Source organism: Elaeis guineensis, chromosome 2 (genome assembly GCF_000442705.2).
Source record: "Elaeis guineensis isolate ETL-2024a chromosome 2, EG11, whole genome shotgun sequence".
In the NCBI taxonomy this organism is placed as follows: domain Eukaryota; kingdom Viridiplantae; phylum Streptophyta; class Magnoliopsida; order Arecales; family Arecaceae; genus Elaeis; species Elaeis guineensis.
In genome coordinates, this window is record NC_025994.2 from 81750297 (window position 1) to 81822385 (window position 72089).

The 72089-nt window shown below is 36.3% G+C and overlaps 1 protein-coding gene across 1 annotated transcript; it reads right to left on the reverse strand.

Moving 5' to 3' along the window:
• Nucleotides 1–3112: 3112 nt before the first annotated feature.
• Nucleotides 3113–30646, reverse strand: LOC105057615 (uncharacterized). Its single transcript, XM_010940271.4, has 31 exons — nt 30309–30646; nt 30082–30204; nt 29749–29906; nt 27108–27152; nt 26688–26766; nt 26523–26596; nt 26103–26209; nt 22175–22357; nt 20678–20881; nt 20321–20528; nt 20116–20190; nt 19680–20029; nt 19408–19600; nt 19066–19318; nt 18637–18973; nt 17816–17996; nt 17559–17699; nt 17173–17434; nt 16631–17086; nt 14977–15443; nt 12544–12677; nt 12184–12365; nt 11626–12054; nt 11423–11548; nt 11066–11131; nt 8884–10703; nt 8526–8805; nt 6593–6823; nt 4720–5265; nt 4413–4545; nt 3113–3692 (listed from the first exon to the last, which is right to left on the reverse strand). Exons 1-31 carry the CDS (start codon nt 30372–30374, stop codon nt 3436–3438), a joined length of 8166 nt encoding a protein of 2721 aa, XP_010938573.1. The 5' UTR covers nt 30375–30646; the 3' UTR covers nt 3113–3435.
• Nucleotides 30647–72089: the final 41443 nt, after the last annotated feature.

Sequence of the window (72089 nt, forward strand, 5' to 3'; positions counted from 1 at the left end):
AGGTTATGAAAATAGGAGAATAGAAGAATGATAGAGAAAACTGTGGACAAGTGGAGAGAGAGCTCTTATTCCATTCAGTGGGGGAGCTGAAAATAATTCAGCAGAATCTCAACTCTTTCAGTCCTGACTTATCTTGCAGAGGATATCCTGTCCTTCTTTATATAGAGAGGGTGAAGAGGTCTACTCAGATTATTAGGCCGTTACAGAGTTTGTTAGACTATTACTTTGTTATAACAAAATGGTCAGCTGTATAGAAATCGTGGGGTATTTGCCCATGTAGTGATTGACTATAGTAAGTTGGAAGATAGCTAATGCTTAGCTGGATGATAGCTGTCAGATAACCGTCTGTATTTTGACGGTACATTGGTATTTTACTGACGTGACACAATTTAGATTAGCAACTGGCTAAACTTCTTCTTGCCATTGCTTCCATCCATAAGTTAATTATTCATCAAATGGATATAAAGACTGCATTTCTAAATAACGATTTAGATGAAGAGATCTATATAAAACAATCTGGGAGATTTATTGTTAAGGAACAAAAAAAATAAAATTTGTCAACTTATTAAGTCCCTATATGGTCTTAAATAGGTATCTAAACAATGGCATGAAAAATTTGATAGAATTTTTTTTTCTTTTTAATGTCTCAATCAATGATCATGACAGGTGTGTCTATTCCAAAATCATCGACGATAATTATGTGATCCTTTGTTTATACATCGATGATATTCTGATCTTTGAAACTTCTCTTAAAATTATATTTGAAATCAAACGGTTCCTTTCAAATCACTTTGATATGAAAAATTTAAGTGAAGCAAATGTTATCCTAAAGATGAAGCTGATCGAATCCTCTGAAGGGATAGCCCTCTTTCTTTCTCATTCCATCAAGAAAATGATTGAAAATTTTGGATATTCCAATCAGATTCCTGTATCCACTCCTTATGATCGAAGTATCCATCTTAAAAAAAATTTAAGTGAACCAATTGATCAACTTAGATGCACATAGATTATAGGTTTTCTTCTTTATATACCAAATAGGACAAGACCTGATATTGCCAATATTGTAGGAAGATTAAATAGGTATACCCAAATCCAAATCAATCTCATTGGTCTGCTATTAAAAAGGTATTCTGATATCTTAAGGAACCTTTAATCTATCTCTCTTATACACCGGATACCTAAAGGTGATTAAGTTACAATGATGCAAATTAAATTACTGATTCTCTTGATCGTAAATCAACCATCGGATGTCTTTTGTTTCTTGGCGGTATTGTCGTAGTTTAGGAATCTTCCAGGCAAACTATTATATCTTAGAGCACCATGGAGGCCAAGTTAATTACTCTAAACACTGATAGTATAAAGAATCAGTTAATCCATACTGTGTGTGTAATAAGTTGAAGTCTAAGTTAAAGAATCTAGTTCAAGGTCTAATCTATTATAGTTCCTTCGGATGGATACTTTAAATACCAAATGAGGTTTAAATCTAGAAGACTCCCTACTTATTGCATAGTATAAGATGTTCAGATATTTATCTTTATAATTTTTAAAATTTAAATTTTTTATGGGGGATTGTTATGGTTTTATTTAAAAGAGAAAAGATTTAAATTTTTCTAATCTGCTAAATTTTAATTATTTAAAAATTTAAAATTCTTTTTAAAATCGATGGTTCTTTTTGAAGAGAGATAACACTTCAAAAGATAATTTTTTTTCATAAAAAATATGATGTTTCTAAAACATCATATCTTTTCGAAATCATGATGCCTCCTCGATAATTCAATCAAAATCTATAAATAAGATCTGGATCCGATTGTTTTGAAATTAATAAATAAAAAATTGATCTCTTTTCTTTTCTCTCTTATGCTCTGTTAGAGACTTTTGTTTCTGAGACAGAGACCATATATTTCATCTTCTTCTTTTTCTACTAATTTTTTTCTTAAATGGGCATCTAAAAGAAGTCTGTTGAATCGACCTCTCCAACGATTGTACTCATTAGAAGAGGATTGGATCGAGCCGGATCATTGTACCTTAGAGACATGATCGCTGAAGACCCACACATAAGAGGTGAATCGCGTTCTTAGGATACTGTTTCATACATCTCGATTTAGATAAGATCTTTTCAATCTTTTATTTTTTTTACTACTTTATTTTTCTTTATAATACTATCTTAAAATCATATAAACAACCACAGCAATTTCAAGGCATTTTTTGACCAATGTTTTCTAACAAGGAGTATGCTAGAAAGAAAGAGGAGACGGAAAAACAGTGCAAAGAAAGTGGCAAAGCAACGATGCAAAGAAAAATATTGAGGAGAAGAGAGGAGAAAAAGAGGTAGAGAAAAGGAGAGTGAGTCAAACAAAGGTCCTGAGGAGAAGTTCCAGCAATGCCGGCAGCAACGCACCAACAATGTGACCGGCGCCAGCAACAGTGCAAGGGGGATAAATCAGGAAGGGAAGGAGAGAGAAATGAAGGGCATGTGAGCAAATAGAGAGGAAGGAACGACGATCTCGAAAGAGCTGTACTGGCTTATAGGCTCTGTGTGACTGTTACTCAAATACTTGTGTAGTTGGACATGAATGGAATACGAAACTACAATAAACCAAGAGCAAGGTTGAGTTTAGAGTTCTCCTTTGCGTATCTATTAAATTCTTGATTACCCATATGCCCAAGCTGCTTCATTATCCGCCTTTAGGACTTGCGTTAGGAGTAGATTCGGACGGGGTAGCGGATACTGTTGGCACAGGATCTACCAGATAGTGGTTCAAATCTCAGAAACTCAGCCACTCGATTCGGAAACGGCAATCTCCCCCTGGATTTAACATGGAAAGAACAAAAAGATTCAATACATTCATCATGTAGATTTAAATCAGAAGATCGTGCAACAAAAAAAAAAAATCAAACAACCAGCTGTTGGCAGGAAATAACTCCATTAGCGATCTGAGAAGAGCTTCCATTGATTCAACTAGAAAATTTTGGACATGTTAATTAATGAAACTAGAAAATTTTACTCATTTGTTCATCTAGACGCGCCGGAAATTGGATTCCAAAGAACATGCACGCGGCTAAAACGGAAGCACACTAAGAAAAAGAGTGCAAAATTTGTGGCTCTTCGAGATAACCAGAATCCGTTGTTATGCATCATATTTTGTCACTCGAGGGAGTATAGCACACAATGGGCTGAATCGCTGTGAAAACAGGTCAGGACATCCACAAGTAAATAAATATCCCCAGACTCATTACAACACTGCCGGTAGGGAATGTGGCTCGATCAAAAGTTCAGAACTAAATGTCAGTTATTGACACCTTAAAAACTATTCCCAGCCTATTTCTTCAAGACCCAGCTCGAAATTATAAATTAAAAAATATATATATACAAAAGCGTCGCCACTGTACACTCTTCGTATCTTCCTACCTGTCGTTTGCTTGCTGGAGCATTTGTTACCTTCGCCATGTCCCCATTTTCATTGCCAATATCTTCCTCTTCTTATGGGCTCGATGTTTGGCTGCAATCCGCAGCTTCCTCTTGGCGTGGCGCATAGGATTGATAACAGCAACGAGTTTCTGCTCTTGTTTTCTCTTCTCCCTCTTTCCCTTGAGGTTCTTCCGTATCAGGTTGTAAACTCGCACAAATTCATCCACCCCGAGAACATCCCTTATGCTGTCACGAACCTCCAATGCCAGTTGCTTAATTTCATCTGATGAATGAAACAGGGAGATACATCAGATTGCATTGTATGAAAATAAATTAAAACAACTAAAGGCCTTTGTAAATTTCTAAATATAGTTACTAAGATCACCATCAACAATATTATGCATGACGGCAGCTGAAACCCAGGGGAAAGAGAAGGCGCTAGAAATACAATGTAGTACAAAGATTAAATCCAAGCAGATGGAATGTGGTACTAGCAATTTCCTAAGATTGAAACAGTTATTGGTGTCTCAGGTACAGCTAATTATCATTATGACACCCGGAACAAAATCTAAAGATATACAGGCACTGACGGTTGCACTTTTGTGCAATTATAAATCCCACTACTTGCTGCAATTCAGCGAAATGCGAGAACCTCGTTACCAGCAAGGCAATAGCAAAATTAACACCAACTTTTTGGATATGAAACCAACAGTAAATAAAGCATATATGTCTGCATGCTACCACGCAAGCATATATGGATCAACTTCCAGTTATTTTGGAAGAATGGAGGAAAACTAGTCAAAATAACTGAGGCACCCAGCTAGGTGAAACCCATAGCCACAGCAAAAAGCAACAAGGTATGACGTTTAACTCCCCTGAAAGCATCAATAGTGCAATTTGACAGTGAGTAAATAAACATAGACCCACAGGAAATCCTTAGCGTGAATCATATCAATCAACAACCAAACAGGTTAGCTTTCAACTGTTTAAATGCTGAACTCACCACCAATGACCTTCCCAGCAAATCCTTCACAAACTTTATATAATGGAACCAACATGTGAATAGCATAAGCATTGCAGCCTTCAGAACCTATCTGAGATGAGATCATTCTGAAGCAATTGAAGATTATCTTCATCTGCAGAAAAGCATAAAGCTCATCATCAAAAATGTTGTGTCAAGGGCAAAAAAATATGATGGTGCAAGTATAATTAGCAGAAAAGTTGAATTAACTTATTATTTTTTAGTTGAAGAACGAATAAATTCTAGCCAGTTCACAGGGTAACAAATGAACTCCTCGGTTTGCACGTACCTGGATATCTTCTTTCTGCATTGCAACTTTTCCCATCCTCTTGAGCAGGGGTGCAACTAGCAATGATTGAAAGTTTTCAGCATCATCTTCATGAGCTAGTTCCCTTTCTGCAGAAGATTGACTTGTATTGCTGGTGGAAAGTAGGAAAGCATTCTTTATTTTTCTTGAACCAAGCAACTCAAAAGCTTCAAGGTATGATCCTTGTTCACAAGAATCAAGAGTACACCAAAACTCATGCAGAGTCAAACTATTTCTCTGTTTAGCAAAAGAGTGCAAACCACAAACTGAAAATACAAGATTCTGAGTTATGAGATTGCATGCTGCATCATCATCCAGCTGCAGCTTGAGCTGATTCAAGAGTGAAGCAGCAACCGCAAAAAGTTTGCTTGGCTTTACAAGAAACAGAGTTCCAATGTTCAACTTCTCAATATCAGTTCTGCCAGGGTCAGAAACAGCAGCAAAATACAAGGCTACAAGGCGGTTGGAAATATTCCGCAACCATACATGTGGATGTAGCAAAAGTTTACAAATCCATCCCCACAACTCCTGAGAAAAGAATAGCATTATGTCCATGATTTACTATATAATACATCTCATTCAGTTGTCCAAAAAGAGCTTAAAAATGAAAACAGAAATGTGGTCCTAGACAATCAGCAAAAACATAAATGCATGCCGATTCTGTTGCTTAAGCTATTGGAGGTTTTGAAGACTTGAAAATACCCATTTTAGAGGTCCCCCACCTAATGTTACATAGATGCGGCTACATGTCAGGTGCAATAGCATATGTAAGCATTGGTTACAGCCAATATGGTAGATTCTCTTCTGCAAACCTATATGCAAGCTTCATAAGATTACATATTACTCAAGGCTAAACAAAGGGAGCAAGTAACATGAACCAGAGGAATCCTAAGAGCTGGCCTCCATCTTCTTGCGCCACTCATAACCACACCATCAACAAGTTTGAGGGCCATCAATCTAGTTGCTCTCAGTCCTGTATATTTGCCATGCACCACTAGCCATCTGACTTTATCTCTATCTCTATCTCCGTGTGTGCATGTTTGTCTCCACATCTGTATGTGTGTGTGTGTAAAGATGACAATGATGATGAGGCTTGTCGGGGTGGCAAGGGTGGAATTAAAGCAAGCAACATAAAAGCTCTCTTTCAAACCCACACACCCAGACAAACCTGTTTGAATGGCTGTGATAGCAAGTTCCCTGCCCAATTGCAAGTCAACTGTGATTCACTATGAAACAAGAGAAAGCAACTCTAATATCAAATCCTAAAGCCTGATGTCATCCTAACCCCCCGCGCCAGCCCTCCCTCACCATGCAGTCCACCTCTGCCCTTGATCCACGGTGCTGGCATACAGCAGTCAGATTAAGGGCCAGAGCTCCATCTCACTGCATCCCTGCTTCCAAACCCTTAAGCACACTAAATAACCTTCTTTTAGCATCGCTTTGTTCTTTGTGCCCACCACCCATCCCTGCCGCCCCAACCCAAAAAAACCAGTGACAATAGAGCTTGGGGAGAAGAAGAGTTAATCCAAGGCACTGGTGTCATCTTAGTAAGAGAAAGATGTGTACGGGGACATCAACAGTGATCGCAGAAGCAGGATCCGCAGAAGAGAGACACTGACACCTACCCAACTCATTATGCCAAGCAGGTGATAAGTTGACCAGGTCAACTAAGTCATAAACACTAATCATGAGCTCAGGCAATATTAGCATGCAAGTAGTCAGGGCTTACACTACATGTCCACAGTACGGTGCAACGGTAGTGGCAATTAAAATGTATTCATAACTTGTAGATGGAAACCTTCGATATAAATTTATAAAAAAGAAAAATCCAGTGCCAAAAGAAAATAGCCCATACCTCAAGGTTCTTGTCAAAATACAGCTCCGGGAACTGGAGAAGCATCTTCTCCAGCATAACAAGCGAGTAGTAAGCCTCCTTCCAGAATGGAATTGAAGGATCATTTGCAAAGTCAAATTCTTTGTTAACAGCATGCATGGAAGATTTGAAAATGCCTTTAGTGACTTGGAGGATACTACTTATGTGTCTATGGAAGTCTTTTCTTAAAACTTCAACCAATAAACCAAGAACCTGATAAGTATATGCCACAAGAATTAGCATATAATATCATGTAGTCACACAAGAAGATGAATAATGAATGGAATCAATTACATAACTTCAACAACACTATTCGTAGATAACATCGTTTAATGCATGCATGACAACAATTCAACCACCTGTGCTCACAAAAAACAGAAAATGCCCAACCTAAAATCACTTCAGAACTAAGGGGCAAAGATGTTTTTTTTTTTTTACCATCCTAACATGCAAACATTTACGCACTAAGAGATTGGAGATGTGAACCAGATGCATGTCTTCATGTCAAGGCCCGCAAGCACAAACGCACAGGTATGAGTGTGCTCTATTTGCAAAGTCCAAAAAACAGAAATAGTGAAAATCATAGCGCCCTTGCACCAAATAATACTTTATACTCATTAATTTTCGGTCCTGTCATGACTTAACCCTCATATCGGGCCTCCACATGGAAAACCTCTCAACCTCACTTTCTTAACCTCAAATGTCACATGCACATCCATGGTTATAAGAGAAACAAATAAGAAAAGCTTCTTAACTACCAATACACAATGGCTTATTTTGATCAAAAAAACATTGTTCATCGAGATGCATTCAAGTCCTTCAGAGCTAATAGCATTGTTTGTCGAGTATGCTAATGCCAGAGATGCACCCAAGATGGCTGGCCGTGATTTGTGAGAAAACCAAAGACCACCTTGCCTTGCTGTTTTTATTTCCTTTTTATGTCAGGATTCACAGAAAACATGGAAGATGTAATAATTAAAAAAAAAAAATAGCTAAAGCCTCAGTCCAGCAGACCTTCACATGTTGGACTCCAAGGCTTTCACATTACATATAATGGAAGTAGGTGGAATTTAAAGGGTGGTCCTTATGTAGGATACAACAGCCTAGATCCATAAATAGATCCAAGATAAAGCTGGTTCTAAAATTTAAGCTCATGCCCAACAGTTTCAAAGTAATGGGTCAGGGTCTTAGCAGATGAGTATATCGAAAAATCCAACATCGCAAAACTATGACATTCAATCATTTCCAGTTTTTCAAGGACATATTGTCGTTCGTCTCTGAACTCCAATGTTATTAAGATATTAACAAAAGAAAATAGTTATTCACAATCCCCAGGAGTTCAGCATATGTAATAGTTCAGCATGTAGGGAATACATAGAAGTTATCTACTAACTGGGTCTTCGCAATAGCAAGCAACCCATAGAAGAGCACGATATCACAATGACAGATATATGGAGACACACACACACACAAGGAGAGAGAGAGAGAGAGAGAGAGAGAGAGAGAGAGAGAGGGGAGCACAAAGCCATTGTAAGAATGGTTTGTATTAGGCTGACACATCAACATAGCATTGTCTAATTTTAGGTTTTGAGCAGCATAACTAGGATAAATGGACTCTCTATTGCAGTACTGAGATATGCATATATAAAGCAAATTTGCTGCTGATGCTCCGATGCAATGTACAAAAGTAACCAGACCACCTGAGCATGTTATGTATTTATCTTATTTACATAAATACTCTACCATGTGCAATGTAACTGATACTGGAGTTCTCCAGTAGATGGAATTCCAATTCTAGTGATAGTTCCAAGGTATAAGCTACAGGTAAGCAGGTCACAGTGAAATCTTTAATAGTGATTGAATATTGTGTGCCAACTGAGTTAAGGTAAATAAAAACAAAGATGAAGCCACGTACCTGAGCTGCAGCACTCCATAGATGCTTTTTTTCACTCAAATACCATGAAAGACTGTAGTCTAGAATGGAATGCAGTGCATGACGACTGGTGCGACCTATCAATACTTTTATCACGGTAGCAACCATGGACTGAACTTTTTGATCACGGTCATTGGCTAAAGCAACTACTAAATGGAGGAAAAATGTTTGTGCCTGACTATCAACAACACTTTTGGGAAATTTGACTAGGATAGCATGGAGCATTTCAAGCACAGCTTCTCTTCCAGATGAATGCTCGTAACTGAAAAAATTATTAAAAAAAGTGAGGAAAGTTTAGCTCATAAGAGAAGAACACCATGTGCAGTGGTCGGATCCTTGCCTCAAATTTGTGAGTAAGAAGTCCATATGCTGTTGCAAGCGCTTATCAGAAAGACGATAATCCAGCAGAAATTGCAATAGAATTTGGCTGCATTTCTTGCGAATTGGTTCTGACTGGCTTGTTACCATTACTTCTGCAACTCGCACGGCAATGTCATATATTTCATGGACAACCAACTTTCGACCAACTATTGACTTTAGAAGAGAAAGGGCAATGGGTGAAGGATTAGTTTGAAGATCAATAAAAAGGGGAAATTGAATAAGCATGTGGAGTTGATCATTTGAAAGTGAAATTTTGGTGCTTCGAAGTAGCACTGTGAGAAGCTTCAGACAGGATTGAACCAATGAACTGTTAGCATTTCCCGATTTTTGGGCAATATCTAAAAGCAAAATTTTAATTTTATCAGCATGGGCTTCAAGGGATGGCAAGGGTAGCCTTATCAATGGCGCAAGGCATCTGAAAGCAGCTGATAGAACTTTTTCATACTTGGAATTCAGACAGGTTCCTAAAAGTTTTATGAAGGGATCTAACATTGATAACAACTGCTCATCTTTCTTGTCCAACTTGATATTCTTCAAACGATTATGCAATACACCAAGGGCGAATTCGGCAATAAGGTGAGAATTTTGTAGTCCATGATCACCAGAGTTTAAAGTGTTTTTTTTGTTGAGCATTTCATGCAAAGGTTTGTTGCTAGTCGCATTCATGGATATCTCTTTGCCATGACCACCCTCTTCTGTAATGCTATCTTCAATCAGCCCATACACAAAAATAAATAGTTCCGACAATTCCACAGAAGGATTGTGTTCAATTCCTAAAGCTATATGATGTAACATCATCTCAAGCTTCCCCTTCGTCTTTGGTGTGAGTTGTTTCTGAAGATGCGCATTAATTGGGGAAAGCAATTTCGAGGCATGTGTTCTGAAAGTAATGCTCTGAGAAATCAACTTTAGAGTATCAAACGACTTATTCTTCCTCGTTTCCTTCATTTTCGAAGCAAATTTTTCAACTTCTTTCTCCTCAGCAACATCACCCAGAATGTCATTCTCAGCAACCAAAAGCAACTCTTCCAAACAGTAATCAAGCTTCCCAATGGTAGGATGTACAAGAGTTTTAGATAATATGAAATTGAGGGTATATCCCAAAACATGCAATTCATACCCCCTCTTTAGTATTGCTTGCAAAACCTTGACAAGGAAGTGCAAGTATTCCAGCCCCAGTTCCCTTGCACATGCAGCCAAAGCAGCCCTTGCTTCATCACGTAGGCTTTCTAAACGATTCTTTAGAAAGTTACAAGTGTGATGAATGATGCTTGAAAGTTGTGATTCCAGAGTCTCCACCGGTAGCAACTTCAGCAATTTGATGGCAGCAAGACTAACGTTGACATTGACTTTTTCTGATTCTGATGTCAGCAATTTCAGAACCTGTGGAAGGAATTTCTTTTGCAAATAGACTGCTATATCAGAAGGAACATTTGATTCCGAGGAACTAGCAGGAGATGCAATTCCTACATTCCTTTCAGTGTCACCCGAAGCACAGAGTTCAACTCCATCTATCACCTGTCTAGAATTCACACTGGTAAAATGAAACATGTCCAATACGGCACATATTAACCGTAACAGGATCTTTTGTTTATCTGGCTTAAGGGTCATTTCACGGAAGCATCTCATCAAAAAGGTGCGATAGGTTTCCCAATCCATTTGACCTGACATGGAAGCAAGTGTCTCCAAGCATGCATTCCTTAGATCCTCTCCCTTTCCATCTTTGACATCAAACAACATATTGAAAAACAATGGAAGAAAGATTTTCGCAGTCACATTCTGCACTAAAACAAAATGGTCAAGAATTGCACAACACAAGTCCAGAAAATGCTTACGAGTTGAATAAAACTCAAAACTAATCAAACAAACAACCACTTTGGATTTAACTGACTTGTGAAGACAAGATGACTTGTATTGCAATAAGCGTATCACGATGTATCTAAAACTTTAAAAATAACCTGCAGGGTTTTATTTTAACATCCCGAGGCAATGCAAGCGAACAGAATGAAAAGGTTATCTATTTTAGCATTAGCACTTAAACAACAAAAATTTAGTTAATTGAAGTTAAGCAATTTTTCTAAACTCTTATGCATGGGGGGGAAAAAAATACTATTATGCACATAACAATCAACATTATATACCTCTGCCAACTTTCCAGCACTGATGACATTTCTGAAACGTGACAATGCCCTTCTTCTTCTATGAATCTGCACCAGATGGTGGAAAATTCAAATTCGAAACTGATGGGTGAGGTTTTTAAGTATTAACCCGTATCAGTAGGTACTGGGCATGTTGTACTCAGTACAATATGGAGGCATGGTACCCCCCATACTGACACATGGTATATGTGCTCTGCCAACCGCAACAGCATATCATGTGGGGGGTGTGTACCATACCATACCAATCATACATGGTACTGATAAAAAGTCCAATACCGAGATTAAAACATTACTCTCAGGTTTTTCTTGTCTTGTAAATAACAAGATTAGGAAAATTACCTGCAAGTGAAGAATATTGTTGAAGAAATCTACTTCAGGATCCTCACTACACAGAGGTCTAAATGTATTCAAGGAAGGAATACCTCGAAGATTATAAACCATTTCCCGTAGTAGAGCAATCCATTCCTGAAAACAAAGCCATTCTGGTGGTCAGACAACAGTTCATACACATCGGGCAAAGGTAAAGACTCCAAAACACATACTTTCTGGATGGAAATATCCTTGCTCATAGCTTCTCCCATATTCTGCAGTAAAGTTTTTTTCACAATCTGCTGAACACAGGCCTTCGTCCAAGTAGAACTAGTATTATTTTTTTCCACAGTTTGATCTGTTGCATCTTCTTGTGCTCCATCATGCACGTGCAATTCTCGACAATCACTTGTTTCCCCATTTACAATTGATCCAGCAAAATGTATAAATGAGAGCAGTGCTCTAGATGCACTTTGCCGAAAGATCAATTCGTCAGATGACATGTCATATATACAGTGAGATAATACAGCTAATGCATGCTCCTCTCTGAGTTGAGTGAATAACTCTGGCCTTATTGTATCATAAGCACCAATTCTTTTATCGTAATCGAGCTCACCAATTTCCGAGGAAGAAACTGCATTCAACTCATGTAGAAGCGTAGCCTGTACACCAGACCAGGAAATGAGGCAGTGAAGGCACCAGTTATTAATCTATTTTGAAAAACTTTTACTAACTTGAAGAAAAAAAGCTAAGAATATAAAATTAGCCAGGTAATAAGATGTAATTGTTACCAGAAAGGCTAATGAAGGATTGATCATTGCAAGGCCATCAAGAACATCACAGATGCACAAGCGGAGATCCAATCCAGCAGAAACAAGCAACGGGTTAATTGCTTTCAGAATCTTCCCTGATGTTTCATAATCTAAAACTGGCAGGACTGCTTTGATAACGTGCAAACCTTCCATACACTCATCTGTAATTGTAAGGGGTAAAAAAAAGCAAACAATAGAAGAACCTTATCAATACCGCAATGGATCTTTCATATGTCTCTTTCCAAAGAGCTATATTCTTGATATATCCAATGAATGCACATTCATGCACAATTTAACATTTAGAACAATCAAACATCAGGACATTAGCATGTGACTCACCAGTACTTATATCTCTCTTTTTGAAAAATGGGAGCAATATGCCTATGAACCCTGATGCTGCAGCATCATTGATGTATTTCACCAAAAGTTTGAATATCCTCAATTCTGTCTTTCCAGGACATACTGTAGACTTCCTATCACCATCAACACATAAATATAAATTTGAGGTGAATCAGAAAGCAGAATTCCATCAGCATACAGGAAACACTGACTTGTATCAGCATGCAGGGAACATTGCAAACAATACTGGAAAAAAAGATGCTATCATAACCAATAATATTTAGAGTTCTTAATTTTTATTTCCAAAAAAAAAAAATCAATACTTGAGAGTGATATAAATAAAATGAAACTAGAACCTCAACAGAGCTTATTTTGTTTATAAATATCTTGAAAGGTATTGTAGCCTAGGATCAGTACATTGTCCATGGTCAGAGTAGTCTTTAAATTTTAGAATTTTATAGTCTATGTTAACCTTAGTTCTTGATCTAATTGTAGCTGTAGAGTGCAGAAGCCATAATTTGGGATATATGCAACCTCACAAGCCATATTACACATGATTTTGGGGCATTTCAACAAATCAAAATCTTTTTGATGTGATTTCAACAAATATGCATCTTGTGGGGAGGTAATCATGCAAAAATGCTACTAATAGGAATAAGATCATAAAACATTTTCCCTTCAATGCTTGGACATCAGTTTGGATTTAAATATTATAGTTACATCAATGACAAAGTATGGCTTTTTATGTGTCAAGTTACCATACCCAAAGAGTAGGTCATCCCAAGTTGTTAAGGAAAGCCATTGAAAGTTATGTTCATCTGATCTTCACCATTTTTTCATGTCCTTTGTCTTTTGATGGTTGAAGTTCTTGGCTGGTCTGCCCATGCATCAATCTAATGTGCAAGTAATTCAGAAATCAAATTCAAATTTTACCGTAACAAAGAAACCCATAACTTTGGTCCACTCTCTTCAGTAACTTCATTCACTTTGATACTTAAACAGATGCTTAGTGGCATCACTTGAATGATTTTTGCTCACCTTCTATTTACCATATTTTAGTGGGATCACAAAATCAAGCAGCCTTATCTAGAGGAAAAATCATATTCTTCATAAATAGAGCATAATTTCTTCATCTTCACATCCTAATTTAGAATCTTACTGCAAGCTATCCAGAGGCATCCAAGATCATGTCAAGATTGATCATCATTTTATCAAGGCTTTTGTTGCCAGGATGAGTGACATCACTTCTTTCAGATCAGACATCTTACTAGTTACATCTCTTCCTTAATCAAATCAGATAGCATATCATGACTTTGGGTTTGGTGTGAAAAAGTTAGAAGCAGAAAATGGAGTCACAGCACTTCTAAGGAAGCAGATAAGATCTAAGTTTTTTCTACCAGCACAAAGCTATTCATAGTATTCTTCCCTCTAATGTTATTCATGATTTCATGGTAATCGGTTCCTAAACCTATAACATCACATCTAAATAAATTTTGATAATATCAATATCATATCACTCAACTAAGTTCTAGGTTTTGGGTCTACAACGATGAGTTCAAAACAACAGAAGAGTGTAGAATTAAGAAGAGAGCTAACAGTGCTTTGCAATGTTTGCCATACCGAACCAGGTAGTACAAAGCATACCATACTAGTTCGGTACCGGTACATAGTACGGGGATGTACAAACATATGGTACGCCGAACAAGCACTATATCAAGACAATAACAGATTGGCACTGATACAGGGCCCGGTACTTAGATAGTGAACCTTAGTGCTTTGTTTCTTCACTAAACACTTTAACCACCTATACTCCCACATCAACAAAGAAGGGGCCAGCTATTTAGCAGCTCAATCATATACTTGCCTTTTTCCATGTATTCAAATTTCAAGGCCCAACCAACATTAAGAAGATAGCTAGTCCACACAATAGCAGCTAGCGGTTGTTTTTCTCTGCACCGCTAGTGCCATGAGCCAAGCACCCAAAATAAAGCCTGCATGAAATCTTCAATGCACCTGATCATCCAACTATATTTCATACCAACAGGGGTGATGAAATAAGATGATGATGCAATTCACAAGCCACTTTCAATTTTCATTGGTGTTACAAAAAACAAGATTATTCACATAAATTTCCAAGAAAGCTTAAAAGTCCAAATATTTATGCTTCAGAGATGAAAATAAATTGGGGATATACATAAGTAGCTCCAAAGAGCATGAACCAGTAAACTAAATATACAACCTGAACTTGAGCGAGCTAGAAGCAAAGGAAAAGGTGAATAGATTTAGAATCTTTACTTCTCTGAGCTGTATAAGACATTTTCAGAAATAAACCTCCTCTCTTTGGAGCCATAACAAGGTAAGAAAAGACTTCAAGAAAATAATGTAACCTACAGTAATGTGAAACATCTGAAAACCAAAATATGTGCTAGTTACCTGTGAGAATCTTTGCGGGACTGAAAAAGCTCATATAAACTATGAATGAGTATCTCAAGATGAGGTACCAAAACACTTTTTACTGAATTGTCCTCTTGATGGTCCAAATCACTGTCCAAGTTCAACAGATTCTCGATGAAATTCAGTACAGAAGATATGATGGCGTCAGATGCAGTCTTCACTGTTAAAATGGAAAAAATTGTTGGGACAAGATTTGCCTCCCTAATTAATAGCAAGACTAGCATGGGGCTTCGGCTCATTGCAATAAAACATAAAAAAAGTGAACTTGGTTTTTCACTACTGGAACCCTCCTGCTTGAAGCTGTCAATAAGAGGCTTCACAGAAACAAAAAAAATGTCCCAGAAGTCTGAACCAAAGTCATGAAACTCATATCTACCAAGTGCAAAAGAAATAATTTTCAGGCACAAGGACCGCAAGTCCTTGAACTGTTTGATAGAGGTATTCATCTGCAAAACAATATTAAATTTAATTAGTTAGATAAATGTTGATCTTTAACCTTTTTCTTGAAAAATATAAATAAGAATAGATAATGACCTATAAGCAACAAAATTAGAGGAAATGCATCAAAGCAAGTTGTCACGGTCATGGTTATTGACTGGCCAAACAGCTTGGTCTATAGTTACCACAATAAGCAAGAAAAAGAACAAAGTGTTGGCAAGGTAGAGAAAACAAAGAAGAAAATGAAAGGAGGTGCTTCAAGACCAGTGAATACAACTTAGAATAGGTTATACATAAAAAATAAAATAAAATAAAAATAAAAAAGAAAGAACACAAAAGATCAACTTGTTAAAGGGGTAATGGTGTCTTCCCCCCTATATTGATTGCTGTTTTGCTCTTAATCCCTGTTGACTGAAAATTTTATAACCAACCCTTGTTTTTCAATGCCCATTTATATATTTAAATCCCTGGCCTGTTAGAGTGGATGGAACAGAGTCAACTGTTTATAGGTACAAGCCTAACTGTGTCCAGGAACTAAACATAGAAGTTGACAGTCTGGGGTAGTTTATTTGTCTATCAAAGAAAGGATTAGCTTGGAGTACGCTTAGCCCTTTTTTCTCCAGCCACTTTTTTCCAGCCATGTTTTTTCTCACTCAACAAGAAAAGCGATTCAGGGTGCTTTTCACCCCACCACCTTCCTTTCACTTTTTTCTTTTTTAGCTCAGCACAGGATTTTTCTCTGCAATGCAACTTTTTAATACGATAAAGCGGCTGAATTCGCATGACTTTTGAGCCTAACTATACCGTCTAACCTCCGTGTCTTGCTACTCTTCTTCTACCGGAAAAGCGAATTTGAGAAATAAAATACAGGCTAAAATAGAATGGCTCTCAAACAATGGACAAGGTTTAAGTTCCCTTTCATTTAATATTGATCCATTTATAAATGCTAGTTTCGCAAATTTTGCTGGTCTACCAAGTACAACTAAATTCTATTATTATTTACTAAATATTCAGAACATTATTTGACCTCTTGGCTATTTTTCCAGAATCCAGTCACGAAAACACGACCATTTAGAAGTTTTTTTGGGAAGAAGTTCCTGCCATTTTAGCCACAAATCCATTTCTCATCTTTTCTTTAACACAGGAAGAAAAATAAATTATGTTAATGCTTAAGTAAATGTTAGTGAATGCATACCATAAGAGGATCTGGCACCAAAGTACTTGTCTCATGGACCTCTGAGTCACCAGCAGAATTATCTCCAAGAGAACCACCTCTCTTACCATTGTCGCCCATAATGTTCAACATGCAGTTTTCCAGTATTTGAACAACAATCATCATCAATGGATTAAGAAATGGCTTAACACGAAATTCATCAAAGGTTTTCAGAATATCTTCAACTACATGCAGAAACCCAGTTCTCTTCTTCCATGAGAGATTGGATACAGTAACCAATGTTGAAAATTTTGGAAAAACGGATGAATGAAATCCATCTGTGAACTTTTCAGATGACCTGTCAGGCTGGTCTTCAAGAACTTCCATTGTATCAGCAAGCAAGGGCTTTAGTAGTAAAGAGAAAAATAGCTGAAGTTCATCGACATCAAGTTGCGCCAAAAAATAAAGGACAGCCCTACGGTGATTTAAACCTGTATGCTGAAGCAAATAAAACAGGTTTACCACCAACAATTATGAAACAATAACATCATATACCAGAAGGATGAGGGGACAGATGATCTAACCTTACGCAAGCCCAATGCTTTAAGATTCCTAACTTTTGGTGTTAGTAACCGGATAATTAAGGGAATCAAATGCCCCCTATGTCCTTCCTGAATATGTTGGGACTCTTTCGAAAGAGCCCATGTTGTGAGCTCCTCTCGGAGGTTTTTGGAATTGATAAGATTTTTTAAATGCTGATCATACGGAGTCAGAAAATCATCCTTCCAGTTCAATAAGCAATCAAGAACTTTCAACTGTACATCAGGATCAATGTCATCCAAAAGCCTAAAAAAATAAAAGACAACTTTGGCAAGTTAATATGAAGTAAACATCACCATGTCCACTTTACAGTTTAACCATCTAAAGACGATTTCAGCAGTATAGAGCATACAAATAGGAGCGGACAAACCTTTTCATCAACACTTCCTTCAGAACCAGGCTTCGATATAAAGATCGAGCATTGCGCATTAATCTCAACAAGTTCAGCCATTCTTTGAGAATTAACTTCCACGCTTTTCCTTTACATTTATGCCAGTTGAATGACTCAACACTGTGAAATCAGAATCCCGTCATTAACTGTAATCTTGACATGAATGTATGCAATTGTAAGTACTATATGTTTAAACAAAAGCAAATATTCATAATTAAATGTCACTTACAACATACCTTAAGATATTCTCATCATCATAACCCATAAATTTCAAGAATAAAGGTATAAGTTGTCGAGACCGAGATTCTGCAATGTCCGGAATTTTTTGAAGTGATTGAAGCAATAGAGTCGTTATGGTCATGCATGGCGTGCTATCAGAATCAGGATATAGGAACCTGTTAAAGCAACCACCCAAATCTGGAAAGGAAACAAAGATAATGAAACTGCTGGTCCAGTTTGTGAACTGATAATCAGTGTAATCTTCTTTACAAAATCGCAATTTGCATTATCTTCTGAATTATATTATCTAAATCGCTTCTAAAAATAAATCATGCATAAGATAAAACACATTTTAAGGAAATTGATCAATCAGCAACTGAACAAGGATCACTAGTTAAACAAATTATGTCTAGCACACTAGCAACTTTTCAGAACACAAGCACCACCTCAACGCATGTAGACAACCAAAAAGAAAAGGAATACATCTGCAATCTAATATGTTTGCAAGATATACAGCAGTCATTCACAAGAAGATGGCCATATACAAGCCGTGTACTACACATAAACAGAACAACATTAGAGTAAACGGCAACAACACACAAGAGAAACCTAGGCAGGAAATGCAACTAGACAATGATAGTCACACATCAAATACTTCACAATAACAAGCTTACTGCCTCATCTACATGCATGCGTGTGTGCACGCACCAGTTGCATGTACAACAAAAATATGTACAGTGTATATCTAACCATGGGTACGAGCACCAAATCTGTCAATTATTAAGATAAACAAGATATACATTAAAAGTATGAAATGTGAATCAGGTACGGCCCATACCAATTGGTTGAGGACTTTCTAAATTCACTTTCATCAACTGATCGCTGGAGGATAGAAATTTTGATTGATAATTGCCAAGATACTGAATAAATATATTCCAAACCAGCTCCTTATATCTGCCTATCAGAATGGTCAGGCACTCTAATGCAGGCTCCCATAAAAGACCAAAGCGATTATGTAAGATGCCGATAATCCCATATAAGAGAAGAGGTATGTAGCCATCATTGACCGTTGCTGAAGAAAGACCCATCTGTATTCTGGATATCAGGATAGTAATTTTCCGACTTGTTGAGACTGAAATAGGAGTTGTTTCAGCCAAAAGGAGGAGCTCAATAACCTGGCTTGTAGGGTAATAGGCTGTTATTATAATTATACTAGGTAGAATCTAGAAATTATTGAGAATGAAAGGAAAACAACAAAAGAACATACATTAGGACATTGCGTATCTTCATTAGCTGAGCCAGATTTGTCTGTTTTTAACTTTTTATGAGGACGCTCATCACTTGTAGGCAGCTGTCGATCTAGTGGTGCATAATGGGACAATATTTTCAAAGTGGAAATACGAATTGCTTTATGTGGAAGGCCCAAATTATCGGCAAATGCACAAACTGAAGCCACAGTTTCCTGAACATCAAACTCTGGTAATACATCTTGAGCAGAATCTTCATCCATGGATTTATCACTGTATCACAGAACATATCAACATTCTCAGTCTATAAATTAACAAAATTCACAAAATTGGTAGCATTTGAAATATGCAGATCGATGTACCAGAACACAGAATCCAAAAATTCAGCCACAGCAGACAATACTTGCGGGGATGTCTTGTGTCTCTTAGCAAGACGCAAAAAATCACTTGTTTCTGAATGTCTGAGCTGCTTAATTGGCAACAATTTATGATATGAACTTAATGCAGCACCAAGTAAACTCTGCCAAGTGGACTTTGGAAGAGTTGCAAGCTGGTCTACAAGACGGAGAGTAATATCAGCATATATATTTCTACTGAGAAGTTATAAGGCAATCAATAATCAGAAAAACATTACCTGCTTCAAGTTCCAGAAGCTGATCAAGGGTGGCAATTAAATCTTTTATCAATGCTAAATTATCTGGTAGCTCTTGAAAATGAGGGTAGCATCTAAGGACTCCCCATAAGATAGCTACTTCAGACTCACTAATTTGCTTCTCTAATTGATTGCCACTTGTTGCCACATCACTTATTAAGTTGGTCCAATAAACGATTGTCTTATTAAAGAACATGCATATTTTCTGCTCCTTATCTACTGGTACTCCATCTAGGATATCAAAATGTAGCTGCTTACTTTGTCTTTCAAGGAATGTCAACATCAAAAAGAGAACTTCATTGGAAGAATCTTCAATTGAATCATCCATAGCACTGTAACATCAAATAAAATAAGAAAATGATTATAGGTTTAAGCTATGCGCATGCCAGCAACAGAGCACCAGAAAGTTGCTAATTACCTTATTATATGACTTCTGAAGACATGTGCAATGTGAGGATCCTTTAGAAGAACACCTTTAATAAAGTCAAACAAACTGAAAACAAATACACAAAAATTTGTGTCAAGACACAAGATGGTACCAGAGATTGGCATGAACCCAAATCTGTAACAACATTTAAGGGCATCTGTTCCAGCAACCTATCAATTCTTTTGAAAAAAATTACCTTGAGCTTCTCAACTTAAATGCAGGAGCATATAACAGTGAGATGCTTGACAACTCATCAGACGTGAGAGGAACATCTAGAAGGCAAATCATTAATTGCAAAATTCTATCGTGAACTTCAGAAGATATATCTTCTGACTTCGAACAATCAGCAGGAGTGATGTAGGCTTGTATAAGCAATTTAATGAGTTCAAACATCTTTTGGTTATCTGCAAAGACAAGTAGATGAGAAGCATGAAAGTAGACTACTAATTAAGAAAATAAGTAATAGATTGAGAGGAAAAAGGATCCCTGCAAACAGAGAGCTATTAGGCATTTTAGAAAATAAGTCGTATTGTAAGAAAGGTGTATGTCTCACCGAAAACTCTGCTGTTATTGCTATTGTGTATAGTAAATGTAAGAAGCCCCAATATGTGATTTAGGTGCACAAAGCAACCGTCACTGATGCATCCAGATATTTCTCTAAATAAACAATCATAAACCACTTTCAATTCTTTATGATCAAGCTCACTGCATAATCTATGAAGAATACCAGTTACAACCTCAAGAAAAGCTTCCATACCTGCAGAAGATCAACAAGGCTATTATACCATATCAAGAACGGCAAAAATTAGCCCAACCCTTTGCCTTATTGCAGAGTGAAAAGCAATGCCAAATAAAAATCAGCCATCATCTTATTAACTAAAATTACAATATATCATTGCTCAGCTATCACAAAATGCTTCTTTTGGCACTATTACCCATGGAGATTTAGGGCGGTTCGGAGGTATACTGAACCGTACTAGCGGCCAACTGATGCGGTTCAGACATTCGATTTGAAATGCCGGTGAAAACGGAACAAGGAAGAATAAAAGAGATGCAAAGAGAGAGAGAGAAGGGGAGGAAAGGAGAGAAAAAGACCAACGGTAGCCCATTGAGCCTGCCGAAGGGCATCGAGGCCTTCGTGGCTCCATAATCCTCCACGGGAGGAGATTAGAGAGAGAGAGAGAAAGGGGAAGAGAGAGAAATGGAGGGAGAGGAAGATGGCGAGGAGGCTGTCGAAGGGCTGCCAGGTGGCCAAAATCGACCCAGCGTACACCACAGGTTCGAAACAATAGCGACCCATCCCTGTTTATCGCATTTATATCTTTAACATGATGCACAATCAAACCCATTGCTGGTTTTACTATGCATCGTGTTGAAACAAAAGGGTGATAAACAGGGGCGGGTCGCCCGTCTTTCAAATCCATGGCATATGTAAGGTCAATTTCGATAGCTCCGCAACCTCCCCCCGCCTTCCCCTCCCTCCATTCCTCTCCCTCCCCCCCTCTCTCTCTCCCTCTCTCCAATCCCCTCTCGAGGAGAACCGCGAAGCCCCGATGGCCTCAACAGCCCTCCAAGGGCCTCCATGGCCCCCTGATGGCCACCGTCGGTATCTCCACTGGCCTCCCTTTCCTTCCCTCTCTCTTCCTCCCTCCCCCACTCTCTCTCTCTTTTCCTCCCTGATTCTCCCTCATTTCTATGTTAATTCAGATCCGATACAGTCTAGTACGAGAGTACCAACTCATACCGCCAACCGGCCAGCATGGTGTCCCATTCCAAGTCGGCGAACCTTGCTATTACCTAACTAACAATAACTATAATAATAATAACAAGCAATACAAATTAGCACCCTATAAATGAATGTGCTGTTTTAAATTCTTTGGATTTGAGTAAGGCAGTAAGCTATAAAATAACCAAGCCTCACAAATATAAGAGTCCAGATGAATCGCTCAGAAGATCCTCATATTTTCGCCTTATTTTAGCAGATAAAGAATTCCAAGCAGACAAGCAGCCAATAAAGGAATACAAAAATCAAGTAATCGAAAGAGCTTGCCTTGAGGATATTCATTTCTGATACTAACAATGGACTTATCCATCAAAAACTGCAACACCTTTTCAGCTCTTGAGTGAAGCCTGGAGGAACTACCTCTCATAACATGCCACAGCAAAGCAGCAACTCCAGTAATCCTTACAGATGATGAAGTTTTGGCAACCTCAAAAATAAGCTTTCTAATACCTGTAACATCAGCAAACAACATGCATGACACAGCAAAGGCCATCGTTCACTAGCACATAAAATTCAAACATGCAAGCAAAAAGAAATATCATATCCATGAACCAAAGGTACAAATGCGAAAAGAAGGCACCACCCTTGCTCAAAAACAAAACAAAACAAAAATCTAAATGTGCATAAAATAAATTCATCCCAAAGAACAGACGACACATGCATGTCTGTTTGTATAGATACCTAAGCACAGTCAGCCAGCACAATATCCATAAGCAACTTAAGAAAATTCACAACTGCATTTAAGTAACAGCCTTTAAAGTTGGTTGAGATTATGGGTGTAACCAAGCCGAAGCTTGATTGAGCTTGGGCCTGATCAAGCCTGGTTTGAAATTAATTTCAAGCTATAACTCTTAAGACCAAGCTTAATTTGTTTACCAGTATATTGAGCTTAATTATGATTTGTTCTCAACTGAGCTGAAATCAGTTCAAGATTGAACAAAGCTTGGCTCATGCTTAAATTCAAGTTTCATCAATTCAAAGAATTAAAAATGTATGTATACACGTACCAAGCTTGGTAGAGCCGCGTTGACTTTTGGATGGCTGGAAATTAATTTAAGGCCTGTTTTGCTGGTTCAAGCTTGATTTGTTTAGCTTAAAAAAACCAAGCTTAATTCGACCTTTTTCTCAAACTGCATTGTTCATTTCACAGCTCTAGTCGAGATGCTAGTCTGCAGCCTACAAATGATGACAAATTTGTGATACCATTGCATCAATCACAAATTTCCTACCACTAAAAATGCTAAAACAACCGGAGAGGTTGGGGGGGGGGGTGTGGAGAGATTAACTTCCTAGTTCCTCTCATTTTCACCCTTCAGGATTGGGCATTTTCTAATGTAAATCCCTGGATTCCAACTGGCTCAAAAAACCACTACTAACTGTCTCCAGAGAAGGGGAAAGATCTAATCAAGAGTCATCATACAAGTGCTGAATGAAAAAGGAAAACCAGAAAGGAGAGAAAATTAGAAGACTTTCGCAATTAAGACCATAGTTTATGTGACTTAAGCAGGAGCATAGCCAATGTACATATATGAATGACTAAACCAAATCAAAATTTGATATTACCAAAGTCAACAAGCGAAAAGGTATTGAAGGAGGCCATCTTAAGGACTTAAACGTCCAGCTTGCCCTACTTTAAGTGCTTGAAGGTCAATCTTAACTTAATGCCATTCTAGATTTGGTATGAACGATGGTCTGCCGAACCACACCATACCGCCTCATATCGGGCATACCATTCCGCACTAATCTCTTGTACATAATCTCGTACCATAACAAACCACATACTGACATTGTAATATGATGGTAGCAGTACAGGATCCGGTTCCAAGATGGCCATAACAAACCTTGATATAGATCTTAAGATTTTCATATAGCCGAAATGCAGGATGAACTGTGGATTGTCATGAGTTGGCCCTAATTTCCATATCCAAGTTCAATGTGATTTAGGCCTCACCTATTTTAAGGACCAATCAGCATGATGTTTTTTGGGTCAAACTTGTGATCACTCTATTACCTCTGAGTTCCAAAAGTTCTGTGGATTAAGGAATCAAGCCCTGAACAATCAAATGCAGTGTGAACTTATGAATTATTAATCTAATTTAACTCAGTAGCATTATCAACAATCCACTTTGAAGGGCTTGCAGTAACAATTTTTATAATCACTGCACCTTTTTCAGGCCTGCTTTGGACTTTATTGGGCTTGAGTACACAGTTACAACAATGTGGTTTTCAATAAGGTTCTCCCTGAGCTAATACACCTAATTCATGTTTGATGGACTCTCAAATGTTCATTTTAGGTTTCACTAGGCTTTTCAACCATCTCATGGTAGATGGTGTCTGTGCCACTCATCATATATCTCATTGAGCTTGCAGGCTTGCTAGAAAATGATGAAGTAGGCTACACCTATTTTCTTGTATTGTTTGACCGTTAGCATTTTGACTATGCTTTCTATAGTCCAAGGGGGGCAAAAAAGTTGTTTAAATCTCTACACATTCATGTTATTGAAAAACTTGATTCTGGAGCTCATCCTGATGCATATTGTCACTTTACCATCTCAGTCAAACTTCATATTGCAATCTGATGAAGATATTCAAATGGATATCACCACAGTCATTCCTTGCTATGGATAATTGTTATAAACTCCTCTATGTTGTTGCAATTTTCATCTGATCTCTTGTTACAAATAAAATGATAATGAAAAGATCCCTGATGGCAATCTTTTTGCAAGCTTAGGCTGCAAACTTGTCTTACTATCCAGCATCTTTATTCATGCCATCCATAAGCTTAAGTAGGTTCCTCATGCTTGGCCCAAGCATCATGTTGGGTTTGAGCAAACCCTTTGTCAGATGCATCAACAGTTATTCTCACCATATATGTGAATTTGAGAATAACATATTTATTCAAAATCCATTGGAAGAACAATCTTTAGCTGAAAGACAATTAGGCCCTTGAGGCATTGATTATTCCAAATTGCCTGCTTAACAAAAGAAACCTGTTGATGCATTAAACCTAAGAGTATTTTCTTCAATATGAGCTTTGATGATATTTAACATGTTTCCATCTAAAATCTAAATCTGCTGAAGCTCAGGCCCTTCAGGATCTTACTTGATACAGTCAATTAATCCATGTATTGTTATCATAATTACCACTCACCAAATATTATCCATGCTTCATTAGTAATCAAATTTACTTTCCACCATATGGCTATACTATACATTATTGAATACCACTGTAGAACCAACACTCAACTCTCTCTCTGCGCCCCCCCCCCCCCCCCAACACCAACCCAAAAAAAAAAAAAAATCCTAGTAAATGGAGCTTTAAGTGCCTTCCCCAAGAGACTCCTTGCATCAACATAAGTATAGAACAATGTCTAAACTCTTAGGCTAAAGCTGAAATAAAGTATCATGAGACGTAACACAAGGCTAAAAGCCTAAAAGGCAAAAACCATTTAGCATCATCACCCTACTCATATGCTAGTTCCTTATTCTCTAACCAACACTTCTCTAATGTGGTAACTGTTGGTACCATATCACTAACAATATGTATTTTTTGCATGCAAAGAAAAGGTGGGTAAAATTATTTAGTGTCATCACCCTACCCGTATACTAGTTTGTTATTCTCTAGCCCACACCTCTCTAATGCAATAACTGTATTGGTCCTATATTGCTAACAATATGGATTTTTCTCAAGCAAAAAGAGCACATATAGGACACCTGTCATTTTACTACTACTCACCTGCAACATGAGTTCCTCACCAACCTCAGAGCGATACTGTTAAACAAGAAACTAGTATTCTGGAGGGAACAGGTATAGAGGCTCTAAAAGATGCATAGCTTGTAATTATGTTGTCTAGTCATGTGCTATGTTTAAGAAATTAATGTGGTTGCGCTACATCTAAGTGATACCTATGTTCACTCCAAACCTAAAACTTACTCATTAAGTGACAATTAGTTATGAAACTCAATGACACGCACCCACTTATAAAAGAGAATCTATGAACAATATCCAGACATTGTGCATTGCTTCTAACCACACAAAGCACCAGGCTTACATGCACCAAGCACTAGTTTGATCAGGCACATATGAAATTCCATATTTAACAAAAAAACATGTTCTGTGCATCCCTTAGCAAAGATATTAACAATCAAATTAAATGCTTTCTTAGAAAAGTAGGAAAAAGAACAAAAACAATACCTTTTGTAAGTTGGTTAATGGGTGCATTCCTTAGTACAAAAGAAACAGACTCAGCCATAAACTCCTGGATGTAATCCCTCGAAAAAAATCTTAAACGGACAGTAATCCTTCATGAAGGAAATAGAAAGCATTTAGTGGACTGTAGGCCTTCTACAAGAGAAAAGGAATTACAAATAAAGGTTTGTGTTCTCATGTGCTGGTGCAGGACCAAACATGCACTCACATTACATACATACATGGACTGTATGCCTTCTACAAGAGAAAAGGAATTGCAAATAAAGGTTTGTGTTCTCATGTGCTGGTGCAGGCCCAAAACATGCACCCACATTACATACATAAACATACATAGGTAGCAACTTTAGAATATATTTTAACCAAAAACAATCAAATTTTCAATCTGCAATAATAACACAGACTCACTTGAGAATGTGAACAACATCCTTTACAAGATATTTCTGCAAATGCATCAAGATATATGACCAAGATGTAAAGACCTGAAAACAAAGAAGCACACCAAATCTATATATGTAATTAAATGAATGTAGTTAAAAGGTGTTAGAGTTCTCAGAACATCATATTAAAAACCTGCTCTAGGATTTCAGGATCACGATCAGCACCACCTTTGAGAAGATCAAGTAAAGAACCAGTGAACCTTTGCAAGAATCTGCAGGAAAAATGCAATATATAAAAATTAAGTGCACAACCAAAACAAGCTGAATCAATTTACAGTTACTAATGTACAGGTTTGACTAAGAGTAAGTACTAATGTCTGTAACAGATTAAACTAATGCTAAGCCATCATTGAACCTCTAGAGCAAATGTTAAAAGGCATAACAAAGGACAGTTTTTTAGATGAATTCAACCACAACATACAGAATTTACGTATACATGCCAAAAATGGCTAGAGGAGTGAGCAAATACATGAATGAGTAAACATATGATAATCAGAGGGAATTTCCTGAAACTTAAGAATCAACAAAAGATTTAAAAAAAAAAAGAACTTACGGCAGAAATTCCTCTAGAATATCCCTGGATAGAGCAGCAACTAACCTGTGTACACAATGTCCATATAGTTTAAAATTCTAATACACCACATATCAATTCCAAAAAGAAACTTCTAGAAAAACAGATACGACACCCTCTAATTTAACAAAGAGTTAAAAAATTGGTCACTTATATAACAACAGACCTCAAGTCTACAAAACTGAAGATACTATTTTATTTATTTTCCTTTTTCTCTTGAGGAAAAAAATAAAAGTGGAAGTAACAATTCTGTTCACCAAGACAACAAGCCTTCCACAAGGAAACAAATTGGATACAATATCATAATAACTGTTACAGACAAGGACTATAAGTACTAATCCACATTAAGTACTTGAACAGATCACAAATATCATTCCAAAAGCACACCAAGTCAACAGTATTATACATGTAGAGATGCTATTCAGTAATGCTCCAAATCATACATATTATAGTTCATTTTTAGCATTTTGCACTATGTCATATCATATCTTATTAAGTGATACATACTGATATTAACACACGATAGGAGGGCAAACTAGGGCTCCCAACAAATCGAGCTATTCATGAACAGCTTGTGTTCAGTCAGCAGCAGACTCAAAAGTTCAACTCATAGACAAGCCAAGACTGACCTCTCAAGGCTTGCAAAACTGAATAAAATCTCAACTTGGTTCCATAAGAAGATTGTTCAAGCTCCGTTCAAATCATAGACAAGCTACCTGCTCTTAAGCTCAGCTGCAGTTCAAATCCCCTTGCTTTTAATAAGCACAGCTTATACAATCGACTATTTGGCTTAGTTGAGCTCATTTGCACCCCTAGTGTGAATCATATACTACTTGGCGTGCAGAGGAAGGCCACGGTAGTCTCTAAGAGCGAAATGAAATGAAAAAGAAAGTATTGTTTGTTACATTTGTAATGAAAGTAATCATCACCATAGATAGCATGCAAAGCAAACATTAGGACATCATCTTTATTGAATAATTTATTAATAATAAGGAATTGTAGTTGCCTTCTTGATCTTCTAGAAATTGAGATAGAGAGTGCCTCTTAATTGTTTGAGGAATTTGATGCATCTGAAGAATAACCACACAAAGTTGATGAGAGAAGATGGTCTAAGCTGATTCATTAACAGAGAGGAAACTATGGGGGGCTTTGGTCTTTTAGAAATTTAGATGGACGAGAGCTCTTCTTGATTGTTTCAACATTTTGATGCAACTGAATAACAATTTCAGAAAGTCAATGACTGAAGATAGTCACAAAGGGAAGACCAGAACCTAAGACAAGGTCACGCCAAACTCTTGATTAATTAATAACTAGCTTAGAACCCCGTGCGATACACGACATGTATTTATTTCTTCAAATAATAGTTTTATAAATTAAAAATTTAATATAATATAAAAAAATATAATAGATGATATCAAATAGCTTAGAGGTTATAACCCCATGTGATGCATGGGATATAATTTTAGCAAAATAATATAATTATTTTAAATTTATTATTTTTTATTATTTTTATTTTTATTTATTTTTAAACTCTTCCATCTCTTCTTTTCTTTCTTTCTTGATCCTCTTCTTTAAAGGAAGATACATTTTAAAATTTTTTTATCTTTTTTATTTAGGATGAAAATGAATTGAATGAAAATTTGATCACTTATTATATTTGAATTCATCTGAAAATGAATAAAATTTGAATCTGTATCTAGTATCTATATCCATATTTATTATAATTATTTATCCGTTACCACAGGTGTCCATTTCTTATTGGCCCGGATATGTTTTCGAGCTCGAGATCGGATAAAAATATATAGATATAGTGATAGATGATGGTTTTATGAGTTATTGATTAATAATTGCTATGGATAAACTGACCTTAATGGTATCTGATTTGTCTTCACTCACACAGCAAGTTAGGAGTAATGAAGGGTCTGTATATTTATCAGACGGAGGGGAGAAGGAATTAAACTGATAACCATATGGTTTGCAAAAATGTAACTCCTCTAAATGTGAAAATTTTTAGGTTAAGGTTGATGGAAACAAGATGTATGATAATAAGATGAAATCATAAATCCCAAGGAAGCATGATCACCTCCTCCACCCATGAAAGGAGAAAATGTTCCTGCATAACCTTTCCAACTATCATCTTATTTTGGTATCCATAAGCTTAATGAAGTGAAACCATATCTTAAACATATGCCATCATTTTTTAAGGTCAATATCACTTTGTCGATTCATATGTATCTCAAACTAATCATAACGACATGGAACAAATCTTGTTGATGATACATTCAAAACCCGTCTTTTATCATAGTTGACCATAGCGATTATGCTAGCAAGCTCAATGAACTGATTGATAGCGGTGAACCCAATACTAACAGCATTGGCAAGGAATTAAAACAAGTTTGTGCCACATATTGTTTTATCAAATGTTAAATTGAAAGAAAAAAATGCTCCCATCAATACTACAGCAAGCATGCAAGACAAAGCTGATGCATCTCATATAACCGGCTAGTGAAAACGAATCTATCAAGCGTACTGTTTAGATGCATCAAAACAATTTTCTTTCAAAGACAAGTAAAAAACATCAAATCCAAAAAAAAAAAAACAGTAAAGCGTGTGCCTCACAGACATTAGTATTGGTTCAAGGGACAATCTTGCTTTCATATTCAATCTGCGGAGAAGCTCCGAGATAATCTTTTCCTTGTGAAGTATAACCTGCGGCAGCGTTTGCACCAACGGCACCATCTCCTCATAAAACGAAATAAAATCCTCCGCCGTGTTCAGCTCCTGAATTATAATTAAACGAGCATAACGAAATCAGCATTCTCCATCAAAATCTCTCTCCCAAATTCTTTTTTGGGAAAAAATAACTTTTCACAGCAAAGAGCAAATCACGCAGCGAAAGAGATAAGTTTTGGAAAAGAACGAGAAATCAAGAACGTGGGAAGGGGGAGAGGCTTACTCGCCACTGCATTAAGCTCTCGCGGAAGAAAGAGGACCCATTGGAGGGCTGGGTCTTTATCGGCTCCAGACTACGGAAGACATCGATATCTATCTCCTCCACTCGCTGGGAGAAGCTCTTGAACTGAAATCAACGAAGAAAAAGACGCAGAGAAAGCGATCAGAATCGAGAACAGCGTCAATTGCGATAAAATTGAACCAAAAATTAGGGTTTCCGATAGAGCATACGACGAAGCGCCTTCGGCCGAAGGACGTATTAAGGCACTTCACCGCCTGTGACTGCGAGGTCGCCATGAGACGATGGGGAGGAAAGCGACGGCGGAGACCGGTGGGAGGTGGCGGCGAGGAGAGCAGGGAGGAGGTTGGCGTCTCTCTTTTTCGGAGATCTGTGGGAAGGAGAGCACCCGAGGGAGATTGGAGGGGGAAGGCCGACGCCGGTGATGATAGGGAGGAAAGCGACGGCGGAGACTGGCGGGAGGTGACGGCGGAGAGAACGGGGAGGAGGTGGGCGTCCGCGAGAGCTCGGGACGAGTTCGAAGAACAAAATCTGCACTTGCTCCAGCGAAAACCCTAACCTTAGAGGGAGACAATCTCGATTGGGAAGAGATTGGAATCACCGGCGCGGTACCAGAGAAGGAGATAGGATTAGGGATTGGGGTGGGAGTGGGTTTAGGGGTTTGACCAGAGGCCGCCTTTTAATCGAGCCGCCGCGGTCGGTCTTCCGAATGACTCGCGAGTTGTTCACGCCCACTTTACCGCCGAGGGGCCGTTCCTGGGTAAAAATTTTATTTAGAATCTATATTTTTTTAAATAAATACTTATCAGATAATATTTAGATAAAAAATTAATATTTTTATATTCTTATGCACAAGAGAAAATGAATTCAAAATTAACCATCCATATTTTTTTTTATATTACTATTTTTTTTGAATAAATTACTAAAATTTATCTATATTTTTGATAATATTTTTTAGATTTTTTAGATTTAAAAAAAATAAGTGACTTAGTTATTGGGTATTGAATGATGGAGGTATTTAAAATAAGGATAAAATATTTTAAAATTTAAATTAAATATCTATTTTAAAAAAATAATTTAATTATCTCACAGATAGATAAAATTTTTTTTTATTTTATTGATAAATACTATTCATTAGAAGTAATTTATCTATCTTGAAAAGTGTAAGAATATAGATAAATTGGTTAATGAAAAAGTTGATCAGCTTTGCCATAATATTTATCTACAAAAGAATATTCTCTAAAAGATTAAGCCGACAAAAATCTGACAACAGTCGGGTGCTAAAATGTGCACCATGAATGCTTTTATGGGCCTACGGCCTAGTTCAGTGACACAATACTAGACTAGTGGTGGCAATTGATTGGATCGAATTAGATGCAGATTTGGTCAATACGGTTCAAATCAAAAACTCATTAATCTAAATTTAATCTATTTATTAAATAGATTAAAAAATTTAGATCTGAATCCGATCTATTTATTAAACAGATAGTCCAACCCAACTTACTTAATCTATTTATTGAATAAGTCAAATTAGATTAAACGAATCAAACAGATTAAACAGTTTGCGTTAAATAGGTCAGAAACAGGTTAAGTATATTTTAAATAGATTAAACAGATTATCTGATTCAATTCAACTTGAATATCGAACAAGTTAAACGAATTAGATATCTGAAACCTAAATCCGACCCAAATACTAAAGGGTTAAATGGGTCAACCTATTTATGACTCAAATTCATTTAGTCTAAATCTAAATTTATTTATGACAGGTCAAATACAGGTCGGATTAGTTGGTCGAATCATATTTTATCACTGCTTGGATAGTTTTCAAGGATAGCTAAATATTTCTTAGTAAATTCAATAATTTTTTTGAATAGCTATGTGTGATAAAGCTTTGCGGGGCTTCCACACATCCTCTATTGTTGCTTGGATGAAAAAAAACTCACTATGTAGATCCAAAGCTCGACGCATGGCATGCTAGAAGAGCAGACAGTTGTGATTAGATCTAATATAAAAGTGAAAATTTTTTGTGACTGCAAAATTTTTCATCCACAAATTTTCTCAATAAAATTGGATATAAAAAATATATCATTGAATTTTTCATCCACAAAATCCCAAATAAAGTTAGATTTAAGGAAAATACCTCTCAATATCAAAAATACCTCTCAATATCAATCCAATAACCTTTATTTTTAGAATTATATAATCAGTAAGTCCCGATTCTTCTAAATTTCCCTATTATTATTTTTTCTCTTGAAGATACAACTCTCCAAAAAATTATAAGTGTAAAATTAGTATGTGTTGCAGCCTGTCTCCAGTGAACGGGTCGACGATAAGCCAAGTCGTTGCGCCTGCGTGATGAATGGCAGAAAATTTACAAAACAAATTCTTTTGCTGGAAGTTGTCCGATAGAGAACCTTCCGATGCTTAAATTAGCCAGAAAAAAGATACAGTCAAGAGCCAAAAGTAAGAGCAAAAGTTTATAATTAAAAAGCTTAGCTTACTTGGTCTCCCATAACATATCATTTTATATACGGCGAGCAAAGCTATTATTGTGTAACTCCCACCTCCGAACATTCTAGTCATGAGACTTACGAAATTTAGTGAGCGGTTATCTCATGAATTACCATTAAATTCAAGTAATAAATCGCTTGTGGACAACTATAACGCTCCATGTTCGTGTGTAGTTAATGCTTGTGTTGAATAACCATCGTTTGATCCTCAGATGTGCGGGATTTAGATAGTCGGTATTATTAGAAAACACCATTACATGGTGATCCAGTATACATGCAGAGATTTCAAAAATTTTTCAATACACAGTGAAAGTAAATTTTAAAATTTTTCAACATCATTTTAGGACAACCATGCAACATAACGTATCAACATTATGTCAAGACAACCTTATGTCAAAATGATGTTAAAATAAATCTCTAATTAGATCTAATCTAATCATGTATAGAGATCATATCTCAACATAAAGTCAGACATCATCATATGTACAAAATTAAGATTTAAGTAAAAATAAAAATCTAATTTTTATCTTTACACGGATAGATCTTCACCGTGATCCGATGATCCGTAGATATCTTTAAGATCCATTGAAGCCACGATTTGATGATCTGTGGATGTCTTTAAGGTTCTTTTAAGCCGTATAAGTATTCAGCCTCTATAGATATCCACACAAGGTTGATCTGATCAAGAGATCTCGATCTCACCGAGATGCTAGCTTTCTTACAGAGATCGCTCCTTGGATTGTCGAATCTTTGATCTCTTTTGATTCTGTTCTCAAAAGAATTAAAGAAATTCATAGGAGGATCAAGAAATCAGATCTAATCTGATTTTTTTTCTCTTTCTCTTCTCAAAAAAAAGAAGAAGATCTAAAGAAAAGAAGAACAAGAGATCCCATCTCTTTTTTTTTCTTTTCTGTCCAATTCTTGGATTAATTATGGAGGAGAAGGAGATGAAGAATATGTCCAACTCTTGAACATCTATGGAGGAGAAGGAAGAAAGAAAGCCATGTCCAACTCTTGGATTAAAGAGAAAGAGGGAGAAAAAAGATACCTCAACAACCAACTCTTGGTTGTAAAAAAGAAAGGAGGAGCAACCTTACCCTTTCTTCATGTGCGCCTCTCCATAAAACACCGCATGCCTCTCTCCCCTTTTTTCCCATGCCTAAAACCTCTCTTTTCCACAGTGAGATCAAATGGTAGGCACCCCATGTTATCCCCTTTTAAATAGGGATTAGTTAGGGTTTGTTAGTGGTTGGTTAGAGTCCTTAAAAGAGAAGGACTGTACCATGCCGCCCCACCTTGTGCGCCATCTCCTTTTGTGTCCCAATTTCTCCATGCAAAACCATGCTAAAACCAGATTAAGCATCCCATATAAGGTATAGATAAAGAAAGAGAATCTCAGTCTAATGAAACTTTGGAATCCTATCTTAATTCTAGTCTGATTCGAATCTAAATTGAGTCAAACCCAATTAAGAATTAAGTCCAAATTCTATTTGGACTAGAAAATTCAAATTAAATCAAATTAAATCAAATTAGATCTGATTTAATTTGACCCATATTTGAAAAAATCAAATAATTAGCAATATTTATAAATTAGTCCTCTTATAACTTATTAACTCTTAGTAAGTCCTTCATGTAGTTTTTACATATAAGTTTAATCATTAATTACATTGATAATTGAATCTTTTTACAATTTAAAATCGTTATTTGACACTCGATCAATCAGAATCATTTTTGTGTGTGATCTCCTAAATTCTATTCTGTCTAGTAGTAAAATATATTTTGATCTCTATCAAAATATTATTAAAACTCATTTAAATGGATTGAAATAATTCCAACTCTACCTATCAAGGATCATCGATCATCAAGATGATGCTCGATGAGTCTCACGATCCATCAGTAACATCAAGCAATATGTAGTGGCAATCCAGCAAGATGAAACTAATAAATCTCTATGTGTAGTTACCGTATGATTCAGTTCTTCTATCATGAGTTTCAATAAAATAGAGGTTATGGAAAATTCGTTAAATCTCATCGTCTGTCATATGTAAGATTGACTTGACTCAAGTTCATTTATAAATTTTCGTAAAAATTTTTTTTCAGTATTCACACTTGCTTTAATCAAAGATTTTTTGAACTCAGTCTCACAAATCGTATAGGACTTCTCCTTTTCTACTAAGATCGATAAATTCCATCTAGATGCATACCTTATTCCTATGATAAACTTACTGCAGCTAACATATACCTTAAGGCTCTATATAGTTAGGAGATCGAATTATGGTGCAGTCAAACTACAGCAACTTTATTATGAACAGCCAAGCCACCGTAGATCAAAAAATCATTTACAATACTACAACATCGAGAATATCACTGATGAGTGAGTAGACATTCAAGTGACTTCTCATATTGATCACGCTCAATATCTTTATTCTCTAGCAAACACTTACACCCTCGCTTCAGTGTCCCCACATTATAGATTCGAGACTCGTCTACCTATAAAAAAATGATTCATGTACCAACCTATCTGGATCGATCACTGTCCCCATGAGGATCCTACGGTCGGGAGCAGTTTATGAATTAACCACTAACGACACATGCCTCAAATTTTTAACTTTTGAGAATATGTGTCATATCTTGTTAATTCATTAGATGATTTATGGATACATACACTACATGGATGATAATTAACTATCCTAAATAATTAGGTCAAATATAAAATTATGTCCTAGAAAGAATTAATGTGTTAGTCCGATTGACTTTTAGAGCATACATCTAATAATCTTTCACTTGTACTAAAGCCAATCTGTTATAGACTTGGACCCCATCTTCTCAAGATGTGCTTGGTCCTTTGCTGGTAAGATGGTTTAGTATATGAGTTTGCCATATTTCATGGGTCTACTATGACTTTCAAAGTCTTACTTCTGAAAATAGTCACGAATAATCACTCTTATGTGCTAGAAATTTTAGTGAGATCTAGGCTCCTTAGCTAAAGCAATGGAACCTCTGTTGTCGTAGTATAATATTGTGCCATCTGATGACATCACACCAGTTCCGCAATAAATCATTTTTAACCAAAAGACTTTCCTAGCAACCTCATAAGCAGCGATATACACGGCTTCTAAAATTTACAATGATCGATTATTTGAAACTCTTCTAATTTATCAAATCTATATTGCATAAGAAAATATTTTTTCTGATTTAGACTCTCTACCATCAACATCAAACATAAAAGTCTAATTCATTATATTGTTTTACCCTCAACTTTGATTCTCCTCAGAGATCATATCCTAAGTACTTCTCAAGTATTTAGAAATATTTTTATAGCTATCCAGTACTCTCAGTCTGGATTTTATCGATTTTGCTCATAACACTCACAGCAAAAATATATCGAATCATGTATATAGTATACATGAGGCTTCCACTAGCTAAACCATAAGAGATCTAGCTTATGTACTATATCTTGACAGATGTGTCTCGCACATCTTCTTGAAGAAATTAACCCTATGCGCAAGGGGTAGAAACTCTTTTAGGATTTTTCATGCTGGACCCCTTCAGCACCTCTTTTATATACATTTTCTATGAAACTAACATCCTAATAGATCTATCTTATAGACCTATATCTATCTTATAGACTTATATAGGATGTTTCCAAAGATCTCTTATGAAGAATTTCTTTAGACAACCATATTCTAATCATAGTCAGTATGAGAACAACATTCTCAATCAGGAGAATGAAATCTATGCATAATACAAGGAATATAACAATACTCTCACTGATCCTTATATAAACACATGTTTTCTCCTCATTCTTGATGAGGTCAAACCATTTGATCGCATCGAATACCCTTATTCTGAGATCTTACTTTAAAGGTCTCTGCCTTTATATCTCTTCCTTTTGTAGATCGATTTGAATCTAATAGATACTATACCTGTTGGTGGATTTACTAATGATCAGACTTGGTTAGAATACATCGAGTCTATTTTTGACTTTATTGCATTCAACCACTTCTCGAAATTGAAATCTAATATCGACTCCTAGCAGTTTTAGAATCATCTTTAGGTTCCCTATCTCTCATGAGGAATATTTTTTCTACATCCTCAATTATAATACCTAAGCATCTTTCAGCAAAATGAGAGATTATACTCAACCCATGAAATAGAGGAGGTACTACATATACTGGTTTAATATGAATAGATTTTATAGGTTCTATAACTCGTTGCTCTTCAAAGACTTTCTCTTCGAGCTCAATTTTTTCTCCCACTGTCTGCATATTGGATAAATTATTTCTCCAAGAATATAGCATGTCGAGTTACAATCACATTATGATCCTTTGACAAGTAAAAGTAGTATTTCTAAACTCTTTAGGATACCTTAGAAACGAGCTCTCATAGACCTAATCTCCAACTTGTCTGCCTATTATTGCTTGACAGGGACCAGACATCCTCATCATGTCATATCTCATATAGCGTAATAGGACTAGACTTAGAGAAAACTATTCAGCAATAAAACTTATCCCTAAAGGTATAAGGAAAGATCAGTGATGTTCATCATGGATTAGATCATATCAAATAGGGCCCTATTCTTCCTTTCCGACACCCCTTGAGATGCACTAGAAAGAGTCCATTGTGAATAGGGCTGGAACTAGACCGGACTGGGCCTGGCCATACCCTTGCCCTAGGGCTGGAAACGGATCGGGCTGGGCTAAGCCAACACACCTATCCAAGCCTGACCCGAAATATTTTTTTAGACTTTGGGCCGGGCTTAGGTCCGAAAAAATTTTATAACTTAAGGCCCGAGCCCAGTTCGAGCCCAAGCTCGAGCCCGATCCAAACCCAATCGGGCCACCCCAAGCCCAAGCCTGAGCTCAAAACCCGGCCTAGACCCCTTCCTCTCCCTCTTCCTCTATTTCCCTCTCCTTCCTCTCTCTCTCTGTTCGCCCCTTGTGGCAGCCATCGATGGCGCCAATTTGATCCACGAGCTCCAATGCAAGCACGGCCTCCCATGGATGGCAGTGACGATGTCAATAGTGTTGAAGAAGGTCTAAGCGTAGGCAGCGAGGAGCATGAAGAGGCACATGCGGGGGATGGGAGCATGGGGGAGGGCTCCAGTGACAGTGAAACATATGAGGAAGTAGCTAGCAAAGCACTGGGTGGCACCAGCGATGAGGACGAGCTTGGGGCTAGAGGAGGAGTAGAGGAGGTCAAAGAGGATGCCGGTGTTAGCGCCAAGGTCCTTGAAGAAGGCAATGGTGTCGAGGGTAGACTGGTCAAGGGATTGGGAGGACTTGAGGAGGGGGGAGTAGATGCCAAAGTAGTAGGTGGAGCCGCTCATGCATCGAATTCATAGGCTCGCTGCCGTCACCGCCCACTTGTTGCTCATCTCTCCTCTCCATGTCGCGTAGGAGGAAGAGGCAATTGGAGACCAATGGAGGAAGACAAAAAAGCGATGCCGGCGATGGGGAAGATAGAAGATGACGATGGCAAACGAACATGGACCAGGGCTAGGGCTCTTCGAGACTTCGATGGGATGGGGGAAGTCGGGAGACCGAAGAGTGAAGATGGATGGGGAAGTCGAGAAGTAGTGTGGGGGTCTGGGCCAAACTTTGGGTTGATATTCAGGCTCAGACTCAGGCTCAGGCTCAGGCTGGGCCAAAGGTCTGTCTGAGCCCGACCTGAATGGTTTCGATCCAAGCCTAAAGTTCGATCCGAAGTCAACCCGATCCGATGGGCCTCAGGTCTACCCGAGCCCACTTCCAACCCTACCTGCCTGAGCCTGATCTAGAAAATTTTTTCGAGCTTCGAGCTGGGCTTAGGCCCAATTATTTTGAAAAAAAATAGGCCCAAGCTCAATTGGGCCAACCCGAGCCCACCCTTCATAGCACCAATCCTCTCCTCCACATCCACTCTATCGGCTACCACCCATGATGATTGCAGCACTTGCATGGCCATCATCGCATCCACCTATTGCCACCGAAGCACCCACCCATTCCAACAACTGTCCATTATGATGACAACGCCTGATGGGTCACCTTCGAGTGTCGTGACCACACCGAAATCGATTGATGGCACTTCGAGATCCTTTGCGACCATGCCCTCTGTGACAACGCCGAAATCTAGAATGAGGGCCTCGATGAGCACCACCTTCGCTACTTGAACGAAGAGATCAACAATCCTCCACTGCCATAAGTTCCTTTCCAATGACCACCGTGGCGCCGACCCCTCCTTCATGCTGAGATAAAGGTGCATCAAAGAGGAGAGAGAGAGAAGAGGGAGGTAAGGATCTAATCGAAGATCTACAGTCGGAGATGTTGAGGTGGGAGAGACGGTCGATATCATTTAGAAGGGGATCGATCTGATTGGAGAGGTGGTTGTCGATGAGATCGAGCCTCGATCATCAAGGATGCGGAGGAGGAGAAGAGTGGTGATGCAGGGGGCATGGGGCTGGAGATCTGCTTCCAATCGACGAGGATAAGGGTGTGAGGCAACCGAGGAGATCGATCTTAAGGGAGATGCTGCTAGATATGATGCCGCTAGAGTGACCAGCATGGGTGAGGATGGGGTCCTCGGACTCACCATGGAGGGTGATGTCAGCGATGCAGCAGGTGGTGGGGTTTGACGTCGAGATAGGCTGCGGTGGTGGAGATGAGGACGGAAAGAGAGAGGAGGAAGAGAGAGGAATGTGGAAAAGAAAAAGGGGCTCGAGCTTGGGCTCTAATCTTTATATTCGAGCTCAGACTTGGATCGGGCCAAAGGTCTGCTCGAGCCCGATTTGAAAGAAAAACGAGCCCTATTTCTAGGCCCGAGCCCGATCTAAATGATTCAGATCGAGCCCGAAGCCCGACCCAAAGCCGGTCTGGCCCGAGCCCACTTCCAACCTTAATTATGAAACTATGCCGCTTTCTTTGAGATGGATTAGGAACTCCCACTAAGGTATATATCTCCTCGATCTCATTGAAGAACCTTAAGAATTTTCTAGTTTGCTTCTTTATCTCATATTTGAATTCTTTGAACTTTTTAAAGACTTTAGATTTTTATCTCACATATGTACCTATATCGTAAAAAGTCATCGATAAAAGTATCAAAGTAAAAATAATCTCTCCTATCTTGCACATCAAATGGGCTATACACATTAGTGCATATCAGGTCAAGTATCTCAGTGGTCCTCATTCTGTAGCCCACAAATGATAGTTTGGCCATTTATCCTTAAAGACAGAATTTACAAACCAGAAGCGACTCGAGAGTCGATGAGTTTAAAAGCTCATGCCATTTTTTTTTTGTTTATTTTGTCTCCGCCAATATGAGATTTCACATATACTTCGGGTTCATCTCATTTCTGCATCTCTCAGACCTTATGATACTTACTATCTACTCAGATACTAATATTGAGCAGACCCAACATACCTTCTGAAGGCATGTCCCCTTTTTTTCTTTAGGCTTTTGATGCAGACATCAGTTTGCAAGCCACCATTTGGCTTGACTAAGCCAGGTCTAACTATATCAAAAAGAGTTCTTATACTTTAATAAATTGTTATTTTTAGTATGTTAGTTGTTACTATTTCAGATTGCCATATATGTCACTTGGATGCCACCTCTGCACTGCATCATCACCTGAGTTAGAGCCTTGATGGACCCCGGATGCCGTCCAAAGGAGAGTCCCAATTTTCTAGCCTACGCCATAAAGAAGATAAAAAGAAGGAGAAATTATGTCGGTGCCACCCAAATCAAGGAACCGCATCCAAGTCCAAATTTCAGATCTATCAATGAAGATGGCGTAGATTAGCAATCTGAAGCGACATATGTATTTGAAGAAATTTTTTATTTATTTTTAAAATTATTTTATATTATTTTAGTTTATCATGTTTCTTTTAGATAAGTCTCTAGATTTGAAGTCAAGAGTTTGTTAACTTATCTAGGTTTAAAATTTGTTATCTTATCTAGGTTTGAAATTTATTATCTTATCTAGATTTGAAATTAAACTGTTCGATAGGATTTATTCAGTTTATAAAAATCCACAAGACTTTAGACTAAAAAGGAAAGGATGGAATGAAAAAGAAATTAGAGCTATTACTTTCTTCTCCAATATAGAGATCTTCTTCCTCATCTTGGTTTCTTCCTCTCTTCTTCTGAGTTTTTCTCTGTGCCTGAATTCATCCTTGCGCCAAGATCAAAAAAACCACCACCTCTCCACACGCCATCTATTATCCAAAATGCCGACCCGAAGTAACGCTTGAAGGTGTCTTAATTTTGGATTCATAAAGTTCTACCATGGATTGGGATCGCAATTACTTGCAGCAACCTAACTTCTCTAAGGTCGAATCGAGTGATCATCTGAGCTGAATCTTCATAGATCTATTAAGGAGATCATTATTGTTGGTAAGTAAAATTTATCTTCTTGAATTTTTTTAGATCTGAATTTGAATTACGAAGCTTAATCAAAAAGAGAAAGAGATTTTTCAATCGCCTTTGATCTTAGATTCTTAAAATTATACATACTAGGAAGATCTACCTACTTTAATCAATGTTTTTCTTCCTTAAAAGTTTAGATCTTGTTAGATTTGCTACTGTTTATTATTTGATTATTGAAAAGAAAGAAGAAGTTAGTTGTATCTTCATCTGCATACTTATCACGCATCAAATTTGGTATCAGAGCCCTAGGTTTTGATTAGATTTTGCATTCTGTACTATTTTCTGTTTTGCATAGTAGTCCTTGAGAAATTTATTTTTATTCATATAAAAATCAAAAAAATATAATTTCTACTGTTTAACAGACCTTATTCAATAAGAAATCCATCCCTAAAATTTCTCTTCAAAATTCCATCGTTTTGTTTTTCGAAATTATCTGAAAATCCTGTTGTTCGCGTATAGGACTCTGTTCTATGCAGGTAGCAAAAGAAAATTCATAATTTATTAAATAAGAATCTAAAAATTATAAAACATATTTTGCTGGCAACTAGATTCGTAGAACTTCAAATCTTGATTATTTGATCCCAGGCTAAGGTCAAGATCATTTGTGAATTTGATTCGAAAGTCTAAACTTGTTCTGCTTAAATTCTGATTGTGCTATATTGCATTATTTATAACTTAATTAAGGGCACACCCATTATTATAAGATAAGATGGGGATTTCATCACCCTTCTTTACCTCATAAACCACCAACTTACATCTTAAAATCCAAAACTTTAATTTAAAATTAATTAGATGTCAGCCCTAGAATTTAATTGAGTGAGTTCGTGTAATTCATTGAGACTTAGTGTGAGTCAAGTCTGCAATCCACCCTTGAAATCGGTGTCTAAGACAAGTGGTTAAGAGGCAAACGTCGAAGCTAGCTCATAGTTTTTAATTAGGTCCTTACGAGAGCAAGAGGAGCCTCCCATGACTACTCCTCTTACCTGGCTGGTTCATGGAATTGGGCAGTAGATTCAATTCATGCTTTGTTTGATTCGTTGCGTATCGAACTTTAGGTCTAGGTAACCCTTAGATTTATTATATTATATGCGTACTCGAGCTGGAACTAAGTATCCACCTATGTCGGATCAATCGAGTCCAAGCAGTAATCCTATGATGGAGGCCATCCTAGAGAGGCTAGATAACTTGACCCCTCTAGTGCAAAATTATGGCCAAAGAATAGGAGATTTAGAGGATGCTCGAAGGAATCGGACAACAGAATTAAACCCAGAGATCCAACCAGTGCTTTTAGCCCAGATTGAGTAGACCCCACCTCAAGATTTAAGGTTAGATCTACAAGTAGGTCAGCATCTAGAAGGACGACCCCAGCGTAAATCTGTTGACCTAGGTGATCGAATAGTAAGAACTGCAAAGGTTGATGCACCTAACTTTGATGGGCATTTAGACCTAAAAGAATATTTAGACTGGAAAGCAGACATGGACCACTTCTTCGAGTGATATGATATGACTAAATATAGGAAGATTCGGTATGCTAAGATGAAACTGTAAGGTCAGGCCAAGCTGTACTGACACAATGTTCAAGTCCTAATTGAACACCATAGGCATGAACCTATAGAGACTTAGGTGGAGATGAACGAGAAACTACAAGAGAAGTATCTACTCGTGTCTTATTGACAGTGACTGATGGACTAGTGGCAACGACTATCCTATGGTAATCGATCCATATCAGAATACATAGTCAAATTCAATGAATTTTAGATGTGGTGTGGTGTTAATGAGGATAGGAGTTGGGCTACATGAGAAACTGCAGCGTGAACATTATTTGTATGAAGTTATGAATCTAAAACATGCATATCAGATAGCCTAGGATGTTGAGAGGTACCATCATCCAATAGTTCGGAGGACTGAGCCTGTTCGATCAATATCTTCAGGACTTAGATTAGGACCAAGTTAGACCCCTATCCGGAGACCCCAGAACCCAACCCTAATCCACTAGTAAGAAAAGAAGAAAAGGATAAGAGTGTTCTAGGAGAGGGATCGAGAGTCATAAGGTACTTTAGGTGTCAAGAATTTGGTCATGTAGCAGCTCAGTGCCCTACTCGTGACCTTTTTATCGATGAGCCTGAACTTGATACTAACAAGCTTGAGGTAATAGAATCTGAAGAGAAGAAAGTATATGAATCAAACTTAGATCTGATCGAAAAATATGAGAAAACTAAACAAACCTTAGAACTACTGAGACTAGAGCCTGAAAAAGATTGGAAGTTGTCAGGTGTGTCTTAGCTCAACCCAAGGAGGAGGAGGATTGGAGAAGGACGGCTATCTTTCATACCTATATTAGGTATTGAGATAAGCCCCGTAAAGTTATCTTAGATAATGGATGTTGCATCAATGTAATTTCTTCTGATGCCATGTCCCGACTAGGATTAAACCCTGTGGACCATCCGACTCCATATAAGGTCTCATGGGTGGAAGCATCATCCATCCCTATTACACAAAGGTGTTTGGTCTCCATTCAGTTTAATTCGTATGAAGATAAGGTATGGTGCGATGTTCTACCACTAGAGATTAGCAACATCATTTTAGGGAAGCCATGACTATTTGACCATGATGTGACATTGTTTGGTAGGTCAAACTCATATAGCTTTAAAAATAAAGGTAAGAAGATCACCATTAAAGCTGTCCAACCAAAGACTACACCCAAGAAAGCACCCAAAGGACCCAAAGAGAGTAGTGGAAAGAAGAACTTACATTTGATTAGTGTCCGAGACATGAAAAAGGAGATCAAGCGTGGAACACCTGTTTGGGCCTTAACCTGTAAACATCCCTCAAAGAATCCCCAAATTGAATATCCACTAAAAGTAGGGTCTCTTTTAGAAGAGTTTAAGGATGTCTTTTCAGAAGAGTTATCCGAGCAACTGTCATCCATGTGAGACATCCAACATACGATTGACCTAGTCCCTGGATCCACCTTACCGAACTTGTCCCACTATAGGTTGAACCCAATTGAGCATGTTGAATTGCAAAAGTAAGTTAAGGAGCTACTAGACAAAGGATTCATTCGGAAGAGTTTGAGCCAATATGCTGTGCCTGCATTATTGACACCCAAAAAAGATGGATCATGAAGGATATGTATAGATAGTAGGATAATCAACAAAATCACTATCAAATATAGATTTTTCATATCTCGATTGGATGACATGTTAGATATGATGGCAGGTTCTACCATCTTTTCTAAGATTAACCTTAAGAGTAGATACCATCAAGTTAGAATTATATCGAGAGATGAATAAAAGACCACTTTCAAAATGAAGAATAGTTTATATGAATGGTTGGTCATACCATTTGGCTTGTCCAATGCATCTAGTACTTTCATGAGGATTATGACTCAGGTATTACGACCCTTCATTAGATTATTCATGGTCGTGTACTTTGATGATATCCTCATCTTTAATCGAACAAGAGAGGACCATCTTAGCCATTTACGACAAGATTGTTGGACCCTTAGAACCGAGAGTTTATGTGCAAATCTTATAAAATGTGCTTTCATGACTAATAGGATTATATTCTTAGGATTCGTTGTAATGTCTGAGAGAATAACTGTAGACTCCAAAAAGATTCAAGCTATAGTAGAGTGGCCAGTACCTAAGAATGTTCATGATGTTCAAAGCTTTCATGGTTTAGCCACCTTTTATCATTGATTTGTTAAAGAATTCAGTTCAATTATGGCTCCTATCACAGACTATATCCGTAAGGGAGTATTTGAGTGGACAAAATCGACTGATAAAGCTTTTCGAAAAATTAAGGACAAGATGACTCAAACCCCTATCCTACGACTACCTGATTTCAATAAAGTTTTTGAGATTGAGTGTGATACATCAGGTATAGGAATAGGAGGAGTGTTGATTCAAAAGTGCCATCCTATCGCATACTTCGATGAAAAATTGAATGAGGCTAAACAAAAGTACTTTATATATGATAAAAAATTTTATGCGATAGTACAGACTTTGAGACTTTGGAGGCATTATCTGTTGCCTTTTGAATTCATCTTGTACATGGATCATGAAGCCCTTAGGTTTTTAAATTCACAAAAGAAACTGAACCATAGACATGCTAAGTGGGTCGAACTTCTTCAATCCTATACATTTGTATTGAAACATAGGGTTGGATCTGCAAATCAAGTTGCGAATGCTCTAAGTCGTAGAGTCACTCTTTTGTCAGCCATTAGCGTTAAAATTATGGGATTTGAGAAGTTAAAGAAAAATTATTCTGATTGCACTGACTTTAAAGAGATTTATGCTACCTTACAACAATGACCGTTTAGAAATCTTAGTATATTTTTCAGGATGGATTCTTGTTTAGAAATAATAGACTGTGTATCCCACGGACATCCGTAAGAGAATTTCTAGTGTGAAAATTATATGCGGCAGGACTGACTGGACATTTTGGATGGAATAAGATGATTGAAGCTATGAAAAATTAGTTCTACTGGCCTAATTTGAAGAGAGATGTCACGAGAATCATAGTCTAGTATCGTATGTGTATCATAGCAAAACATCCTAAACAAAACCCTGGCTTGTACATGCCATTGTCTGTCCCCGACCATCCATGGTAAGATGTTAGCATCGGCTTTATTCTAGGCTTGCCCTGAACCATCCATAAGAATAACTCTATTTATGTTGTAGTCGATAGATTTTCGAAAATAGCCCACTTTTTGTCATATCCTAAAGCTTCAGATGCATCCAGAGTAGCTCACTTATATTTTGATGAGGTTATGAGATTGCATGGTCTACCTAAGTCCATTATTTCAGACCGTGACGTCAGATTCTTAAGTTATTTCTAGAAAACTTTATGGCATTTGCTAGGAATGAAACTTAATTTTTCATCTACATATTAACTACAGACTGATGGCAGATTGAAGTCGTTAATAGGAGTTTAGGCAACTTTCTTAGGAGTCTAGTAGAAGAACATGTCAGTAATCGAGATTTAATCTTATCCTGAGTCGAGTTTTCTTACAATGATTCTGTCAATAGGTCCATTGTTAAGATGCCATTTAAAGTTATATATAGTTATCGTCCCCATAAATCAGTGGACTTAGTCCCATTACCATGGCATGCTAGATCATCAGAAGATGCAGAATCATTTGCATAACATCTTAAGGATCTGCATGAACACATTAAAAACAAAATTAATATTAGCAATCAAATGCATAGGCTGTTTGCAGATTCACATTGTAAATTTTATAACTTTATTAAGGAAGACTATGTTATGATTTGAGTAAGGTCAGAGCGATTTCCATCAGGAACCATCAAAAAATTTCATGCACGTGTGATGAGTGCATTAAATATTTTATAAAAAATATTAAAATTTTTTATATTTAATTTTTGTTATTTTAAATTTGATATTTTTTATATTTTTTTTAGAAATAATTAATTATGAAGAGGTTTTCACGTAGTGTTTTGAGAGGCACTTCATGAGGTTGTATGGGGGGACCCATGACACATGGCAGCAAGACACCCCCAGCAAATCTAAAGCGGGTGATGGAGTGGATTTAAAATGTTTTCATGGGCAGTCACGTGGCGGGAGGGAGCTGGCCATGTTGGTGTTTTCACATGGCGTGGGTTCATGTGGGTCCGAGAGATTTGAAATTGGGTTCAGCAATGGGCTTTAGCGGGTTTCTCGTGGAAGTTAATGCCCCTGAGGCGCGTGATGCAACAGCGTTCAAGATTTCTCAGCACGGTAACCAACAGAGGAAAGAGGAATTCGTGAGGAAACAGGAAATAGAACACGTTTAGGATTATGGGAGCCAGGAAGGCTATAAAAAAGATCTCAGGCGTACAAAAAAAAAAAAAAAAAAAAAAAAAATACAGAGAGAAAGCAGCAGATAAGACTTGAGTTGAAAGCTGCTGCAAAATAAAAGATATTAAAAAAAAAAATTGTTTTTTACTATCTTCATGCTGCACCATTTTGAGGATCAGATCCAAAGAGACAAAAGAAGAAAAAAAAGAAGGATTATCAATCATCTTCTCGATGAAGCTGTACCGATCAACTTCAGATCTTTATTATAATTTTATTTTATTATTTTATTAAATTTTTATTTTAATTTATATAAAATTTATTTTATTATATTTTTAAATTTTTGTTGTTTATTTTTATTGTAAATAGATGCTAAGATCTAGTTAGTAGATCTTAGTATCAATTTATTTTTATGCTCTTTAAATTTTTATTTTTTATTTTTATTACAGATAGAAGTTAAGATCTAAATAGTACATCTTAGCACCAAGTTTACTTTTCTTTACTGTTTAACTCCTGTCTTTTATTTATAATTTTATTTTCAATTTTTTTTAATAAAAATCAAAGTTATCAAATCAAAATACCGCATTCTCTGTGAATTCGATCTGACTCACTATTTTTTACGTATTTTTTATTTTTAAAAAATTAAAATTAATTTGATAATCACAGTATCCTAACGACAACATCGTGACTATCAATTTTTAGCACCGTTAACGGAGAAGGCACCAATTTTAATATTTAATTTTTTTGATTTTTTTTATAAATATAGCTTACTAATTTTTTTATTTTTTTATAAAAAAAAATAAAAAAAAATAGAAAGCTTCCAATTTTGCTTGATAAGATCAACCCTAATCCTAGATTTCTTTTCTTTTTAGCATTACTTGCTTTTTTTTAAAATTAACTTAAAAGTCACCTATATAAACCTTATAAAAACGGCATGATAAAAATAGAAACTTAATTATTTAGAGTATTCATCGTCTTAAATTTATTTTTGATAACCTTCGGAGACAAGATAAACTTTCAAGTTTAATTAATTTCATGCATCTAATTTAAATGAATAAAACCTCTTGTTTGAAATTGATTGTGCATATTCATCTCAAATTAATTTAAGGACAACACCCATTAATAAGATAAGGTGGAGATTTTATCACTCTTTTTTAGTCCAAAAATAACCAATCAGTATCCCATATTAACCCAAGCCTAATTAAATTTTAGTAGACGTTGACCTCTAGGATCTATTGAGTTCAGTTTGAGTATTGTGGTGAAGTCAAGTGCAAAATAAATTTGGACTCACCCCTGAAACTAGTGTCTAAGACAAGATTAAAAAAACTAAGCCTAAGTGGACTCGTGGTTATTTAATTGATTATGTTAGCTTACTTGGTCAATCCAATTGGCGTCTAAAGCAAGCAACGAGGGGACTCCCATGACCCCATCTCTTATCTAGCTAGTTGAAAGAAGTGAGAACAAACCTAACTTGCATCTAGACTAAGCCACTCTATATCAAACTGTTAGGTCTAAGAAATTCATAGATGTCTAAGTTTAATTATTTGCTAACTTGCTTACGATTGAATATATATATATATATATATATATATATTAAAAAAATTGAACCACACACATTAGGATTTGCACTAGATCATGCATGATAGGAGATTTTTTTTTCTGACCTAATTGATCCAATCCTGAAATTGAATGGCTGATCTATATTAAACCCGATAATCAAATGGCTGAACCACCTAAGCAGATGAATGAATACTTTATTCTTTTCACTTATAACCTATCGACTTGTATCTCCTTACCTGATATTCCTGCAAGTCATTATGAAATCAAGTCGACCACAATATAGATGCTCCCATCTTTCTATGGAAACATTAATAAAGATCCTTATAAATATCTAGATGAGTTTTTAGAAATCTGTTCTACGGTGAAGATCTAAGATTTTCCTAATGATGTACTTAGATTGGCCCTATTCGCCTTCACACTTAAGGACAAAGCCAAGTACAAGCTTAGCAAAATAGAGAGACCAATCTGAACTGGGATTGAATTGCAACACGAATTTCTTAAGAAATTCTATCCCATAGGTCAAACCAATATCATAAGGTGAGCCATCACTAGATTTGGTTAGCTTCCAGGGAAATAAATTCACAAGTCATGGGAGAGACTTAAGGAACTTCTTAAAAAATGCCCATACCATGGTCTACCTAAATGGCAAATTGTTCAAGCTTTCTATGAGGATTTAGGAGACCAATATAGATAGATAATAGATGCATCTTGTGGAGGTGCATTCATGAACAAAAGTGAGAATGAAGTCTATGACTTGTTTGAAAGTTTGAGTGAAACTCGATCAACTATGCTTCATTATCTTTCTATGAAGGATCGATTCCTCACCAAAAACGGATAGAAATCTTTGAGATCAAATATTCAGACTCTAGTTCTAAGATCGATTTGAACCTAATAGCCCAAAAATTAGATAAAATTGACCCTCTTATAGATAAATTCATAACCCAAAGACAATAATCTTCTATACAATACACATCACCTTCCAATAATCATGAGATTTGTTCTACCTATGCTAGCCCAGCCCATCATGTGAGTGAATATCCCACAGCTGCACAGTTTTCATCTTTCATCTAAGAACAAGTTTAAAATGTCCAAGGTTACTCTAACCCTGTTAATGATCCATTCTCAAACACATATAACCAAGATTGAAGGAACCATCCTAATTTTTCTTGAAGACCCCAATAGACTTAGGCTTAGATCCAAATGCCATCTATACATAACTTTCAAAATAGACCCCAATATCAAAACTATACCTATATTAGAAGTCAGCCTAGTCAGCCTATCCAACCATCCTATTACAATCAGTCTTCATACCCACCTCCTCAACAGATCAATCTAGTCGATGATAGGTTTAATCAACTTCAATAACTGATTATGACCCAACAGCAATCTATCGCTAGGTTAGAAGCTTAAATAAGATAGTTAGCTGAGTTCATCATGAGGAGAGAATTAGATCAATTATCAAGCCAATCGATATCAAATCCCATGAACAACCCATCCAATATCCACCAACCATCTGGACTTAGTCATTAATCTAATATCCCACCTACGAATCCTCAATTTAAGAATACCAAAGTAATTTCTGAGCTTAGAAATGGTAGGATTCTTAAGGATCCATACCAAGACCAGATGAGAGAGGCTAGTACTAAAACTAGCCAAAATATGAATTTAGACAAAGAGGTTAGTACTGAGACTAACCCAATAGAAGAACCTAAGCACGAAACTAGTATTGATGCAGGTTCTAATCTGAGTGAGAAAGATAAAAGAAAGAAGAGAGCGGATGAGTTATCTGAGACATATAAACCAAGAGTCCCATTCCCTTCAGCCATAAAAATTGATTCTTCCTCTCTAGAATCATCACCTCCTCCAGAACTGAAGTCGCCCTTAGTCGCACTTAAGTACGCATGTTTAGAATCAAGTGACACCCTTTCGGTACCCAATGCATCAAATTCAACTTCAAACCCAAAAACTCAATTTATGAGTATTTTAGAAGAACAAATAGAAGAAATTCTCAATAAACAAGGGTCTGCGAATGGGTTTGTAAATTTTCTTAATATTGAAAAGATGAAAATGACCAAGAATGGGGTCGTGAACAACTTTCTGGAGATTGACAATAAAATACTAAAATTTATTAATAAAGAGATCGTAGGCCATCTTTCTGAAATTGACAATCTAAAATCATTAGAATTTATCAATCCAATATTTGATACTGAGTAGGTAAGTGAATTTGCATTGTGTTTGACTGAAGACTTTAAACTTAGCACTTTTTTTGGTATATTTTGTATTTTGTTTAGGTTAACTGAGTTTTGCTTAGTATTTGAAGATAATGTCAGCTAAGTTGGGAGGAGAACCAATTTTAAAAAGATATTTGGATCAGATGACATCTTTCCTTTTCTTTCTCTTTGTCTATCATACTTTATCTTTCCTATTTCATTGAGGATAATGTTGATTAAGTTGGAGAGAAAAGAATAATAATAATATATTTTTTTGTAAATCTTCGAATAAGTTAGTATTTAGCATTTAAGCATCTGATTATGCTTAAGAATCGAGTTGAACCAAGTATTTTATTTTTAAAAGTAAATTGATGATCAGACCAGAGAGTTTGTAAGATACCGAGGGATCAAGTATTCAGAAAATCCAATAAAAAATTAAGTTTTGAACATAAATATTTTTTCTGTGAGCACTTCTAATTCTTCCTACCAACATCAAAAAAGAGTTTACTTTCTATGGGCTTATATAGGATAACTATACATTTCTTCATAATTTTTTTTTTCAAATATTTTATGCTGAGTAATTGGACCTCTTTGCCTAAGAAAGCATTGAGTTTCGTATAAAAAGGTATGAAGGACAAAGAAGCTCTGTTGTAAAGCTAGTCTTAACTTGTAGTCTGTTTGATTTGAGCAAGTAAGTCTGAAGAATATTCTATATCTAATGCTTTAAAGCCATCTGATTCAGGAGTTATTAGCTAAAAACTCACTATATGGATCAGATAAAAAGCTTAAGGGGTTACGACACTTAACAGCGATATAATATTAAAGAAACACATAAAAAAGAAGAAGAGCAAAGTCTAAACATTGATCTCCCACCAAGTAATCGAGTCCCTTCGCCTAAGTAAGCATTGTGATTCACATCAAAAAGTGGACAATGTGAAGATATTTTATAATAAATAAAGGACGAAAGTAACAATACATTGTCCATTTGAAAGTTAGACAATTTAGATATAAAGATAAAAATAATTTAGAAAAAATTCAAAAAAAAATTTAATGTTCTTCACTTAACTTCTATATTGATTAGTACTAATACTCCAATAACATACCTCACTCATACTCTACAGAACATCCATGGTCTTTTTGAAAATTATCTAATGAAATTCGAAACTCTAAGTTAAAAGGTATTTAAATTTTAAATCTTTTTTTTACTCGAGGACGATCAAAATTCAAATTAGAAGGTATGATCAGTGCATCAAATATTTTATAAAAAATATTAAAATTTTTTATATTTAATATTTATTATTTTAAATTTAATATTTTTTATATTCTTTTTCAAAAATAATTAATTATGAAGACTTAATCGCAAATCAATAAGCAACGGCCCTTCAACACGTGTACATAAAGTTTGAGTCTAAATTTAGACCCATTATGTATTGGATGTATACCTTAGAAGTCAATCTTGGTTGATGCATATCATATTACTACGACATGATTTTATATTTAATGGGTACTTATATTATCATTCATATTTTATGTGTCCATGAATCATCCAAAGGATTAACAAGATGACAGACACATATTCTCAAAGAGTTGAGAATTTAAAACGTGTCATTGATGGTTAATTTTTAAATTATTCTTGATCATAAGATCATCATGGGGATGGTGATTGATCCAGATAGATCGATGCACAGATCACTTTCTTCGGACAGATGAGTCTCAAGTCTGTGGTGTAGTGACATTGGAGTGAGAGTGCAGGTGGTTGTTAGAGAACAACTAGCACTTAGCGCGACCAACACAAAAAGTTACATGAATATCTGCTCACTCGTTAGTGACTTTCTCGATGCTGTAGTTGTGTGACTGGTCCTTTGACCTATGATGCTACAGTTGCTCGCAGTGAGGCTATTGAAGTTTGACTACATATAAATATTGACTTAATGATCCTTATAGTGGATGTTGGTGACAGTTGGTCCACTGTAGGAGTAGAATGCGCATCTAGATGAAATCTATCGATTCTAGCAGAAAAGAGTAATCTTATAGAATTTAAGAAGTTGAGTTTTTAAGTCTATGATCATAGCAGTGTGATTGATAGAAAAGAATTTTCATGAGAATCATATATGAACTCGAGCTAATTTAATCTATCATATGGCTGATGATGAGGTTTGACGATTTATCCATGATCTGCCATCTGATCGAAACTCACGATAGAGGGACTATATCATACGTTAACTATACCTAGAGGTTCACCATCTTTTTATTCTGCTAGATTGCAGCTACATACTGCTAGGTGTCACTGATAGATTGTGAGACCCACAGGCATCATCTTGATGATTGATATCTTTGATGGATAGAGTTGGAATTATTAGATGTATATCCTAGAAGTCAATATAGCTGACACATTGTAATATATCTTGGGCATAATTTTGTACTTAATATATTGATATGATCAATAAAAGGGATAAGTTCTTTTTCATTTAAGTGAAATGTGTCCTTGAATCATCCATGAAATTAGTTTCAATACATATTTTCAAAAGTATTATGAATTAGAGTCATATATTTAATTCCTAAAAGCTCTCGATCATTAGATCATCATGAGGATGATGATAGATCCGGATAGATTGACGCACAAATCACTTCTTTCGGGATAGATGGGTCTCTAATCTACTATGTAGAGATACAAGACGACAAGTATGGATGGTTGTTAGAGAACAAATAGCACTGAACGTGACCATACGAGAGATCACTTAGTTTTCTATTCAATCGTCAGTGATTGTCTCGATGCTGTAGTTGTGTGACTGATCTTTTGACTTGAGATGGTACTGCTACTCGCAGTAAGACTACTGGAGTTTGACTGACACATAAACATGGATCTCAATGAGCCCTTGTAGTGGATATTGGCGATAGTTGGTCCACTGTAGGAGTGGGATGCACATCCAGATAGGTCTATCGACCTTAATAGAGAGAAGTAGTCCTATGAGATTTGAGAGGCTAAGTCCAAAAATCTGTGGCCACAGTAGAGTGATTGATTAAAAAGTTTTCATAGACATCATATCTGGACTTGAGCCAATCGAATATATCATATGACTGATGTTGAGGTTTGACGATTTAACCATGACCTACCATCTAGTTGGGACTCATGATAGAGAGACTAAATCACATGTTAACTACACTTAGAGATTCATTTCAGTTCTACTAGATTGTCACTACATACTGTTAGATGTCACTGGTGGATTGTGAGAGCTCACTAGGATTGTTTCGGATCGATAATCCTTGCTGAGTTAGAGTGGAATCATTTCGATCCATTGAAAAGAGTTTCAATGATATAATGATAGAGATTATTGTATATCTCATTATCAGATAAAATTAAACCTATGGGGTCACACAACAAAGGGATTAGGCCTAGAATAAGAAATTGAGCTTACGAAGTATCAATTGGATTTAGAGAAACCCATTAGGTTCATGGTAACCTTGCTGGTACATGGTTGGACCCAATTCTTCTTTTCATTGGAATTACTTATTTGATAAGATAATTCTAACTTAATTATCTGCTAATAACCTATATGAATAAGATTTATGAGACTTCAATTGTTGGGTGTCTAAGGTTATAGATCATATAAATTAAGGGTACAAGTCCCTTATGAATCTCCTTGATAATTATTATAGGGTGCCACTTTGATTTGATCAATTTGGGCATGTCCATTAATTAGAGGACTTTTGATTTTCATATTAGGTATCTCTTGGGTGTAAAAGAGGGTGTCTAATTATGGGTGCAAGGGCTCCAATAGTTGGTGCCTAATGGGCTTCCTAATGTAAGTTGGATAACTTAAGTTAATAGGAATTCTAATGCAAGTAGGACTTATATTATGAGATTGAATAGGATTCAATTCTTATGCCTATTTAAAGGAACCTCCTCTAAGATCCTAGAGCATCAAAACCAACAGCTCCTCACACCCAAAGGCTCTCCCCACGCCCTCTCTTCCTCTCCCTTTCTCTTCTCTTGGGTGTTCAATACACCCCTTCCTTGGGACATGCATCCTAAGGAGTTTCATGTTCAGAGGAGTTTGGATACCTCTTTCTTACTAGTTTCTAGCATCTGATAGTAGCACATAGCATGAAGAAACTCTAAAGAAGAGGAGAAAAAGAAGATCAAGGAGAAAGATCAAGTGTTGATCGTGATTCAGGCTTCGTTCAGATTCAACAGGCTGAATTTTGGAGAATCAAAATTCAAATTATAGAGGACTGTTTCAGATTGATCTCGAGTAGATACTCGTAGAAGCTGGATACTTGTGTGGCTAATAAAGAGTCTCATCTCTTTCAGATCCAGTTTTGAAGAAAGAGATTGCGAAACAGGTATGTGATTTGATCACAATCTGAATTTCAGTATATATCAATTTCAGTATATGAAATAGATCCATGTGATTTTATGTTCTTATGCATGTAAAATTTAGATTAAAAGTATTTTAATCTTATTTTCTACTGTGGTGTTTAGAACATAAAAATTTTAAAACACATATGCATACACCAAATCCAGAATTCCAACAGTGATGTCAGAGCTACGTATTTTTATATGCTGAATTTTGACATACATGTTTTTGAAAAAGTTTCAAAATCAATCTTTTTTTTGATATATGAGATGTATAAATGGATCAACTAATCTGAAATTTGATTTTGGATTTAATATTATAATATATAGATGATATGTAATTGCATATATAGATCTGAATTTTGATTTAGAAAGAGTTCTAGTCCATGTTCATGTGATACATAGATGCATGCATAAAATCTGAAATTTTTCTATGATCTGAATTTTGATACATATATGTGATATATGATTATATTTTTAGATCATAAATTTATCTTTAATCTGATTTATGATTAGTATATAAGATATATAACATCATGCTAAGATCTAAAATTTTGTTTAGATCTGATTTTACATGCATATATATGATATATGTTTGTATGCTAAAACCTGAAATTTATTTTTATGTTCTAAAACTTACTTTTATGTAATGAATTTAGATTTGAAATATGATTTTAAAATCTAAAAATTATGTTTGTGCATGAGGATTTTTGTCATGGAAAAATCATAAATTAAGTCATGTAATAGGATTGCATTTAAGATTTTTGATTTGAGCTATATGAGTCTAATTCGATTAAGTAATTGATCAAACCAAGTCAAATATTGATAAGAATTAGATCAATTAATTTAATGATCCCATAATTATTGTTGATCAAATCAATTGAATCTCATATATAGAATTGATCAACCTAAGAACCTAATTTGGCTCGTTGGTTTGAGCCTGATTTGCTTGAGCTAATCAATTCTATTCAATCGACCTATTGGTGTCTAAGGCAAGTTAATGAGATGTGGCTATTTAATTGATTCTGTTAGCCGACCTGACCAATCTATTGGTGTCTTAGGAAAGCAACAGGAGGATCTCCACCGATCTTCACTTACCAGGCCAATTTGAAAGATTGGGACTTGAATTAGGTTGCTTAGTAATCTGGTTTAGCCCATACCATTTAGATCGATCATACGATGATTGATTAGATGAGATCTAAACCTAAATCTCTCTATAAATATTAAGTCTATATGTCTTCCACCATTGTAGATGTGCGGGCGTGCTACCGATGTTGACTTTTCTCGACTGATCATAGTGGTTTAGTTGCATCGGGAACACGCAACCACTCTATTAGCAAAGAGTTGCTCCAGGGTAAGGACAGGATTGGGTCTAATAACTGTTAGGTGAGAGATCCAATGATGGCTTTGCACTTGCTTGTGAACGATGGGTCAGACTTAACTAAGAAGTGTGGGCAATAACTGTTAGGTGAGTCCACATGACTTAGAGACCAAATCACTACTTAGTGAAGCATCTGGGCAAAGAGTTGCCTACGCATCAATGTGCATGTTACCAACAACTGTTAGGTGAGGTGCATATCATCGGTGGGACCGCAGCACTCATTAGGAATCCATTATCGCATCAGGATTTTAATTTCTTTCTCGGGGAGTGAAGGGATTTAAAAAATTAGTGGAAGTCATTATTTGCATCTTAAAGTCTCCAGAAGTAAATTAAAATATGAAGTACAAAAGTCTAACTTGAATCTCTACTCTTGCAGTTAAACCATCATGTCAGCCTCAAATCCTCTAACTCGCATCCTTGAAACCAATTATTTGACTGGTAATAATTACAAAGGCTGGCTCAGAAACCTCAGGATTGTCTTGACTTCAGAAAAGTTAAGTCATATTTTCGATCAGGATCCCGTTGTGTTATCAAATCATCCTACTGTTGAGCAGAGAGCTGCTTTTGAGAAGTGGATAGATGAAGATAGTTGGATCAAGTGTTATGTGCTGGCGTCTATGTCAAATGAGTTACAAAGTCAGTACGAGCATATGCCCACTGTCTGGGTTATGATCACTCACCTGCAAGAGTTGTATGGTGAGCGAAGCCGTACTGCACGCTTCGAAGTGTCCAAGAGACTTTTTAACCTCAAGATACGTGAGGGGCAGTCTGTCTATGAGCACTGTATGACAGTGATCAAGAACATTGAGGAGCTTGGGAAGCTCAGACTTGATATGCAAAAAGAATTGCAGATGGATCTGATCCTTCAATCTCTTACTAGTTCATATAGTCAATTCATCATGAATTTTCATATGAACAAACTTGACTGTACTATTTTCGAACTTGTCAATATGTTGGTCACAAGAGAGGGTACCTTGAAGAGTTCAAAGGGCACTGTTCTCGCTATGGAGCGAACTTCTTCTTTCAAGAGAAAGTCTATTGGAAGTAAGAAGACTAAATCCGCAAAGAAGCAGAAGAAAGAGAGCAAGCCAAAGAAGGATGGTCCAAAGACGACTGAGGCAAAAGGAAAGTATTTCCACTGTCATGCTGAAGGTCACTGGAGGAAAAATTGTCCGAAATACCTGGAGAGCCTGAAGACCAAAAAGAGTGATAAACCTTTCGAAGGTATGCTCATAATTGAATCTAATCTTACGATTTCTTCTACTTCTAGTTGGGTATTGGACTCTGACTCGAGTGCTCATATATGTACCTCATGTAGGATCTGATAGAAAGTAGGAGGTTAAGGGAAGGTGACATGATCCTTCTGATCGGCAATGGAGCAAAGGTTATTGCAGAGGCCGTTGGCACTTACCCTCTTCGATTATCGTCTGGCATTAGATTAGATTTGAAAGATTGTTATTATGTTTCTGTAGCTAGTCAGAATTTAATTTTCGTGTCTGTGTTAGCATAGGAAGGTTTTGAAATTTATTTCAATAAAGATTTTTATTTCATTTATTTATGAAATAAATTGATTGGACGGAGTCTTTTAATTGACAGTCTGTATCAGTTGCATGTTGATACGAATGTGAACCTAAACGAGTAAATAGTGAGTGTCGTAGGCCAAAAGAGATTCAGAGATGAAATTAACCAGAAGTACTTGTGGCACCATAGACTAGGTCATATTGGAGAAGACAGGATAAACATACTGAAAAAGGATAGAATTCTTGGCTCTCTTAATCCAGAGTCGTATCTAGCTTGTGAATCTTGCCTTCGAGGAAAGATGGCCAAGTTATCCTTTGTAGGACATGAAAAAAGGGTCGCATAGTTATTTGCCCTGGTACACACCGACGTGTGTGGGCCATTCGATGTGCAGGCCAGAGGTGGTTATACGTACTTCATTATCTTTACCGATGATTTGTCTAGGTATGGGTATGTGTATCTAATGAAACACAAGTTTGAGGCCTTTAAAAAATTCAAAAAATTCAGACATGAAGTAGAGAAGCAGATAGGCAAACCCATTAAGGCTCTTCGATCTGATCGAAGAGGTGAATATCTTAATCAAAAATTTTTTAGATATCTTATGGACAACGATATAGTCTCTCAGTGGACCCCTTCATGGAACACCTCAGCTCAACGGGATATCCGAAAGGAGGAACAGGATCCTATTGGATATAGTCCGGTCCATGATGAGCTTTGCTGATATACCCTTATTTTTTTGGGGATATGCCTTGTTAATTGCCATTCACTTGTTGAATAGGATTCCTTCAAAGTTTATTCCTACCATACAGTATGAGATATGGTTCAGTAAGAAGTCGAATCTGGGTTATCTGAAGACTTGGAGACATCCGGCCTATGTCAAGAGACAGATGGCAGAAAAGTTGGAGGATAGATTTGTTATAGCTCGCTTTATAGGGTCCCCAAAAGAATCTATGGGATACTACTTCTACTTTTCACAAGACCACAATATGATTGTGAGTCAAAATGCCGTGTTCTTGAAAAAATAGTTTATCCAAGATGACGACAGTGGGAGGTTAGTGAAACTCGAAGAGAAGATCTCTGAAGAGTCTAGAGCTATAGATCCTCAGAAATCCGTAGTCTATGAGCCAGTAGTTGATGTTCCTCTGCCACCTCGTCGATCTAGCAGGGTCTCCCGATCTCCTGAAAGGTACATGGATATGCTTACAGAGGAAGTAAAAAAAATATTTCTTATGAGAGATAGGGGTCATAGTGATGATCCCAATACCTTTGACGAAACGATGTCTGACATCGATTTCTAGAAAGGGTTAGATGCTATGAAGTCAGAAATTGACTCGATGCACTCGAATTATGACTGGACTTTAGTGGATCCACCTAAAGGTATTGTATCTATTGGATGTAAATAGATTTACAAAAGGAAGATAGATTCCGATGGTAAGGTAGAGACCTATAAAGCTGGGCTTGTGGCTAAAGGTTATAGTCAGCACGAGGGTATTGACTATCAGGAAACTTTCTCGTCCGTAGCCATGCTGAAATCCATCCGTACTTTACTTGCTGTTGCAGCTTACTATGATTATAAAATCTGACAGATGGATATAAAAATTATCTTCCTAAATGAATATCTTGAGGAAGATATCTATATGGAGCAGCCTATGGGTTTCACATCTGGTGATGGTGATCACAGAGTCTGCAAGTTACAAAGGTCCATATACGAATTAAAGCAGGCTTCTCGAAGCTGGAACCATCGTTTTGATGAGGTAATCAAATTATTTGATTTCATAAAAAATAAAGAGGAATCTTGTGTATACAAGAGAGTCAGTGGGAGTGTAATCACCTTCTTCGTACTGTATATAGATGATATTCTCCTCATTGAGAATGATATTTTCATACCGACCACGGTCAAAAGATGGTTGTCCAAGAAATTCTCCATGAAAGATCTAGGAGAAGTATCCTATATTCTCGGAATAAAGGTCTATAGGGATAGATCTAAATGGATGCTTGACATGTCACAAAAACTATACATAGAGAAGGTGCTGAAGAGGTTTAGTATGAAAAACTCCAAGAAAGGTCTTTTACTTCTTAGGCATGGTATTCGTCTCTTCAAGATGATGTGTCCGACCATATCTGAGGAGATTCAGCGTATGAGTAGGATTCCTTATGATTCGACAATAGGAAGCCTCATGTATGCTATGCTATGTACTCGACCTGATATTGCCCTTGCTGTAAATATCATCGTAGGTATCAGTCAAATTCAGACGAAGAGTACTGGATAGCTGTGAAGAACATCTTTAAGTACTTAAGAAGGACTAAGGATCTGTTCTTAATTTTTGAAGATGATTCTGAGTTGCGATTCGAGGGTATATTCTTATTCGATTTACTAGAAAGATTCTGAGTAATCGATCAATGGAGGCTAAGTGTGCTATAGATGTGTAAGATGAATTCTGATTTTAATGTTAGTTGTAGAACTGGATGTCATGTCATGACATAGTACTACAAAGATAATGGCACCATAGCCCTTGCTAAGGAGCCAAGGTCTAACTAGAAGTCCAAACAAACAGAGCACCGATATATGTGACTATCTCATATCGAGGTGCGAAGAATAGACTCCATGAAAAATATAGCAGACCCGCTGACTAAACAGTTGAGCCAACTCAAAAATGGAAATCCACCTTGAAAAGATGGAACTTAGATTTGTGGCCAATTGGCTTTAGTCCAAGTGGAAGATTGTTAGATGTATGTCCTAAAAACTAATATGACTCACACATTATAATATATCTAGGGTACAATTTTATACTTAATATATTGATAGATCAATAAAATGGGTAAGTTCTTTTTCATTCAAGTGAAATGTGTCCTTGAATTGTCCATGCAATTAATTTCGATACATATTCTCAAAAGTGTTGAGAATTAGAGACATGTATTTAATTCCTAAATACTCCCGATCATAAGATCATCATGAGGGGGATGATAGATCCGGATAGACTGGCACATAAATTATTTTTTTTGGGATAGATGGGTCTCTAATCTACTGTGTAGAGACACAGGACGATAAGTGCAGATGATTGTTAGAGAACAACTGGTACTGAGCATGACCATATGAGAGATAACTTGAATTTCTATTCAATCGTCAGTGATTGTCTCGATGCTGTAGTTGTGTGACTGATCCTTTGACTTGAGATGATACTGCTACTCGCAATAAGACTGTTGAAGTTTGACTGACACGTAAACATGGATCTCAATGAGCCCTTGTAGTGGATGTTGGTGACAGTTGGTCCATTGTACGAGTGGGGTGTGCATCAAGATAGGATCTATCGACTTTGATAGAGAGGAGTTATCCTATAGAATTTGAGAGGTTAAGTCTAAGAATCTATGGCCACAATAGAGTGATTAATGAAAAAGAGTTTTCATAGACATCATATCTGGACTTGAGTCAATCGAATCTATCATATGACTGATGTTGAGGTTTGACGATTTATCCATGACCTACTATCTAGTCGGGACTCATGATAGAGGGACTAAATCATATGTTAACTACGTCTAGAGATTTATTTCAGTTCTACTGGGTTGCCACTATATACTACTAGGTATCACTGATGGATTGTGAGAGCTTACTAGGATTGTTCTGGATCGACAATCCTTACTGAGTTAGAGTGGAATTGTTCTGACCCATTGAAAAGAGTTTCAATGATATAATGATAGAGATCATTGTATATCTCATTATCAGATAGAATTGAACCTATGGGGTCACACAACAAAGAGATTAGGCCTGGAATAAGAAATTAAACTTATGAAGTGTCAATTGGGTTTAGAAAAATTTATTGGATTCATGGTAACCTTGCTAGCACATGGTTGGACCTAATTCTTCTTTTCATTGGGATTACTTATTTGATAAGATAATTCTAACTTAATTACCTGCTAATAACCTACATGAATACGATTCATGAGACTCCAATTATTGGGTATCTAAAGTTATGGATCATATAAATTAAGGGTGCAGGTTCTTTGTGAATCTCTTTGATAGTTATTATGGGGCGTCACTTTGATTTGATCAATTTGGATGTATCCATTAATTAGAAGACTTTTGATTTTCATATGGAGTGTCTCTTGGGTGCAAAAGTGGGTGTCTAATTATGTGTGCAAGGGCTCCAATAGTTGGCGCCTAATGGGCTTCCTAATGTAAGTTGGATAACTTAAGTTAATAAGAATCCTAATGCAAGTAGGACTTATATTACGAGATTGAATAGGATTCAATCCTTATACCTATTTAAAGTGATCTCTCCTAAAGTCCCTAGAGTATCAAAATCAGTAGCCCCTCATACCCAAAGGCTCTCCCCACACCCTCTCTTCCTTTCCCATTCTATTCTCTTGGGTGTTCTATATACCCCTTCCTTGGGACGCGCGTCCCAAGGAGTTCCACACCCAGAGGAGTTTGGATGTCTCTTCTTTACTGATTTCTAGCATCTGGTAGCAGCACATAGCAAGGAGAAACTCTAGAGAAGAGGAGAAAAAGAAGATCAAGAAGAAAAATCAAGTGTTGATCACGATTCAGGCTTGGTTCAGATTCAACAGACTAAATTTTTAAAAATCAAAATTCAGATTATAGAGGACTGTTTCAGGCTCATCCTGAATTTCAGCATATGACATAGTTCCATGTGGGTTTATGTTCTTATGTATGCAAAATTTAGATTAAAAGTGTTTTAATCTTATTCTCCACAGTGATGTTTAGAAAATAAAAATTTTGAAATACATATGCATGCACGAAACTCAGAATTGCAACAAAAATGGTTCCAATCTATTGAAAGAAGTTTTAATGATATTGTAATAGGGATCACAATATATCTCACTATCAGATGGAATAGAACCTATGGAGTTACACACAAAGAGACTTTTGACTGATCAGATGGTTAAATTATGATTATGAATCATGATATGATTTAATTATCAATTTAATTGATGATTAATCTAATACAAAAGTTATAATTAAGTAACTCACTAAAGAGTTAGTGAGTTATGAGAAGATTAATTAGCAATTGGATTGCTAATTGGCTCAATTTGATTAAGCAATGGGGCTTGCATCAAGTTTAATTGAATTAGATTCAATTTGACTTGACATGAGTTTGATTTAATCAAGCTTAATTGGGTTATGAGATTATCAAATTGTATGAAAGAATAATTGTTTGTTTGATTAAGATTTGGATTTGACTCAATTCCTAATTAGATTAGAATCTAACTAAGAGATTTTTGGGTTTCTATTTGGGCTAGAAATCCTCCTCTAATTAGGTGACATCTAATTTCTAATTGAATTAGATTTTAATCTAAATTATTTGGACTCCTAATCAGATTAGGATTTCAATCTATTTGGGTCTAATCAATTTCTAATATGATAAAAATTGATTAGAGTTTTTATTTGTTTTAAATCAGCTGCCTAAAGCGGAGTCCTAAGTGGTTAGGATCCTACCTCTCTTTGCGCCATTATGAAGCCCCACGCCCACTTAGATTTTGGATGCCACAAATATCCAATTCCCCTTTTGTTTTGTGCGATGAAATTTTTTTTCTTTTCTGCTTTTAACGTGCAAGAGAGAGGTGCACAAAATTAGGGAGGTGGATGACATAAATTAAGAGTCCTAGGATAGTTGGCCTCTTACCTCTTTATCTAAAATCCTTATCAATTCCTATTTAAACATGGGATCATATGAGGTGGCAACATGGGGGCTGATTGAGATCTGTTTTGGATGCCAAAATAAAAGGAGGCATGCATGAAAAATTCAAGGGAAGAGAGGCACGGCATCCCAAGGGAAGGTGTAAGGTTTGTTTGCTCCTATCTCTTCTTTCTTACCAACAACCAAAGGTTGGTTGTTAAGGCATTCCCTCTCTCTCTTTTGTCCATATTTGGATATGAAATTTGTTCTCTCCTTTTTGTCTCAGAGTTGGACATATATTTTTAGATCTCTAGTGTAGGATTTGATGCATGGATTTTAGGAAGGAAGAGAAGAAAGTATTTTTCTCATGCTCTAGCGTAGAGATCATCATCCTCCTATTCTCTTCTTCTTCTCTAAGAGAGCCTTGAGAGAAACGAAGAGTTTTCAACTATCAAGATGCGATCTCTGTAAGAGAGCTAACACTCCAATGAGATTAAGAAGCTTCTAATCAGATCGAAGTCTTATATGGATATCCGTAGAGATCGGATACTTATGCTGTTTCAAAAGATCTTCTGAAGATATCCATGATCATCAGTTCGTGGTGTAGATCGACCTGCACCAAGACATGAAGATTAGATCTTCTCTATTTATTTTTTTTTATTGGATTTCTGTATCTGAATTCTATCTCACATATATAAATCTTATTTTATGATTTTAAAATTTAATCTTATGCATGCTTAGATTAAATTAGATTTAATATGAATTTTTAATTTTCACTGCATACTTATTTTAAAATTTTTATATTCATGAAACCATGAGATCCCAACAGTGGTATCAGAGCCATGTTATATGCATGAGATTAGGATTTAGATCTGAAATTTATAGAGAAAAATTTTAGATCTAAAAGTTTTTGATATCGTTCTGATATAAGGTTGTCCTGACATAACTTATTACGCTGTATGATTATCTTAGAATGATATTAAAATTTTTAATTAAAATAAAATTTTAGATCTAATTTTTTATCATATATGTGATATATATTTTATTATTTAGATCTGAAAAGAATTTTGAGATCTATTTTGATTCATATATATGATATATAAAAGTATGTTTAGGGCTGAAATCAGTTTCTATGACTTGAATTTATTCATATATATGATATATATTTGTATGTATGATTTAAAAATTATTTCAAGATCAAAATATATTTTTCATATAAAAAATTTAGATCTAAAAATTTAAATTTAAGATATGAAATTAGTGTTTGTGCATGAGGAATTGATCATGGATAAATCAAATTAGATCATGTAATTGGATTACATCTAGAATTTCTGATTTGATTATAATAGGTCAAAATTGATTTAGCAGTTGATTAAATCGAGTCAAGTATTGATTAGAGTTAGGTCAATATAGTTTAAGATCATACAATTATTGTTGATCGAATTGATTGACATCTATATGTAGAATCGATTAACCTAAGGATCTAATTTGGCTCTATGACTCGAATCTGATTCACCTAAACTATTCTATTCGGACCAATTAACCAATTGATATCTAAGATAAATAATTAAAAGATGGTTATTTAATTGATTCTATTTACTGATCTGACTAATTTATTGGTATCTAAAGAAAGCAATGGGGGGACCCCCACCAATCTCCACTTATTTGATCAATTTAAAAGATTAAGTCTCAAATATGGTTGTTTGCCGGTTTGGTTTAGCCCATACCAATTAGATAAATCATGTAATGTCTAATTAGATGACCCTTGAATCCAAACCTCTTCATAAATATTAAGTCCAATGATCTTTCATCATTGTAGATATGTGGGTGTGCTACCGGCATTGATTGTTCACGGTTGGTCACAGTAGTTCAATTGTATCGGGAATATGCAATTATTCTATTAACAAAGAGTTGCTCTTGGATAAAAATGAGGTTGGAACTAATAACTGTTAGATGAGAGATCCAATGATGGCTTTGCACCTGCTTGTGAATGGTGGGTTTGACTTAACTAAGGAGTGTGGACAATAACTATTAGGTGAGCCGACATGACTTAGAGACCAAGTCACTGCAACATGCTTAGAGAAGCATCTGGACAAAGAGTTATCCATGCATCGGTGTGCGTATTATCAATAACTATTAAGTGAGGTGCACGGCATCGATGGGATCGCAGCACCTATTAAAAAAATCAATTATCGCATTAAGATTTTCGTTTCTTTATCTGGAGAGTGTGAGAGATCTGATAAAATAGTGAGAGTCTTTTTGTATCTAAAAGTCTTTTAAGTAAAATATAAAATAAGTACAAATATCTAACTAGAATCTTTACTCTCTACTGTTCATTGTGCCAACTTCCAACCATCTAGCTCGAATTCTAGATATCAACCGTTTAACCAAAATAAATTACATAGACTGGCTCACAAACCTAAGAATCATTTTTAATTTTAAAAAAAATTAAGCAATATTCTCTACTAGGTTATTCTAATGTTAACAGCCTGTCCAACCCAAAATCAACGAGCTATACTTGATGAGTAGATGGATAATGACAATAAAGGTAGGTGCTATATGTTGGAGTCCTTATTAAGATGAACTCTAACGTATGTATGAGCACATGTATACTGCCAATAACATATTGATTCATCTACAAGTATTGTGAGGTGATCAGAGTCGCACAGCGCATGAGATGCACGATGGTCAGTCAGTTTATGATCATTATTTGATAATGATCAAAGACATTAAGGAGCTTAAAAGGCTCAACATGACTATGCACAAAGAATTACTTGTGGATTTGATCCTACGATTTTTTTTTAGTTTATGTGGATAGTTTATGGTAAACTATCATATGAATGATCTTATTAGCATTTTATCTGAATTGATCAAAATATTGATAACTAAAGAACCTTAAAAAGTTGAGAGGTATATAACTGGAGAGCCTAAAAAAATAAGGACACGCCTTGAGTAGGCTTATTGAAATTGCTCAATACTATCCTTACGATTTTTTATTCTTCCAGTTGAGTTTTTGACTCTAGTGCTTTTTATGCACTTTAGCATAGAGTCTATGGAAAGGTAGAGGGCTGAGGAAGTAACACCTAAAATTGGCAATAGGACAAGAGTTGCTACTGTGGTCATGGGCATCTATCCTTTGTGATTATTATTTGGATTTAGTTCTTTGAGACAGTCTCTATCATTTGCATGGTGATGCATCTGTGAGCTTAATTGAGCAAGCTGTGAATGCCATTGGATCTGAGAGATCCAAAGTTAAGATAAACCTTAAATATATGTGGAACCTTAGGCTAAGTCATATAGAAGAAGAAATGATTAACAGATTGGAGAAATATGGGCTTTTGAGCTCATTAACTGTTGAGTCATAACTAGTCTGTGTATCATCTCTTTGAGAAAAAATGATCAGGCTACTCTTGTGGGACAAGAGAAAAAAGATCACTAAGATACTTGTCTTAGTAAACATTTGATGTGTGTAGCCTATTTGATGTGTTAATAAAGGAAGTTGTCTCTACTTCGTTACCTTTACCGATGATCAGTCATGATATGGGTAAGTATATGATATATAAATCTAAAATTTTAAAAAATTTAAATAATTTAGATGTAAAGTAGATAGGCAAATCGAAAAATTTCTAAAGATACTTTGATCAGATAGAGAATGCAATACCAAAGAAATTTTTTTTTGATTATCTCATCAAATGGTATAGTTTCATATTGGACCTCTCTAAGTACATCTCAGCTCAATGAGATAATTAAGAAGAGTCGTGGGCTAATATGAAATATGGTCCGGTCCATAATAGACTTCACTGTTTTATTTTTTTTAGGGACATACTTTATTTCTATGAAATTGAGTTCTTTCTAAATCTGTACCTACTACATTATATAAAATATGATATGGTGAGAACTGAATCTTGATTATTTTAAGATCTAAGGATGTCCAGCCTGTGTCAAGGACAGCAGGAGGATATGTTAGAGGATAGGTCTATAAAGCTCATTTCAAAGAATATCCTAAAAGAGTTTGGGATACTACTTTTCTTCTGAAAGGATCACAATGTGATTGTGATCCGTCATGCTATCTTCTTGAAAAATTGTTTATCCAAGATAAAGCAGTAGGAGAAAAGTTAAGCTCAAAGAGAGTATCTTTGAAGTGCAGTGAGCCATAGGACCTAAAGAACATATTCATGATGAGCCAGTATACGTATATTCCTCTTCTACTTTGTATATATAGTAGGATCTCCCATCCTCTAGAAAGATACTTGGGTATGCTTAACAGAAGATGTAGAAAAAAATTATTTTTTATGGAAGATAGAGAACATAGAGATGATCCCAAAATCTACAACAAGACGATGTCAAACATCGACTCCAAGAAAGGAATATGAAATAATTTTTCTAACTGGATATCTTTTGAAGATTTCTATATGGAGTAGCTTATGAATTTCACTTCTTGTGATAGGTGATCACAAAGTCTGCAATAATCTTGAAATTAAAATATTCATCTCGATGATATGATCAAATTATTTGATAAAAAATAAGAAATTATGTACTTTCCAAAGTATCAGTGAGAGTGTCCAATACTGACATCGATTAAAATATGGTTGTATATTGAATTCTCCATGAAAGACCTAAAGCAAGCGTCCTATATTCTGAGAATATAAAGATCTATAGAAATAGATACAATTGGATGCTTGTGTTTTCACAGATAAAGTACAGAGAGTAGATGCTGAAAGAATGCAGCATAGAAATCTCGGAGAGGGGTTTGCTATCTTCTTGGGTATAGATGTATGCCATGTGATATATTTGAACTGATATAGTCAATATTGTGAATGTCACGAGTAGATATCAGTCGTATCCAGGTTAGGAGTACTAGATTGCTGTGAAAACATCCTTAAGTACTTAAGAAGAACTAAAGATTTATTCTTAATTTTTGAAAAAGGATTAAAGCTAAGAGTGGGAGGATACACCAATTTAAATTTTATGTCTGATGTTAATGGTAGAATGTCTGCATCATGGGGTGTGTTCCTGTGTTATCATGTCGATATTTTGGAAGGCTTTCAAGCAATCAATCGATGAAAGTTGAGTATACTGTAGATATGTAGGATGCATTATGATTCTAATGTTAGTTGCAGAACTGGATGTCATGCCATCAGATGCCATGACACTATACTGCAAAGACAATGGCACCATAGTCTCTTACTAAGGAGCCTAGATCTCACCAGATATCCAATCACATAGAGCAACAGAATATGCGACTATCTCAAATAGAAATACATAGAGGTGCAGAGAGCAAACTCTACATGAGATGTGGTTAACCCACTGGTAAGTCACTTAGCTAGCCAAAGATTAAAGTCTGTCTTGAGAAGATTGGGCTTGATATATGGCAGATTGGCTTTAGTGCAAGTAAGAGATTATTGGATGTATGTCCTAGAAGTCAATCTTGACTAACGCATATCATATTACTAGGATATGGTTTTATACTTAGTGAACACTTATATTACAATTCATGTTTTATGTGTCTATGAATCATCCAAGGGATTAACAAGATAATGATACATATTCTCAAAGAGTTGAGAATTTGAAACATGTGTTATTGATAGTTAATTCTTAAATTGCTCCTGATCATAGGATCATCATGGGGATGGTGATTGATTCAGATAGACCGGTGCACGGATCGCTTTCTTCGGACAGATAAGTCTCGAGTCTGCGACGTAGTGACACTGGAGCGAGAGTACAGGTGGTTGTTAGAGAATAACTAGCACTGAGCATGACTAATATAAGAAGTCACATGGATATCTGCTCACTCGTTAGTGACTTTTTCGATGCTGTTGTAGTGTGACTGATCCTTTGATCTGCGATGCTACAGCTACTCGCACTGAGACTACTGGAGTTTGACAACATATAAATATTGACTCAATGAGTCTTTATAGTGGATGTTGATGATAGTTAGTCCACCGTAGGAGAAAGGTTCACATCTAGATGGAATTTATCGATCCTAGTAAAAAAGAGTAGTCCTATGGGATGTAAGAAGCTGAGTTCTTAAGTCTATGGCCATAGCAGTGTGATTGATAGAAAAGAGTTTCTATGAGAATCACACTTGGACTCGAGCTAATTGAATTTATCATATGACTGATGATGAGGTTTGATGATTTATCCATAATCTATCATCTGATCGGAACTCACGATAAAGAGACTGTATCATACGTTAACTGCACCTAGAGGTTCATCATCTTTTTATTCTGTTGGGTTGTCACTATATACTGTTAGGTGTCACTGATATGATTGTGAGATCCACAGGCATCATCTTGATGATTGATGATCTTTGATGGACAGAGTTGGAATGGTTCCAACCTATTGAAAGGAGTTTTAATGATATTGTGAAAGGGATCACAATATATCTCACTATCAGATGGAATAGAACCTATGGGATCATATATAAAGAGGCTTTTGACTGTTCAGATAGTTGAATTATGATTATGAATTATGATATAATTTAATTATTAATTTGATTGATGATTAATCTAATATAAAAATTATAATTAAGTAACTCGTTAAAGAGTTAGTGAGTTATAAGAGGATTAATTAGCAATTAGATTATTAATTGGCTTAATTTGATTGAGCAATGAAGCTTGCATCAAGTCTAATTGAATTAGATTCAATTTGACTTGATATGAGTTTGATTTGATCAAATCTAATTGGGTTATGAGATAACCAAATTGCATGGAAGAATAATTTTTTATTTGATTAGAATTTGAGTTTGACTTAATTTCTAATTAGAATAGGATCTAACTAAGAGGTTTTTGGGTTCCTATTTGGACTAGGAATCCACTTCTAATTAGGTGATATCTAATTCCTAATTAGAATAGGTTTTAATCTAAATAGTTTGGACTCTTAATCAGATTAGGATATCAATTTATTTGGATCTAATCAATTCCTAATATGATTAGAATTGATTAGAGTTTTTATTTATTTTAAATCAGCCACCTAAAGAGGAGTCCTAAGTGGTTAGGACTCTACCTCTCCTTGCGTCATTATGAAGCCCCACGCCCACTTAGATTTTGGACACCACAAATATCCAATGCCTCTCTTGTTTTGTGCGATGAAAATTATTTTCTTTTCTGCTTTTAACGTGCAAGAGAGAGGCGCACAAAATTAGGGAGGTGGGCGGCATAAATCAAGAGTCCTAGGATAGTTTGACTCTTTATCTCTTTACCTAAAACCCTTATCAATTCTTATTTAAACATGGGATCATATGAGGCGGCAATATGGGGACTGATTGAGATCAGTTTTGGATGCCAAAATAAGAGCAGGCGTGTGTGAAAAATTCAAGGAAAGAGAGGTGCAGCATCCCAAGGAAAGGTGTGAGGTTTGTTTGCTCCTATCCCTTCTTTCTTACCAACAACCAAAGATTGGTTGTTAGGGTATTCCCTCTCTCTCTTTTGTCCATGTTTGGACATAGAATTTGTTGTCTCCTTTTTGTCCAAGAGTTGGACATATATTCTTAGATCTCTAGTGTAGAGATTCGGTACATGAATTTTAAAAAGAAAGAGAAGAAAGTATTCTTCTTATGATCTCTAGTGTAGAGATCATCATCCTCCTATTCTCTTCTTCTTCTCTAAGAGAGTCCTGAGAGAAATGAAGAATTTTCAACCATCAAGATGCGATCTCTGTAAGGGAGCTAGCATCCCGATGAGATCAAGAAACTTCTGATCAGATCGAAGTCTCGTATGGATATCCGTAGAGGTCGGATACTTATACGGTTTCAAAGGATCTTCGGAAGATATTTACGATCATCAGTTTGTGATGTAGATCGACCCACGTCAAAGGATGAAAATTAAATCTTCTCTATTTATTTTTTTCTATTTGATTTCTATATCTGAATCCTATCTCATATATGTAGATTTTGTTTTATGATTTTAAGATTTGATCTTATATATGTTTAGATTAAATTAGATTTAATCTGAATTTTTAATTTTTTCTGTATATTTATTTTAAAATTTATATATATATAAAATTATAAAATTTTAATATTATGTATATGACACATGGAGATATATAGATACATGACGGAGACTCAATAGGTAAAAAAAAAATAATGTTATTTGGGACCCAACGGTAGGGTTTTCACGTAGCGTTTTGAGAGGTACTTGATGAGGTTGCATGGGGGGACCCACGACACACGGCAGCAGGACACCCACAGCAAATCTAAAGCGCGTGATGGAGTGGATTTAAAATGTTTTCATGGACATTCACGTGGGAGGAGGGAGCTGGGCGTGTTGGTGTTTTCACGTGGTGCGGGTTCATGTAGGTCAGAGAGATTTGAAATTGGGTTCAGCAGTGGGCTTTAGCGGGTTTCACGCCGATGTGGATGCGGAACAGAGAGTAAGACGCGCCTGAGACGCATGATGCAACACCGTTTAAGATTTCTCAGCACGGTAACCAACGGAGGACAGAGGAATTCATGAAGAAACAGGAAATAGAACACATTTAGGATTATGGGTCAGGAAGACTATAAAAAAAACCTCAAACATATAAGAAAAAGCATCTAATAAAGAAAAAAAAAATATAAAGGGACAGCAGATAAGACTTGGGTTGAAAGCTACTTCAAGATAAGAGATGCTGAGAAGAAGAGCT

What these genes read in the sequence shown, in the direction of transcription:
- LOC105057615 (XM_010940271.4), bottom strand. Translation starts at nt 30,374, where the DNA reads ATGGCGACCTCGCAGTCACAGGCGGTGAAGTGCCTTAATACGTCCTTC. An exon ending in TCCCTTGAACCAATACTAAT is followed by an intron (nt 27,153 to 29,748) that starts GTCTGTGAGGCA and finishes TTGTGTACACAG; the next exon opens with GTTAGTTGCTGCTCTATCCA. An exon ending in ATTTTGACAAGAACCTTGAG is followed by an intron (nt 5,266 to 6,592) that starts GTATGGGCTATT and finishes TTCTTTTCTCAG; the next exon opens with GAGTTGTGGGGATGGATTTG.